General features: G+C 41.5%; 1 long non-coding RNA gene across 1 annotated transcript; it reads left to right on the top strand.

Annotated features, from left to right (window-relative positions):
• The first annotated feature begins 6,757 nt into the window (after positions 1-6,757).
• Positions 6,758-37,017, top strand: LOC120325171. The gene is made up of 2 exons (XR_005567059.1): positions 6,758-6,845; positions 36,592-37,017. It is a non-coding gene; the product is annotated as an uncharacterized LOC120325171 (long non-coding RNA).
• The last annotated feature ends 35,072 nt before the right edge of the window (positions 37,018-72,089 follow it).

Consider the following 72,089-nt stretch of genomic DNA (forward strand, 5'->3'; position numbering starts at 1 on the left):
CCCCACACAGCATTTTTCCTTTATGCAAGGGAGACAATGATTATGTCTTTGGAATTGTCCTGTGCAAGCATGTTCCAAGTGTTCGTGTGAACCAAACCAGACTGAGCAGTAGATGAGTTTTAAGATCAAGATGGGAACCATATGGTCTAGAAAACCTGTAAAGGTGTCTTCCAACCCAAACAATTCTATGCTTCTATGGTCTGTTCCAAACCTTTTGTTATCATTGATAAGATTCAATCAAGATTCTTTTTTGGAAAGGTACCAGCTTAAAGTAGGTTCTGATTTCGACTGTGGCCCAACTGTATGGAAATTTGAATCCTTAAGAATATGAGAATAGTAGGAGAAATGGAATTGTAGAATAGTTTAAGAAAACATGCTCAAGATTTTGATGTATTAGTAAAATTATTTCAACCAATTAAGACCATTTAAAGCAATATAAACAGTCCCTGTTAATCTATAGTAATTATTGCATGACATTATTAAACATAATCCAGCAAAATATACACCACCTGGGGGACCCTGCTCTGCACCTTGCCCGGGCTAAAGCTCCTGTGAGAGATTTTCGCAAGCTGTGCGATGCTAAATCTTTGAAAATTTCGCCAGTCTATAGTCTAACACGAATCGATATAACTAATAGTATTAGACTGATATTACAAACAAATAATTTGCTTCCAGAGCAGAAAAATCTTTCCATCAGATCATGAGAGGACACTGAAGTGAGAAATGATTTTATATGAAGTTCTTTCCAGTGGTTATCATTCTTATGTGTAGCCTATTTAGTGTTTTCTGAGAGTAGTTTGGAGTTCTTGTTATTGATTTGATGTGCTTCACTGTATTTTCATGACCTTTCAAAGCCATTGTTAAAAATTCTATATTTACTTAGTTTCTGTGTAAAGACATTGACATATGAATATTTAACCCTCATATCTCCTGTATGAATCCCTTCCTCCTCATGCACATCGTATTCTTATCAGTCAGAAGCACTGTACCCTCCCATTCCTACTGAATCGGAGAGAAACACCATGGTCTAAGAGTAGTGCAGTAAATAAACAAAGGAGTGACAGAGGTGGTAGATACCAGTCATGTTGGAGGAGACAATATTTTTCAAGTTCCAGAGGTAAGTTTCATGGCTGTTGATTTATCAGGAAACTTGGGTCTGGAGGATAATGAAAAGATGTGTGTATTTGTGTAGGATGGGGGAGAAGAAATTTTTGGGTGGCTGAGAAATGGAGTTTGTCAGGGTCTGTTTCAGTGGCACCAAGAAGGGACAAGGGGCAGCTTCAGGGAATTTCTACTAATGGGACCTGATGGGATATCGAGGTTTTCATGCCTCCTCTAGAACTTTCAGCTTTTAGTTCCCTACGAAAAGAAATGATGAAGTGGGCCAAAATGTTAACTGAAGAAAATAGAGGAATTTGGTGCATTTGTCAGGATAAAGCTATTAATGGGACTGTAACAGTGATGAAAACTCAAGCCTTTGACTTTAATAATGGTTGATGATAATATTATTAATATGGATGTTTCACGCTTCATTTTTATTTCAGATTATATTTTTAAATATTTAAAATGGGCTTTAAAATATGGTTATTATTAGGACTTACCTGATGTTATGCTAGATTTTCATGTCCTTTAGATATAGCACATACATACAGGAGCTGTGGCATACACTCCATCAAATATCCTCCCTGGAATTCAATATGCAAATTATGGGACACTAAGATTTGAAGTATTACGTTTTTAATGTAGAGTATGTAAAAATTATTGTTTGGGCTGCTATACAGCTTTAATGAAGGATGGACGATATTTAATTTTCCCGTGTTAAGATTTTGCTGTCTAGGTACTGGAAGGCTGAGGTGCCTCTTGTTTCTAGCAGGGCTTAGTCACCCTTGCATCCTGAGAGCTCCCCTACATGGTGTGCTCCCCAGCACAGTGCTGCAGCACAAGATGAGTCCCCATGGCCAAATGCACAGGGGCTTTGCTGAACTGAAGTTTTAACCTTGCCAGGCTGACATACAATATGAAGTGGATTGATTTGCTCCCTTGGACGTGGTTGCGTGAATATAAAGGAGCTATAGGCAAGGAGCAAGTGTGCAGTCCCAGCAGCTGCAGTGAGCCTGTGGGGCTGCAGCAGCTGAAGCTCGGGGGAAGAGGTGCAATGGGGCCCAGGGGATCCCAGCTTGCCCTTGCAGCAGTTGCACTATGGTTTTGCACTCCTTGTGCTCCTGGGCTTGGGAAGCTGTTAGGATCCTTACAGTCAGTTTGAATTTGTGGAATGAGAAGACCCAGCTACTCTGAGCTGGCTGAAATGGGCTTTAATGTCGCTTGTCGGTATCAGAGGGGTGACCAGCTGCTGTGGCTCTGACAAGATAAACTCAAACTCAGCATCTCTGCACTCGAGTCACTTCTGCTTGTCTTGCAGCCAGCCTGAGCTGGGCAGATGGAGGGCACATGTCTTGCTGGAGGTCAGACAGTAAGTCAATAGCTTTACCAAGCTGTGATATTGGGACCTTTCCTTTTCTCAAAACCATATGCTCCTCTCCTTTACATCTTCTGGGGGTGGCAGATGGGTAGAAGCTGTCTCCTTTCAGAGTAAAGGTGGCTGATGACAGGGGAAATGCCACTACACCCTCCCAGAGGCTGATGTGTTTTCTGTGCCACTTACACAATAGCAAGGGGTTTGGGGAAGAAGAGAGGAATCTGGAACATCCATTTAGCTTCTCTTCTAGCCTTGCTGGCACTGCTTAGTGTAGTGTCATGCCAACTCCTACTTTTTACACAGTGAGGTTTTCTGGGGGGTTGGTTTAAGTCCACAACTCAGTAAAACTAGTGGACACCAGCCATTCTTCTGGAAATCCTGAGGGCTATTCATGGAGTAACCAGAAGATTTTATACTGTCAGATCAAGAATATCTGGATGGACACATCTCTGCCCTTCTCTGGCTGACACTTACTCCTCATCCTGCAGCCATGGGAAGAGGCAGCACTGGCAGATGGTTGCCTGGAAGTTCTGCCTAACTGGGAAGAGGAGTTTTCCCTTTGAACCAAAACTTTGTGCCTTACTGCGCCAAGCTTTCCCACCCCTTCATCTCCTTTGGGATCCTCTGGGCTGCCCTGCTCCTGCTCCCTTCCCTAAACATTGGTTCTGTTGCTACCACCTCTCTACCCTCTGCAGTCTCTTCAGGGCTGCCACCACCCCCAGGCTTGCAAAGCCATCAGAGCCCTGTGGGCTGGCAGAGCTGGAGTAGTGACTGTCCCCAACACAGTGTTTAGAGACACCCAAGGTGGCTGAAGCAGGGCCTGGATAGTGCCCTGGGTCTGCTCAGGAATTCTCTGCTAACATACATCCCCCTGGTGTGCCCTCCCTCAGGCAGCCAGCATAAATCATTTGCAGAGGGACTAGCAAGGGGGGCTTTGTGTTGTGGCATAACAGGGTGTCACACCTTTGAAGAAGCAGGAACCCTCTTGCCTCCTGAAAACTAACAGCAGCTTTCCCTGAGAGGTTCATATTTTACAGGAGGCAGGCATAGTTGCTGTCCTGATTATACAGCTGCTAGCCTAGTTCTGGGAAACGAGTGTATGAAAATGAGTGCAGAAAATGAGCCTTCTAATAAGGCTCAAAGACTTTGAATTTCCCCTATTGTCACCGTAGGTCTTCCCCTACTTGCTTAGCAGAGGGAGAACTATTCAGTTACAATCAAATAATGCAAATGACCTGAAGGAAATTCATCCTAAAGACACTTGCTGGATACACTGCTAATATGGTTTCCTCTCTTTCACTATTCAACCAGAATCTAGGATGACCTTTCCAATGAAACATAAAACCTACAATGTGCACCCTTACTAATGTATTCTAATGCAATTAGTTCATACAAAAGGCTTGTTAAATTTGCAGTATCTGCTTTCACCTTTACAATAATTGCTAGTGATCCCAAACCATAAGTGTGTCATTCTGCAAGGCTCCTGAACTGTAAATAAAATGAAAGTTTATTTGATAACTCCTGCCTGTCTCCTAAATGATCCTTCTTTTTTTTGCAGAGGTGTCTGCAGGAAGCCTACCAGAGGCTTAAATCTGGTTCAAGAGAGAGGGTCGAAAGAAAAGGTATATACTGTAGTGAAGTATTAGGGCAGGAGAGATACTGCCAGTCTACATCATTGTGCTTTCTGGGGGGCAAGAAAGGAAATGCTACGGTTAACGAGAAATAAGGAGGCTACAATGGTGCTGGGTGGTGACTCTATTTATCTGGGGAAATAAAAGAAGGCACTCCTCCCTCAGTAGTGTTCATCACATTGCAATCCCTTCTAAATAGTTTTGTCACACAGAGAAATCCATGAATAATTACCTCCTTATAGCTCTTGAATCGTGCAGGAAAGCTGCCATCCTAAATGAATGTCCACTGTTCCATTAAGGTGCTGTGTGTCCAATTTCTAAGGGCTTCTGGAGGAATGTGACACTTTGGTGGGTGGGATGGTGCCATAAGCAAGTCTGGTCTGTTAACCAAAATCAACTCATCAAGCTCACCAGGATGAGGCCAGCATCAGTGACTGTGACAGGGCTGGCTGGCTTCTCCCTGGTGGTGGAAAATCCACCCAGATTGGGATGACAGTGCTTCAAAGTAACCTGAGCATCTATGTGTTCAAAAGGGTTTGAGACAATAATTTTGGCCCACAAAATGAGGGAAAGAAATGTTAGTTCTGTGGTTCTGTTCCATGATTTCTCTTGTCGATGAATGTTGCCCAAAGTGTCAGAGTCAGAAACAGGTATGATCTTGCACTTTTGCTCTGAATTGTTACTATTATATGAATTGCTGCAATTCTTTTGATAAAGCTTATTTACCCTGAAGTGTTTTTTCTCCTCAAAATAACTTTGCTACAAACAGAGAGTCACTGTGATGCACTGAATCAACGTTGCATTTCCATTACCCCATTCAGGCATGTAAAGACATAGGAAAGGAGCTTTGCTAGGGGATTGAGATGAGGTCAGGGAGAAATAGCCCTTTTTTCAATCTAGTAGCTCTATGTGCTCAAGTTCAGCGGAACCAGGGTCTCCCAGTGCCCTCCTCTGAGATTGAACTAGAGCATCCACTCACCTGGCTGAGGAATTCTTTGGTACTTATTGGAAGTAGGAAATATGAGAGGAGGTACCTAAATCCAGGAGAGGACTCCCACAAAGAACATAAGGGCAAATAAATATAGTTCTCCATGGTTGATTCTCTTGCCCTATCTAGAAAACTTAAGGAAAAATTTAAAGAATTTCTACATTTGCCTAGGATTTTCAGGTACCTGGCAACCCTACCCCTGCTGTGGCTGCAAGCAGGCTGTGAGCACATACATGTGTACATAAGAATCCTCTGTGGCACAGGCTCAGGGAGTCCAACTCCAGACTGAATGACGGCCCTACAGAGTCCAAGTCCCACCATGTGCGCTAGAGACAGGCTTAGATGCTTCTTGCTCAGTTGTTTTTTTTTTCCAGATACTGAAACTAGCTTGTGCATGCCATGTGCTCTGCAGCCAAAGATCAAAGATCATCCTCCCACACAGCAGGATGTCCAGAAATTTTGATGATGCGGGGCTTGATATTGCTGCTAGTGTAGCCATAAAATGATTCACCCATAGCAAGCCACAGTCTCAAGTGAAGGCTGGGAACGAGCAAGGAGCTGGGCTGATATACTGATATTCCTGGGCAAGTGGTTTTGTTAGTGCTAGATTTGTCCTACTACAGCTGTCGGAGCTGAGGAACAGTTTTGTTGAGACAAGGGCTGACTTGGTGTGCACCTTGTGTAAACCTTGCCCCTTTATTTTGTATTCCAGTAGGTTTGGCTGAAGAATTGGCAGATTACAGCTGATATCAAGGTGTATGTTGTTTTTTTATCCCATTTGTTTGTATAGGTTCTCAGTTACAGAGAAAGAAATGAATGCTGTAAGCACACAAAGAAGAGTTTATCATTCTTTGTTATGAGCTTTTTACTATTCACATTCTCATGTATCCTGTGTTTTTCGATGCAAAGCCGTCTTCTTACTGTCTAAACAGGGAAGTGCTGGGATTTATTTATTTTTTAACATCAATATTTAATTGTGGGCAGTTCCTAATTATCTACTGCTAATTTAAAATGGGAAGATGAAGTCCGTGATTTGACAAACTATCTTCTGAAGCTGAGGGAAAATGCTGTTGTGCAAGAACTGTGACCCACACATGCTAAGCAGTGGGTTTTATTTGCATTTTCCCTAAGTATCTATAGTGTCTACAATGGCTAACTTGAAAATCCTTCCTCAAATACATTGTCAAACAGCAGTAACACCAACGTATTCGACCTAGATTTCTTTGGTTGTTGTTGTAAGAAGAGAGGGAGGAGCAGGTTTTTGGCAGGTATAAATGTATGAGATCAATGTGACTATACAGATGTGGATCTGGTCCTTTGCTGTTTGATGAGGAAGAAACTAGCTCTTTACATTTTATCCCCGAGGCAGGTCAAGCGCTGCCTGTTGCTACAACCTACATTACTTTGACAGGTTGTGCTGCTAGTTCAGGCACTATGTTCCCAAAACTCTGTGTGCCCGTGCTGGTGGTGAAAACGGCAGGCATACTATGCCCAGCCCTGTGCCTGAGTTTCCCTGCTTGGCGCTTTGATCAGTTCATCCTAAACCAGAGCTGAGGCGTTAGCCAAAATGCAAGCAATCCGGGAATCTGAGCTTGAATACAAGTCAGAGCTTGCAGGATCACATTGGTTGTGAAAGCATCTTTATTCTTGATCTGCAGGAAAGATTTCCTCGTGCTGTTTTCTGTACAGAACTGATGGGATCGGGATTGCTGTCTGTCAGGCGACAAGGGAACCCGCCAGCTCACAGAAGGTATGTGATTAGAGAGGACCCCAGGGTAAGGCGATTCCCAGTGGGGCTTATAAGACAGAGAGTACTGCTGAAGCAGCCCACATTCCTGGCTTCCACTGCTGGGAAGTCAGGGCTGGCATCACTGCAGACACTCCCCACCAGTGGATGTTGCTGCAGGCACATCGGAATTTCTTAATGTAGTGGAGAAGAAAGGGGGAAGAGGACAGCAGGGAAGAGAAATCAGGGGAAAAATGTATAAAAAATTCACTACATAAATTAGCTGCGCTTCTTGCAGCAAAACTAACAGTTTCTTTTGAATGTGAATTCTGTTGCTTCTCTTAACTAAATGCCTAAAGGAATTGTATCACATAATATACAAGGGTAATTATTAAAAATGCATAAATAGTCTTGTAGGTACAAAAAGTTGCAACTTGTCTCCTGCAAAACATTAAAAGGTTTGCATATGTCAATGAATTACAGGCTGTTTGCTTTTAATCGCTGCTATTTTGGGAGTTCCTGTAAGGATGTTTTTAGAAGAAACACATTTGGTAATTGGAGGAGGCTGCCCCATTGTAATGGGCAGTTGAAACCCAAAGGAGGCCTAGTGAGGATTATTCAGGGTGTCTAACGGTTTTGGCTCTGGCTTTGGGTGTTAAGTATCGGCTAACATGTTTATGCCTGGCCTTCAGATGTCCAAACACAAAGGCTCTTTTCTTCTGCTCCTGGCAAGAATCCAGGCCAATCTTAGAATATTTGCCCATCCTCCTCTTCTGTATCCGACCCATCATTGAGGACAGTGTTTCTCTTGGAGTTTCATCTGAAAAACACTACAGCAAAGGAATGTTCACTGACCCAGAAGCCCAGTGACAAGAAGAGGGAATTATATGTGTATGAATGTCTGCCTTTGGGAAAAAAAGCACACAGAAAGAGAACTACAACAAATCCAAACTTTTTTTCCAAACTGAGCCACCTGGATTTTTTCTTTTTAGAAGTCAGACCTCGTGGGATATGCTTGGATTTTTATTTATTTTTTTAAGCAAAATATTATGTTAAGACAGCCTGCTTAGCATTGCAGCTCTGAGATTGAAGAAATAGAAAATGTACATTTGTGTTCAAGAGCACAGACATCAGTTCAGGTTGATACTTGGAGATTATCTTGAGCTAGAATAATGTATTTATGACTAGGGTCAAAGGGATTACCCACATGAATAAGACCTAGCAGGATCAGGCTCTGCTGCTTATAGCCAGTCAGGAATGGGTAACATAATATGAAAACAGACTTTTTTGGATTGTTTTCTCCAAGCCTATACATATAATTTCTTTCTCTGTGTTTGAAGCTATTAAAAGCACTTGATGCAGTCCTTAGTCTTGGTCAACATTTTCTTTTAATTCTATATTTTTACCACAGTCCTGTAGTTCCAGGTGATGGAAAAAGAGATGAGTGCTTCTTGCAAGTAGCCAGAAGCCAGTTTCTAAGGACTTGTGTTATTTGTAAGGAAAAGGATTGCCAACATGAACACTGTGGAATCAGTCCCAGGGTTTGTCATATGAGTGCTCCAATGTTTATATTAGAAAAGATCAGGCAGAGAAAACCTGCATTCAGCTAAGTCCTCATGTTTCCCAGTTTCCGCAGCTATGCACAGTATCTGTAACATATCTTCTTAGTTTAAAGTCTGATGTGCTACAACGAATGGTGATGATAGGATACAATAAAAGCATTTTACTGGCTAACAAGATGGGAAAGAAAATGAAAAGCATCCTTAAGTCTCAATCATCGGCTTCTGTATTCAAGTTTTGTTTCAATAAGTGCAATTTATCCTCTACTTACAAGTGTTTAGTATTGAGAGTATTTGCATGCTGTGATTATGTCCTTCTAGTGTAGTTAATGTGTTTGTTTTTATGACTCATAGAAGAACCCTGAATCTTTTGATGTTCATACATCTCGACCTCTGCTGAAAGAGCCTGTCCCTTTCTTAATCCAGATTTCCAGTCAATGCACCAAACTTCAGATTTTTAGCAAGGAAGACCAAAGGAAGAGAAGTTACCTGACAGAAAAAAAAGCAGGGAGGCAGGTAGCTCTAATTACACAGGTAGCATTTCTAGCATAGTTGTTTCTGCCTTCTCCCATTAAGGAGTTATTTAGATGGAAAGACTGAAGGACTAACCATCATTACTGCTGTTATAAAAGTTGCTCCCTCTCCCTCTGCTACTGAAGAAAAGGCAAAAACTCCAACTGATATAAAGAGGAGCAGGATTGGGCCCTTAGGCTGTACATAAGTTTCTGTGTTGGAAAAGAGAATGTACAATGTTGGATACTTCTTATAATATAAGATTAGATCAAATCCTTTCAGTACCCCGAAGCTTTATACCTTAATGCTGGGCTACCTGTGGCAGATAGCAAGTGAATTCCTGTCAGCATGGATCATCCTCTCAGCATTCACTAAAAAACTACAATTCTCATTTTGCAGCATTTGAGATCTTTTAAAAAATAAAATCTAGTGGGAATAGTAGCCAACATTAAGACAAGCAGCTTCAGTTTTTACATGATCATTGGCATAATCAACGTATATTATATAGAGAGATGCTTGACAACCAATCAATGGACAATCAGAAAACCAGTTAGTTGCTAGTCTTTGAGGTGCATGAAATTATACGCAACTAGTGTGAGGGAATGGTTCACTGAACAAATAAATGGGTGTTTTCAGCAAAAGCAAAAATTTGCTAATGCTTATCAGGTGAAAGAAATTTTCCCCATCCCACCTCTAATCTGCCTGTGAAGGAAACTTCTCTGGAGTATGACCTTGTTTCACTAATGCTCAGCGGCCACAGCTACGTGGAGCTACATAACATGTCCCCTTGACAGCAGTCTTCAGGCTGGGTGACAGACTCTAGTCGCCCCTGTACACGTGGGCTCCTGGGCAGTGTCCCAAATCTAGTGATGGCGCAGTCATAGTAGGGACCTGGGAAATGTGGCAATTTGACCTGACTAGAACAAAAGAGAGCACAGCAAAATAACTACACATAATTGTGTGTTGTAAGAGCCTTCCTGAAGTTTTTGGATGTCCAAACCTAATTGCCTTTGGACAGTTGACAGGAGATTCCCCAGGTGCACTTCTGTGTTTGAGGACAGCACTTTGCCTTTTGTTTCACATACCATCTTACCTGAATGGCCATGTTGTAGGGATCTGAGACTCCCTGGAAAGCAAGCATGTCGTCATACCAAACCCCAAGCCAAAGCCAGTACTGAGTGCAATGGGCAGGGACACATGGCACAGAGTGGCTCAGGGGAGCTGCACTTTATTCTCCCCAAAACCAGTGTGCCTTTAGCTCTCTTGCCTTCATCTCCCAGGCTGCGCTGAGGCACTGGGTGGAGAGTGTGCTGCTGCCCACAGAGCTGGACAATGACCTGGGGCATGACCATCCCAACACATCAGCACTCAGGCTTTGCCCCTGCCTAATTTGCAGGTATAGGCACTTCACTGAATGACGCTCGGATGCCCTCACCAACCCTTCACTTTGTGGCAGAGGAGAAATATGCACAAGGCTGATGGCTCCCAGGCTGAGGTTACAGAGGTGAACCCTGAAGACCTCTGGCTTCCTCCTTGCCTTGTATTTTACGTTGCAGTTGGACAGAGTTGAAATGAGACAGTGTTTTCACCCCACACTATCATGACTGGAATTTTGAGCCATTAATTTTTTTTTAATTAAAAGCTGCTTTTTACATAAGAAATATACAATGTCGGTGAATACCAATTAAAAGCATATTTCACAAAATCAGACTTTCGGTTGCCCGTTCTATTGAATATCAGTCAGTAATAAGCTTTCCTCATTTCCCTGAGCATGTAATTTTTCCCTTGAATTCTTGAGTCACTGCTTTGATCAGTTCTTGATTGCTTAAAGGCTGTGAGTCAGTAATATTTCCCAGTTTTGCTGTCACATCAAAGATCTTTGAGGGGCTTTCTCCAATAGAAGGCAGCTAAGGTTCCTGGTTGACATAGTTCATCACCATGCTGAAGCGATGTTGTACAAATGAAAATAGGGAATAACGCACCACTTTTAGCCATTCGTGTAATCACTTGAATAATATGTATTACCTCCTTAAATGGGCCAGCTGCTACACAGTATTTTTTTGCTAGAATTTTTACACTTGAAAACAGGACAAACAGTAAACAGGAAAGGAGATTTTTATACAGACATGCTGATGAGAGGAAGCAAAGGCAGTCACTTTCCTCTGTTTACAGACTTTTGCTGTTGCTTTATTCAAGCATTTATGACATGAACAATTCTGGCATTGAAAAGCCTCACATTTTTACAGAAACATCATTTAATGTGATAATATGCAATATAAACAATTTGTGCAGGATTCAGACTTTCAGTTTGGTACAGGAATTTGTATCCCACAATGGCAGTTTTGATCTGCTTAAATCATTGATGTGGCTTCCCACAGCATGCCAGATCCTGACATCCTTACTCTGCTTTTTCTTGGACTCCTCTTTAGCAAAACTCAGCAGGTTTCCAAAGAAGCTGGGTCTGAGCAAAATGATGGCCAAATCACTATCAAGACCTGTCAGTGTTTTCCTTCGCTTGTGGGAAGAGGAAAAGTCTATTTCCCCACCAAGTGCTGTAACCCAGGTGTTCTGTGGGAGCTGTGACACCAAAGCCTCTGGACTTCCATCTTTGGATGTGAAATCCTGACATGGTGAAAGAAGAGCATCCTGTCGAGCCCCACCTGAACTGCCTGAATCTTCATTTTCCTCTCTTGGTGGGAGAGTCATTGTGTTTGCAAGCATCCCTTTGGGAAGTGTTTGGGGTCCCATCTCTCACAGAGGGAGAAATGAGGAGGAAGAGACCTGCTTTGGTATGATCTGAAAGCAAAAGCTCTCTGTGAAGAAGGCTGTGAAGCTTGTGGCAAATTTAACTTCCTCAGGAGCTATGAGCATTTCCAGTGTGAACTTCATGCCATCATCCCCGGAGTAAATAAATTACAATGGGAAGGTATTTAAAGGGACACCATCACATTACCGCTCCTACCTTGCAAACAAACAAATGCCTTTACCTGTGTTACAAATCCCACCTTAACATTATTAAGAGTGAAAGAATTTTTAAAAATCCAATTTACTTGTCACTCTTTCCACTTTGTTTACTGGTTGTATTTTCTCACCGTGGACAATAGAAATCAATGAAGTCAGGTTTGCCTGTGTTTGAGTCACTTTCACTTTTGGGTTTTCAGGTTTAGGGCGGAAAGTTCAGGGGAATGGTTATTTCATCAAATACGACTGTTTTCACTTGCAATTAAAAAAATCAATGGCAATGTTCCATTTAGACATATGTTTGTAAAAGTCTGCTTTTGTGAGATTTAAACTTTGGACCAACCTTGGCAGTGTGCTCTTTGAAGATGGAGCTAAGTAAAACACAATGGCAATAAAAAGAATACTTTTCATTATCATGGCAGATTGGAGACCAGTTATGCAGCAGGACCCCATTTTTATAGGTATTGCATAAGTAAAGGATAAAATACGGTCACGGCCTCTGAAACAAGGGGTAGATACATCCCTATCAAGAAAAAAGATAACGAGATACTAATATTCAGCAATATGAAGCATGATTTCAGCAGCCCAAGAAACCACAGTTCTTGTAGATAACATGGCAAAGGCTACTCTGGAAAGGAATGTGAAAGCAGATAAAGGAGTAACTTTGCAGATATTTACATGAGATTCTCATAAGCACGACGGGCAGCTTTTGATCAAAGGATATAATCCGGGTGAATCTAAATGTGTTTTTTTTCCCTACACTGGAGTTCCCTGTTCTATGCTGCTGCAGGAGGGCTCAATTTCAGTCCTCATAATGGTATGCAAAACTTGCAAAATGTATCCCAGCTGAGGCATGCTCTCTAGCTAAGGCTTCCTTCTTGCTCCAGCAGGACTTCAAATTGGGGAGTTACTGGAAGAGTGAAACACAGAATAGCAAGTGCTGTTTGCATTTTGAAAAGTAGCCCTAGCCTTCTGCTGCCACCTGTGTCTCAGAAAGGATTTCAGGAGTGGGTCTAAAGCTTCTATTTTTTATTTATTTCAAGCTAGTGTTTTCCTACGCAATATTGTCAGAAAAATCTAAATTTTAGTAAGTGTACATAATTTGAATAATTAAGAATTGGTTTATTCATTAAAAAATGTAGAGTCAACTCTAATAATTTTCAACCTAAAGTATTTTTTCATTCGTAATATTTTAGTGGAAGTGATATTAAATACAAGGAGTAAGTTTTGTGGTTTCGTATTGACTGAGATGTACCTCAGGTGTGCCAGAGTGCCCCTGGAAGCCTAAAAGACTCCCTCCCTCTTCCTTACTGGAGTGTGAGAAGTGTTTGGACTCTACTCTGCATGACTAGGCACTGTCAGTAGGCTGGTCAATAATTCGTTTATGGTCTGCTCATTTATACTGTGTTTGGCATACACTGCATAATCCTGCAAAAGGCAAAATAGTAGAAGCAGTCGTTCAAGGATAGATTATTTTTCCACTCAGAGAAGTAATAAGGCTCCTGAATCTAGGCTCAAAATGATACAAAATGGTAGCTCTAGGTTTCAAATACAAAGCACTGGAAGATGCCTGTGTAAAGTCCTGCACAGTTCCCCTTTTGTACTGACGGCTAAAGGTTTCACCCAAAGGGAGCTGATTTTTGTTTAAAAATGCTGAGAGCACAGATTTCACCAAGTGAACATTGCTTCATCAAGTAGCTGTCTGCATGCCTTTCAGTCACTGCTCCTCCTGACAAGCTCATGTTCTTGCAGGCAGCATCTAATTGCTATAAATACCTGCAATGTATCATTCACTTCTCCTCCTTAACATAAAACTTTGGCTATAGAGGAAAATCGAATCTGTTATTCCTGATGTTTCTTAACCTCTCACTGTTGCTAGATGATACCAGGCAGGGTGGTAGGAGAAGGAGATCAGGTTGCTTCCAGGTAAGCCGGCAAATTGCTCTGCAGACCCGGCAGGGGCCACCAAGTCCCCTCTAAGGCTATAGGTATCGTGGGCAGGGAATTCCCAGACAGTAAACCTTCTTGTACTGGCGGACTGGGAGTTGTTTTTAAAGGGGGGGAAATGGGGGATAAGAAAAGAAGACCTTGTAGAAAATTCCAGTCTCTATTCATAAGGCTTGTGCTAAAAATGACCTCATGTGTTTCATAGTGCAGCAAACAGAGTTGAAGAATGCGGTCTTGTGGCCAAGAGGAGGGTGTTTCAGTGACCACTTAGGAATATTTGAATCACACAGTGGCTTATTTTGCTGTTCTTTCTTATTCCTGACAGCACAGGGTTTAGAGAGGCTCTTTGAGTGGGATGGAGACACTGAGGTTTTAGTATGGATAATTCAGCTGTACTCTTTCAGTTGTTCAAAGCTTTGCAGAAGGAGGGACCAGATTTTTGGCCTTCTGAAACATAATCTATCTGTGTCTGTCTGTCATAGATTCAATTCTTTGAGCTATGATGCTAAAAGCCCTCAGGGGCCAAACTTCTTGGTGAATGAAGCACTTAACAGAAAGTCTTCTGCAATCAGTACTAGAAAAGTTTTTAAAATACTTTTATTTCTTTAAAAGAAAGAAGAACCTGTAGAGATGAAACTTACTCATCCCCAACTTTATTGCTATTATAAGCAGTTGCTAAAAAGCTTAGAGGGACCAGTGACACTTCTCCTCTTTGGGTACAACTTTCTTTGTTCAGAAACGTCTTCCATTTTCACCACATGGCACCAGTTACTTTGTCTTTCCAACACATACTAAAAGCAAATGGGCATGTGAGTAGCACCTGGACTGCATGGTTTTTCAGCCCAGCTGCCATCCAAACCTCTCGAAGGAAAACAAGCCTCCCGGTTCTTACAGCCAGTTTTAGGCTCTGAGACATAAGACAACCATTTGCTTAGCTTGTGAATCTGGAGATCCCAAACCTGTATCAGCAGTGATACGCTTAGGACATAAAAAATGTAGCCTTTGATCATGACATGTCATCAGCTGCTCAGTCTTCAGGTATGTTTCCAACTGCAGTATTTTTGACTTTTTCCCCACTTGCATCTTTGCAGAGGTCTGCATTGGGATGGAAGCGAGTGGGAAATGCAAACTTCCTCTCTTGTAACGAATCCTCTCGCAACTGCCTGCTTCTGGCTCTTTGTCTGCTTTCAGGAGAGGCCCTACTCTCCTGTGTAGACACAAGAGATTTCAACTGAAACACAGGTCTCCCCTTTGCTGTCTCCCCCTTCTTTCCGAGACTTAAGAGGAAATCGAACGCTGCAATATAAGCACGCGGGTTACACTTGTATTTAGTTCAATGGCCTCTTCTTTCTAACAGTTTACTTTGTCTCTTCTAATTCAAGCATGTCAGTAGCAAGTATCATATCTGTGACATCGATAATAAAAATCCCATTGTAAATGCCGGGGTGTCATTTTCCATTCTGCCTAAACAATCCCGAGCTTTGTACTTTCTGGAGTGGCCTCTGTCTTTCACAGGTGACATTTGCAAATGGGGATCTGCATGTGTAAACCATGCAGCTAACCGTCTCATTTCCATATGGACAGGCTGGCATAAGCACACTTTGTGTCAATGAAGAGACTAGTCTGTGGCAGGTGGAAATTTGACTATATTGGATTTACCATGGGGGGACAGGTCCTTCTCCCTCCATACGGGTGTCAGCCCAGTGGAGGCAGTGGAAGACTGTTGCGTGGTACCCAGCAGTCTCACATGCAGCTCCACACTCTTTATTTACAGGGGAAAATCGAGAAAACCATCCAAAGGCTTGTGTGCTTAGACTCTGAAATGCTTTTATTGACATGCTTGGCCCAAGGGTGCCTAGGGAAGCTGACACCTGACTTGTGTGAAAAGCAGCCAGTCCAGAGCTTTGGAGTAGCTGGACCGCTCTGCAGGTTCTCAGAGATGGAAGTAGCTGCTCCCAGCTGGACAGGAATGGTTTGGAGACAACCAATACCTTTTCTGCATCACCACCATGGCTTCTTCTGTGGCCCTGCCAGTGTTGCAGTGGCAATGTGGAAGGGGTTGTGCTCCCATCTCAGGAGAAAAGTGAATAATTTTCAAAAAATGTGGCCCTTGGGAAGGCTTGGCTTACTGAGTAGGGGGTCAAAACTGTGGTTTTTTTTGTGGTCTTACCCTTCTTAGAATTACATCATTGTTTATATACTCTCGTAAATCACACCAATTACTCTAAATATGTACCGACATATACCAAAGTAGCTAAAAAGGAACAATTACGATACTATTTGGCATGGTTACAGCATCTGTGGAAAAGACATCTTTTATGTGTAACACAATTTGTCCAGAATTAATGAAAATATCCAGGGCTGTTTTTATGAAGTAATTTGTCACATTAAACTAAAAAAACCTAAGGTTATGTTGGACATGAAAAGAAACTCCCTGAAGGTCAAAGCAATTAAACATTGGAACAACCCATCAACCCAGAGGTCACCGAGGCCTCATCTAATGAGAACGTTCAAACGAGAGGAAATCCTGCAATCGTCTCTACTCATTTCTTTGCCAGGTTAAATACCCATTTGAAGTCCTGGCACAGCACAGCCAATAGGAAAATTCCCATGGGCTTGATAGGGACTGCTTTTTTTTCTCCTTGGATTTTAATGAAACCTTTGTATTTCAATCAGATCTGGAATAGTTTGCATCTTCTATGAATTCCTGTAAACCAAAAGACCTGCAAGGAACCTAGCAGTAGCATCTTCAATAGTTTTTTCTTTCTTCTTCTGTATTAACATTAACAGCTAACATTCAGCTGTTGTGAATAGATTCAGATTTAGTTGTTTCTGAGAGAATGCGTGTGTGTGCGTTCACAATCAAAAAAGAACTACTGCAGAAAGATTTTTTAGAAGAAAACAGTCCAACAGGAGAAGAGTGTTTATACAGATCTGGCAAGATTATAGTGTGATTTTAGCATTCAGTCAAATCTTTTCGTAGTTTGAAATCTTGATAATAAAAAGGACTTGTCACTAAGAAACTGAGAATTTGTGTGCTGCCCTAACCTTCTGAGAGTAGATATAAGAAAACTTATAAATATCTCTCCTTTAAAAATGGTTTTGAAAAATGCCAGGTAAGCTCATACAGATTTGTGGAAAGAACTATGTGGGCCAAGTGCTAGAAATTTTTTTGTGAGCCTCAGATTGGCAAACTGTTTTAGAGCTGGTAATGATGGCATAGCACAGAGCAGTTTCTTGGTGCTTCTTCCCTCCTGTGCTTTACTGCCTTGGTGTTGTCATTAACACTGCTCCCTCTTGTTTTCCACTCCTCCTTTCAATTTTTCTTGGATGCATGATTATCTGAGAAGTTTACAATACTCAGTTAACAGTATTATGTTCTATAGGTTATAATTTCCATAGGCAATTCCCTGATTTAGAGCAGATTCTTTTACTATAAACCAAGCAAAAAGGAACCAATGTCTTTGTGAAAGATTGGTGTCTTCAATATATTTTTATCTTAGACAGAAGGATAAAAGACAAAATAAATGCTTGGGACTATGTACTGTCATCTGTCCATGTATAGAGGTCCATGTGATTCTGTGCAGGGACTGGAAGCAAAACCAATGCAACAGTTTGGAGTTCATTAAGTAGTGATGAAATGTGATAGTTTTTCATTTGTAGCAGCTTAAGTCTTGATCCAGTTAGACTAGGAACATGCATAAGACAAAATTTGGTATTTTGTGCTTTTTGGCTAAGTGGGATATAATGCATTCCTGTTTTCTACACTTGACTGCTCATCAACTTTTAATTCAGATGAAACTATAATGGTATTCTGTAGTGTGGGGATGGCTTTGCAAGTAAAGATTGCAGCAAGTAAAGATTTCTGATATTTTATAAGCAATCACCATATATAAATGGAAAATGGTTCAAAACATACTTCATAATGATTTATCCATAACTTCACTAATTCTCCACTGTTAAATAATGACATCAGTGCTCTAACCATGTCAGACATCATTCATGTCTTGCTTTCCTTCCACAGTTGTTAAATTTGAGGGTTCGTTTTAATGTGCTTTGTCCCAGCAGAACGGCAGGCACATGGAGCTGGCAGTGATGAAATGTAGTGGTATAAGGACAGGGAAGAACATTTAGGAGAAAGAAAATTCAAAATCTACTCCACCACTATCAGAAGCTCCACAGAAAATCAGTTTGAGACACTGATTTTCTTAAAGGAATTAGGATTTAGACATAATACAGTCATTAATATTGTCAATGCATAAAACTGCTTAAGGGTGTTTTATGTCTGAGATGTTTTGGTGTGGTTTTTTTTTTTTTTTGGTTGCTTGTGATTTTTATTTTTTTTTCTAATTGTCCTGTCACAGCTTTTACATGATGCAGGTACATGGCTCAGCCAGGTTTTGGGCATCATCTGCAGGGGAAGGAAGAAACTGTGGTGTTTCTGAAAAATTGTTCAGCTTTAAAAAGAGTGTATTTAGGGCTGAATGAATGTGCTTCAAAAAAGAGTAAGTCAGAAGTTTCCACCAGATTAAAACCCAGCATTTTGAATATTACTTTAAAAATTATTATAAAAGATGTTAATCAGCAGTTTACAGAAAATAGGCAAAGGCTGAACTTGTGTTCACTCTGCCAGGCAAGCTCAGAGCCCTGTGGAGCAGGGCAGCGCAGAGCAGGGATACCCAATGCACGGCACTACCCACACTGTACTGGGGGAATGCAAGTATTTCAGTGGCCAAAGGGGTCCTGCCCAAGAACAAGAAAAGGCAATCAGGGAATGTTTGTTTCCCCCAAGAGCTGTTCTCTGCCCCAGACATTGCTTCTTCAAAGCCTGAATCAAGAGCTGACAATGGCACCTTCCTGTCATCTCTCCCTTTGGTGTCTGCAAAGGAACCCATTTTCCTCTGAGATGGTACTTATTGCCTGCTTCTCCTGGCAGAAAATATATGCACTTTTAGGATGTGATTCCACTTATCTACTACTACTTGAGCAGCAGCGTTGCTTTTTGGTAAGTCCTACCCCAAAGGCTTTGTAGAGATGTGTGTTTTCTCGGGCTTCTTGTATTGATCCATAAGGTTTTCCCGCTCTTCCTCTTTCAAATATTTTCCTTCTTTTATTAGATTGTAAAGCCATGCAATCTGAAAGGACAAGTTTTATATTTAATTTTTGGTCTTTGGTCTTTTCCAGCCTAAATGGTTCTATGATTATAAACGAACACATAGCAAATGCTAACTGAAACTTGGTCCAGGTTTTATGACCAGATGCTAGTCCTGTGTGAACCAGAGAGGAGGAGATGCCTCATGAACTCAGACTCACCCACACAGTCCCAGAGGGAAGCATCATGTTCTAGGTTTCATTTTCAGTGTTTAGCTATGGAAACAGGAGTGATTTTTAACAGCTTGTTCGACCTCACCAGCACTCTACCTCACTGGTTAATAGCCCATTTTTTTCCAGCTCTTGTCTTTTTTACACTTGGTTGATAAGGTCCTGTGTAAAGTGTATTGAGTTTTACAGGTATCTGTAGGAGGGGCTAATATAAATCTTTGAACCAGGCACAACAGGAGCGCAACCTTGTCTGCAGATAACGACAGACAACAGGGAGTAAGTGGGCACTGATCTCTTGGGGGTTTCCAGGAGTAACAGGGGAACCTGACTTCTTTTGAAAGTCTCCCCCTCCAGTCAGTAAATGGAAGAAAGATAATTAGCTTTTGTAATAGGCACAGGACTGCTAATAAAAGCTTGTCTTGCTGACATGCCTTTATTGAAATTGTTATGTGTTCCTTTTCATGTTAAACCAAGATTAAAACAACCCTAGGATATTACTGTTTTATTGGAGCCAGAAGTCTACACACTGCCAGAAGAGACAAAAATCTAACCCAAATTCATACCTACAAGCTGGAGGTGAGGACTTAATCATCTTTTCTAACAGACACTATCAGACAAAGTGATCTTTTAAGAAGAGGCTGACTTTCTGTTGACAGAGATGGACAGAGACGTTGAATGATTGCAGAGCCAAAACTAAAAGATGAATGTAGCTGGATCAGCAAAATGTCATGATTAATAGTATCAAAAGCAACCAAAATAATTAAAAAGCAATAGGTCAGTCACATTGCCACACTCTGAAGACTAATAAATTATAAAAAATTCAAACCGATGCAACCTCAGTATTATGGAAATCAAAGTGGACTTTAGGGAAATTTTTTGGGACTAGATGGTCAGACATATGATCATCTTTCCCTTCAACCCACCTCTCAGTTCTTTTCCAAGGTCTTAGGGATGCGAGGTAAAAGAGAGAAGGTTATAATTCAAGATGATTAGGAGACAATGGTAACTTACTTCGATAACTGAATAATAGTGGCACAATTCAAAACAGATAAAACATAATCACAAACAAGCTGTGGGCTTACCCCTGTTGAAATAAAGGGATCAAACACTCAAAGAGGCATTGATTGCACTTAGGGGGGGGGTATTTTGGATCTGGATCATGTAAAGCTTTTGCATGAACTTAATTTATTCTCATTAGCTCTGAGAGTGACTCCAGTATAGCAAATTACATGTCTGCTTAGATTGTTGCAGCGTCAGACTATAGGGTGAATCCGACCAAAGGAAGTTGAAATAATCAGCTAAGGGACAGCCAGAGAAGAGAGATGGGATATGCAAATAGCTAAAAGGTGACAAAAAAGGCAGCAAAAACTTCTGCAGAAGTTTTAAAAATGAGTTTTGCTACATAATAAAAAGAGCTCTTCATCAACGTGAAACAACTGAATAGGATTTGAAGGCTAGCTAGACTTTTGCTTTCTAAAAGTGACACTGTCAAAGAGTTTGAGTGCACTGACATCTAACTATATTTTATGTAACAAAATTGAAATTTGGTTTTGATTTATTTTCCCTTATTTAGTTCTGGAAACATAGAAATACAAGTATAACATGAAGATGAAATGAGCCACCAACATCATTGACTTGACCTCCCAGCTCCTTGGCCCTGCTGGCAGCAGGAGGAACCACATTCATCCTACGAGTTGAGCCACTGTTGGGATGATGCATGCTGCTTCACCAGCATGCCCTGCCTCCTGTGGCCCCCTAAGTCAGGCAGGCCTCCCTGACCATTTGGATATCCATGGTTAATTTTATGTGATTAGATGAAACAGCAAATCAAAATATAGAAAGAAAAATATACTGTAAATCCTTACTCCAGTAAGGAGATTATACCTTACAGACAGTCTTATAAATAAAGCAGAAAGAAAGCAAAAGATGCATTTTGACATGTACCTGAGCGTCTCCCTCTAAGATTATCAAAGAAAAATATATAAAAATCCTTTCTGATCCAGTTGGCACATTAATCAGTTATTTTCTTGACAAATCCACCACTAACCAAATGATCCATTTCAAGATCAGTGCATAAATCCAATTTAACAATTTGTCAGTAGAATGGAGGAGTTCAAACATTTCTTAACCAAAATCATGACTTGTACAACTATTAGTTTTGAATTAAAGTTTAAACAGGGTAGAATACAGAAAGTCATAGGACCAGATTTCATGTTTGTTGCAATGGCATCCATTCCAGTTATTCCACTGAATTCAGTTGAGTTCCTGACCATTCTGGCTTCCTGCTGAAGCTGAATTTGGTTAATAATCTGCTTGCTGGTAGACAGCACAGCATACTATTCTTACTGACATCTTGCAAATTTCTTTCAACTGTAGATCCCAAAATGCATACTGGATGCTGAAGATCCTAGTTGTGACCTTGATGTCAGCAAACTCATAAAATATCAAGACTCATACAGAGGTCTTTGTGATGTTAGTAGGAATATGTATGTCTCAAAGCCATAATGGAGAGGTGAAACAATAAACACAGTGGGCCAAGTTCACTGCTGCTGCTGACGGTATAAATGGCAGTGCAGATCAGATTTCAGACTAAGTGGTTCAAAAGGCAACACACTGATTCTGAGTTAAAGGATCCTGTGAACCCTAAACTAACAACTACTAGTGTAAGAGGATAATGCACAGATATTGACTAATCAAAACATTCCCTTCACCAACATCTTTTTGTGCTACAACCTTTAAATGCCACCTCTTGTGCATGGAGACAGCATCTATCAACACCAAACACAAAAAGTTGTTACTGGATTTTCTGCTGCAAAACATAAAAAGCCCAACAGAGTAGCAGGATGTTGCTGACATGAAAATATCTGGAGAGGTCATGATTCTGCTCTTCTGCATGCATCCCTCAGTTCTACAGGCTACTGTAAGTTACTGACTTCAATAACTTACTTTGGCGGCTATATAATGACTTATCACTTGTGTCTATCCATTCAGTTTACAGCTGCTATAGAACTTTCCCTGGACCTCAGATTTTGTTCAGCTGCTCACTTTTTTAATTTTTTTTCCAAGAAATTGATTCATAGGAAAATATCTCCACACCTTTTCCCCAAGTCAAGCAATCTTATCCACAAATCAATTCTACTAACCTGTGATTGCATTTTATTTAAAGCAAAATCATTGGTTGGAATTTTGATTCAGAGAAAAGTAGCAAGATAGGGAGAAATCTGATGTCTTGCCAATAAACATCAATTAATGTTGCAACTATATAAATAGAATCAGAAAAGGGTGGTACCCCTGCTCCAGTTTGTCCCAAAACAGATGTAGCAAGACAGAGTCGCTCTCAAAAAATGTGTGGTTTTTTTTTTTTTTCCAGAAAAGGTTTTTAGAAGAGGTGTTTGCTGCAAGCAAAGCTAATAAGTTACTCTGTTAGCACTGAGATTTACAAAAATTGATTTTCTTTTGCACTGTGTTTTCTGGCTGGATCCTCTGGTGTCTAGTAGGGCTCAAAGAATGAGCAGACTGTATGTGGGGGTTGGGGTACCTTCTCTGGCATCTCTTGGCAGGTATGAGCAGCCTGTAGCTGTCTTCTCAGATAGGGCACTGGAAAGATATGCCTCTTCTACCATTTGCTTCTCTGCATGAAACATTTAGGAAGAAAGATGGCTTTTGAACACTGTGGGCTTCTGTTGGGTTAAGCTAAAAGTGCTAATGAGTTTAGGGGGAAGGTGATGTAGAGGAGCAATAGTATCTCTGTCTTTCACACCCACATGCCCACAGTATGTGCAACACCAGCATGACCATGCAAGCCTTTTTTTCTTAAGAAAATGAGATTCAGAAATTCACATTGACTTTGCAGAGCTCTAATCCAGGATTGTTGATAGATATCTCTGACGGGTCAGCTGGATTGATACTAGAATTACATTGAGAGTTATGTTAAATGTGTTGAGCATCACGCGAAGGGCATCTTACTCATGGATATTACCTATTCATGTGAAATATAATGAATATTTCCAGGCTACGCAGAACAAACCTGCAGGGTACTGCAGGGACAGAAGGGATAGTGGGGCTGAGGAGTGGGATGCATAAGCCTGATGCAGCGGAGATCATTCCAGTTGTAGTTTTCAATATCACATTACTTCCAGTTGACACCAGGACCGAGGAGAAAAGAATCCGTCTGGGTCAGCAGACAGAAGAAACGCACGTGGCTCAATGGGTTAAGGAATAGGCGAGTGCTAACCCTGCCTAGAGAGTGGTGAATGAATGATCATCCTCCCCCTCTCCGTTCCAGCAGTGATCAGGATTCCTTTCCCAGCCCGCCCCCGGGATTCCTCCCTCTGGAGGAAAAGGGAGAAAAGCAAACCCTTTCTCTTCATGGGGCTCAGTAGGGGCATGGAGCAGCGCTCCCCGCCCGCGCTTCCCCTCTGCACCCCCGTGCTGGCATCTGGATGCTGCAGAAGTTGCAAGCTGCTCTTACAAAATTCAAATGTATTCGCAGGACTTTTCCTTCCATTGAGAGCAAAGACAGAATTCAAGTGAGGAAAGGCATACAATTGAGATTTGCTGTTTAACTGTGTCTGTCCAAACAGAAAGATGAATTGAGATCCCTTGGAAAATGTGGTCCTTATCATTCTTTGAGCAGAACAAATAAGGTGACCGCAGCTAATATTACTTTTCTAACCCTGCCACCTGTGGATTTCAGCACATTTTGTGAACTTTCCTCTTACTTCTCTTAAAACCCAACTCTGCAGATGGCAAGTACTACTTTCTTCATTTTGGAGGGGAGAACTCCAAGAGTTGGTGAAGAGTTTTGCCCAATCCTTCAGAAAACCTGTAGCAGAGAAAGGAAGAAGAATAATTTGACCAATTATTCTTCCCTTTCACATTTGTGTCATTGTTTCCTTTTAATCCAAATAACTTCAGGGATTTACATTGCAAAAGACGGTTTCTAGGGCACTTTCTAACATCCTGAGCCCACTGAAGTGTACCAAACCCACTGGCGTCAAAGGACCATCCTTAGACTAAGGTGCTGTGTGAACCTGTCCTCATTTGGCTTATGATAATAATCCATAATAACATTGGGGCCAAGAGATTATAGACATTAATCTTGCCTCAGAACTATTTAGGATCATTAACCAACCCAACAGAAAATCACTGTATGTCTCCATAAATTTAATTCACCCTAAAAACATTATTTTCTTCTTCACTTCTTTTAAAATATCCTTTAATCTTTATTGGGGAAGAAGAGGGCTTAGCCTGGTGGACACAGTTGGAAATGTATTTCTCTCTGGTGTATTCTGTCTTCATTGTCAGCAAATCCTACCACAGCACACAATTCCTGCAAAAACAGAGCTCGGTTTGCTTTTTTTTTTTTTTGCATTCAAAGGACCTTAGTAGAATCATGATTAGTAGATTCATGATTGACAGAGTGGCATTCTGGCCAACAGCCAGCCATACCAATCATACTTTATTGGTTGCGTACTTTATATGGTTCTTCCCTCCCCTTCCTCTCCTCTCGTCCCTTTCCTTCAGCATATTCTGGATAAAATTGGTGCTGAGGCTTAGTGGGTGGGAAAAGAAAGAAAAAGGGTAAAAATAGTCTAAGTAATAGCTGGGTAGTAGCTTCTCCTGCTGCAGGCATCCCACTGTATTGGCTGGGCCTGATATCATGTTCTCTTCAGCTGGTTCTGCTGAAGAAACAGGTATTACCAGACTTTCAGAAAGCTTATTTGGGACCTTTGAGATGCATTTTTCCCCCCACATGGGACACCATCATGTCAGGCACATGACAGTACCAGTCAACATGGAACCACGTGGGAGGTGAGCAACCCAAGCGCTGAGGCAAGGTGTCACAGCTCACTTTCTGTTCTGCTCCTTGCTCCAGCAAAGAGGATCACTGTGGGGAGCAGAGAAGAAGAGAACCTGGCACTGAGCTGCAGGAATAGAAGAAAGGATGTAATTGCAGGGGATGCACTCCCAAAATGTCTGGTTTGGGTGTCTGGCTGCAATGAGAGTTGCACCTGTTTACCCCAGAGATGGTCTTGGACTAAAAGACACACAGAAGCAAATATCAGAGATTTAGAAATCTATAGGCAGACTTATAGATATTATTGAACCCCCAATGTATTTTTAAGCTTCATTTTAAAGGGAAAACAATGGGAAAAAAGCCTCAAAGGCACATATTTAAGTGTTAGCTTCAAAGTAATACCTCCTCAGAGATCTGACTTTATCACTACTGAAAGGAGAAAGCAGAAAATGGAATTGTTTTTGTTGTTCTATCATGTTTATGACATGACAAAAAATGTGGAGTTCTTCTGCCTTTTGCTTTTCACCTTGTTGAACTGCTGTCAGACTTCTGTAAATCGTTTGCACCATAAACAAGCTTTGTGAGTGAAAGGGCAAGTGCTGAGAAAAGCCAAAGGCAGAGATTTTACATTGAATCTTTTCTTACAGAGATAACTGACTTCAGTGTGGACCAGTTTCACCTAGATCTGTGAAGAAAAGCCAAGCATCTTGAAGGCAACAGCATAATGAAGCTCAAACAAATGGGCTCAGCACATGGGCTAAGACTCTGAAAAAGTAGGCAAAGTAAGATAATGAAGGTGAGGGAATTTGGTTTTGAACAAGAGCTACTGCCTTGTTTCTCCATATCATTTCAGCCACAAATGTGGAAAGACTGACGTCACTTACACTGGAGTACTACCTGGGAACTGCCTGCTGTTGTGAAGCTACAACTGTTACTAATTGCAATGGAAAGTTTGGAAGACTATCTGTCCCCAAGCACTGGTGATGGGATATGGAGACAGGAAGAGAAGATTATGCTTTTGACTTGCATATTCCAGTACCCAGCACAGCAGGCATCTTCAGCTCACCAAAGATTGCAGAAGTTCACTTTGTTCCCATAGTGTCCTCTTTCCCAACATGGTATCCCAGATAGATGAAGAATAGTATTTAAGGAGCTTAAGAGCCATTACTGATCTTACATTACATGGATAACCCCAAATCTATCTGTGCTGGAGCCCACTAAGTCCAAGCATATCTTATGCAAATACCTGCAGACTAGGTTCAACTTGTGACTCCAAGGGAGAAATTTGTATGATTGGTCTCTTTAGTAGTTCAAGGTGCACCAAACTTTCTGTTTTACATGCTTAGCTTTGCTTTGGTTGTTACATCTAGGACCTTTTAGAAAGTCATGTTACACAGTCCAGTAGTAATTATTTTTCTTTAAACATCTTTTTTTCTTCTTTTCTTCCAAATTTACTATTACCCTTACACCACTGCTTCTATGTGACTTATGCAACTGGGGTTTCAAGCAACAATAACCTCTTAAAAATATTACAATCTCAATAACTGACAATAAAAAGCAAAATACAAATCTTAGAAAATAATAAAAAAGACACAGAGCCTGACTTTAACCAATACTCTGCCTATAGAGGGCTTAACATTTTTGACACTGGGGATTCTCCATATAGATCTACTTTGAATATGGAACTCAGATGAATTATCTGGTGCTTTTTACTTCCTTGTTTGGGAAGAAACTGAGGAAGGTCTGGGAAAGGCTCTTCTGCCTGAGACAGGCTAATGATAAGAACTTGTCGTCTTCTGCTGATGAGACATTTAAATAAGGATCACTTATTAAATAAGGGGCAAAAAGTTGGATCTGGCCTAGAGCAAACCCATTTTTTCTATATAGTCCAGAAGAGCAGAAAAATAAATAATAGAGGTACGTCTGATGAAGATTATGGGAAGGTCACATAATTAAAGGATATATAGGGTATAGAAGAAAGGGTTTCTCAGGAGATGATGTGGAAATAGAGGTGAAAGACTGATCAAACATGTGCCATCTGCCCACTGGCAAAGAAAGTCTAAAAGATGTCGTGAGCAGGAGCAGAGAGAAAGACCAAAACGATCTGGTTTGTAGCCCACCAGAAGAAGAAGATCTCTCAAAACAATGGACAAGTTGAGGAGAAAAGAAACTAGAAGAGGATAGAGAGATCATAAGGATTTATTTTCTTTAGATATGTACATTTCTGTGTCACTAAATCCAAGACAGTGTGATTCTAAAACTCCTGACTATTTCATCTTAGGTGGCTATCTAAGATAAGTGGCACAAATTCCTTTCCAGAGGTGTTTGCTTCTCACTGTGGACTGTATATGGATTCTAGGTATACTTAGACAATTAAAGCTTGACAGAAGGAACATCTCCTTCAATACCGTTAATTTTTCCCTCTGACTAACAAGCCTGTGGCTTTCCTGACTGGCAGTCTGAATCTTGTCAGCAGCATGTTTCTTAATTACGCCATAGCTGTTAAGTTCTAGAGATGCTTCTTGAAGAATGGTCTGAAAATAAAATGAAAAATAAACTCAGATACCTTGCTGAAGCAGAGCCCATGTACTACTTTTTAAAGGAAAAACCCCAAACACCTTTATGTGAGCTTCTAGCTGGTTATGAATTGTGTGATGAGGATGAAAAAGAAATAGTACGTATTTATAGAGTAAGAAGTTAAATTATCATTGGCACCAGCAATCATTGGATCCCATGTGGCTTGAAGATGCTCTGATGCAGTGCACTGGTGTCCACTTCATTCAAACAGGCATCAGAAAAGCTGTTACATCTTGTTTCCAGGAGTTGTGATGCACCCCAAAGGGAGAGCTCAGCTTAAGCCTGGGGTCAATTCTGCAGCCACTGGTAATGCTAGGAGAGGCTGGCAGGAGATTAGACAGAAATGTACATTCAATAAAATCAAAAGGATTTTGTCTCCCTAAAGGTTTGGAAGAAATGAGTTTATAGATAACTATTTGCCCTATGGACATCATTCTTTAACTTTCACTGAGGCAGCACATGCTGTTATCCTATAGATGTCCAATGAAGCAAATGATAAGGAATAGATGATTTTTCTGGCCAGCTCTGTAGCACATTTAATATATTTTTCAGGATAGAAATTCCATGAAAATTGTATCAACTTCAAGGTTATTTTTAATGGTGGCTTTATGGTTTGCCATCAACTAATGGCATTTCATTGGGAGCCTCCAAAACCATTCCAAACCACCACTTTCAGACATTCATTTAATTGTCTGTCTAAGAGACTGTAACTTTGAAGGCAAACTGCCACAGCTTTGAATCTTCTTCATCCTTCTTCGACTTAGCTTGGCATTTGGATTTTTCAGTTGCACCCTTATGCAACTGAATTACAAGTATTTTCTTTTAGAGTCAATATCTTTGATAATTTTCTACATGGCTTAAAACTCAGAAATAAATTGATTGCATAGTCTTTTTAAAGCCTAGTTATAGTTAAAGATTAAAAGTTACAAAGATTCTTAGCGAGCAATAGAGTAATTCCTAAAACATTTTTCCTTGCCTTGCCTATTCTTGCCTTGCCTTGCCTTCTTCCCGTACCTCTCTCTCGCCTAGACGAGGTGTACTGAACCAGTTTCCTTAACAGAAAGATGCTACAATAGTGACTAGGTGTTTTCAATTAATTTTTTTTCTCAGAGATTTTTTGGGATTTCCATTTGAAAGTTATCTGCAAAATTTTGGGTTAGAAATGCTGAACAGACTTTCTGAAAATCCCCCTTTATCATTGCTAAGACATTATTAGTTAACCGTCTTTTGAAAAGACATTTCTTGCCCCAAAACTCTGAAACTCTGCATTAGTTTGAGGAATAGATTTCGTGTTCCCTTGACTGTCTGAATATCATCTTCCTTTGCAGGAAGGACAGAATAAAAGACCTGCAATAAACAGTGTATGTGGTGTTTTTTTTTCTTTTGGGACTCCCTGTGAACAAAGCTATCAGAAATGAAAAGATAAATAGATTATTACTGGTCACCAGGGTATGTGGTACCACATCTTATGGGGCCACCAGCACAAACCAGATGCTGCTTTACAGCATGCTTTTAACTGGAACATGGGGTGGTTCCCCCAGATGGATCTACTTTTCAAGCTGCTGAGCAGCTGCTGAGAGCGTTCGGTGTGGACAGACCAGGCAAGGCTGCTCCAAATGTCCCTGTCACAAGTCCGTGCATAAGCTGAGCTTCATGAACTTCTCTTCTTAGTGCTGCCCATGGTCATGATAGAATTGACCATAGAAATCTTGTGTGAGCTGTTTCTTAAGGGTGAGATGTCGACACAGCAAAGCAGCATTTATACAGTGGAGCATCCAGTGGTAATCACTTGGGAAGCATTTCCTGACATATAGACAGGAGCTGGACATAGGCAATTGTTTTATGGCAGACTTAAACTGACATGATGAAATACTGTGCCTGCTGCTCCTTGGTGGAGGCAGAGGAAATAATGGCGTTATATTCATTCATAGCCTCATACAGAACTGGAAAAGGAGCTCCAGAATTTGCAAACGAAGAAAGGGGCCTTTGTGGCACTTCCTGGTGTGCAGAGGTTACCCTGAATCTGTCCCCACAAAAGCTGGCTGAAGAAATGGATGCAGCAAGGTATCGGCACTTGCTTTCATATTTGAGATCCTTAAATTGCTGATTAGCTGTATTTCGGGTGACTCTCTTCTGTCAGGAGGAATGTTGGGCTACATGCACTAGCACTGTTTGAGGAGGAGAAGGCACTGAAAGCAAGATAGTGCTGTTGGCAGCCATCTAACATATTGCCAGTGACATATCTGTTCTTTGCATGATGTGCCCTGCAACCACCCATTTGCTAGGTTCAAGCAGAGTATTTTTATTTGGCATTGTCTCTGCGCTCTGTAAGTTGTTGATTTGCAGGTCTGGTACAGGTAAACAGGATTTGTCTGCCCTCATCACTGTGGGTGTGTATAGAGAGGCAAGGAAACGAAGGGCTCCTTGCAAGTCCAGGCAAACACCATGTGATGTATTAAGGTGAGACCTACATAATTTGAACTGTTTTAATCAATTTTTAATTGGCTTTTACTACACAACTGCAATTTATTATAGGTTTTATGTGATTATAGGCTTACTGAGATTTTACTTGTTCATTTACCATAGTTTTTATGGGCTCATGATGATTTTAGGTTTTATATGTTAAAGACATTTTCCAACTTTGCTAAATGTTTTTCTTTACAACTTCCCTGTTCCCTTTGTCTTGGTAGAAGACAACATTGCTACAGGCTGCCCCATTTATTAACCAAATATCCAAATCAGAGAAAAAAAACATGTAACTTGCATTACAGACTTTTTATAAATGCAGAAAAAGTGATGTTTTATAAACACTGTGCAAATGCATGCACTTGTAGCCACATGTGCTTGCATAACCTATTCAATACTGTGAAAAGACAGGGCACAGATGGAAGCTCTAAGCCCTGAGCAACAAAGTGCTCCATCTCCAAAGCACATTTTTTCCTGGCAAAGTTGCCAGGCTGGGGAGGCTTCTACACTGGTGGAGTGATCCCTAGATGCCACATTTGTCTCCAGCTGTTCCTGTTTTTTCCACCTCTTCCACTGAACAGAAGGAGCTTCTCCAGCCAAAAGGAGGGGGAGAAGAGGATTACACTTGCTCAGGGATAATTTCTGAGGTTTTGTCAACTGGACAGACTTTCTGGGACTTGACAACTCCTTGGGGTGCCACCAATGTGGTCTTGACATGAGGGAACTGCCCAGAAGCTTCATGAACTGATACCATATCATACTGCTGATACCATTGGGCACTGAGATCTGCAAGCAGAGCAGTAAAACTGAAGGAAAAGTGGAGCAGTCTCAAAGATGTGGACATTTCTGGAGATCATGTAATTTCGGGACCAGTAGTATTCACATCACAGTACCTCAAATCTGACTGGAGCTGATCAGGGACTGGCACAGACAGGGGCAGCGTGAAGAGGATACAAGGCAGCAAGTAGCATGGGGGACATAATATGGCACAGAGAACTGCAGGTATGATTGTTAAGGACTTTATAGACTGGACTCTAATCACCCCTAATGACAGTCTCTGTGATTTGCCCACAGTTTAGCGTGTGGACTCTTCCTCACACACAAAGCAAATCCTCTGGTTTGGGTACAACTGTCTCTTCCCTGCACCATCCAGAGCATGTTTAAAAGTTTTGAAGGGAGATTGAGGGCCACAACATGCCACCACATTGGAGAACTGACACTTCCATTTCAAAATGAACTTTATAAAGGGACCAGTCTAATCTACCTAAGCCATAAAGCTCTCCACTGCCTAAGGAGAGTGTCAGTAGGAGGATGGTACAGTATGTCTGAGGACAGTTTGGAGCGATCTTGCAATTCAGGACCTTATCTATTCCAGGCTTCCCTTGTGCTAGTCTAGATGCGGCCAAAGATGCCGTAGGCTGTTGTGAGCAGCAAGGTTATCCTGGCTTTGCTGCTTGCTTTGCCTGTGTTGCAGCCTGAGAGAAGCCAGCAGGCTGCCGCTGAGCCTGAGATCAAATAGCGATGGCAACAGTGGGGAACAGCAGCAGCCAGCCCAGCTCTGCAGATCTTCCCCCAGGCTCCTTGTCCCAGCTCCATTCCTTCTTCCTTCCCTCCTTGTCCTGGGGTAAGAACCGCCCCAGATGTTGTCTCCCTGGTAGGGAAACCCCACTGTGTCAGTGGCACTGTGACCTGTGGGGCTGGCTTTGGCTCCGGGTTTCTCTATGCTTCGCTGGGTGGAAGGCTCCCAAAAAGCAGTTCAAACATCCTGTAAATAACCATCAAACAAATAAATCTGCCTTACTGGCTAGCACTGTATTTTTTCTTCTCTTTCTCTTTTCAGTGTTATTAGGAAGTAAAATGTGAATTAGTCTTGTAAGCCAGCATTAATGTGACCTCCATCATCAGTTTCAGTCACTCAGACTACTAAGGTTGTCTTTTAGGCTGATTCTTGTGCTAGAGATGAGAAAGTTACACAATGGACATTAGAGAATCACTTTAAAAACCCTCCACAATCCTGCATTGAAATCCCATCCAGTAAGGGAGAGAACCAGCCCTCGCCTGGCTGAGATGCAGTCACATGAGTGTCCAAAACAATGAACACACAGTGTCGACAGCTGAGGCCATTGAACTTTATGTCACTTCCCAACTGCAGCATTACTCATAATTTATGGCTATACTCGCCTTTCAACCTTTTAAACCTTTTCCCAAGTATTTGCAGCATTCTCACATAAATATTGCTACAATAAGTAACATCAACATTTAGTAGCTGTTTTTCAAGAATAACCGTGTGACACGATTACGGCATTCCATTAAACCAGCTGCAATGTGGGGAAGGTCTAAATCAAATCCTGTCCACTAAAGATAATGTTTACACTTATGCAAGGAACAATGGGTGGGAAAAGTTTATTTTGTGTTTCAAGACTTAAATGTCAGTTTTGTCTCCTTTCCTGGTTATGCAAGGTGTCTCTCTCTGGTGAAATGACTCGGAGTGGACACAGACAGCAGCTTACATTCCAGTGCTATTTATTACTTTCTCAAGAAAAGTTACAATTATGAAATCTATGGTTTGGTTTATTTATTTTTTTTAGGGAGAAAACCTTATTTCAAAGGAACAGTGAATGTTGTCTTTTCGTTAAAGCTATCAAATGTTGTGAAATGATTAGTTAGAAATTCCTTGCCAGAGTTGTTCACTGTCCAAAATGCATTGCAATGTCTAAATGTAAATGACAGATAGTTAGCTCGCATATAGATACGTGCTTAATTGCCTTCATCCCTCCTGTCTGAGGAATGCACTTAAGCATATGCTCATTAAAACACATATGCTTAATTTCTGTTTAGGTCAACAGGATTTGAGCACGTGCTTAAACATAAGCAAATGCTTAAGTGCTTCTCTTGAATAGGGATGCTTTTCTGGGGCAAAGCCAAAGAAATACTCTTTCGTAGTATTTCTTCTTCTAGCCTGCCTCTTGCTCCAGCTGCACTGTGGGAGCACTCCTTCTTCATAAAAACCAGCTTACCCTCTCTCCTCATCTCCCCCAGGGCTGGTGTCAGACACACACAGACCCCATCATTCTGCCAGCTAACCTGGTACATTGACACCGGCAGAACTGCCCGTGGTGGAGAGAGAGGAAGGGGAGAGGGGCAGAGATCTGTGGAGGAGGAGGAGAAGGGCAGCTACACTGAGGAATACGCAGCCTTCCCCGAGTAGGGCAAACGTTGCATATGCATGAGCCTGCTGAGAGGGCGAGAGAAGTCAGCAGCACCTCACTTGCACCCAGCCTGCCACCCTGCAGGTGCAGGGAACGGGTGCAGTGTCTGTGTGACACTGTTCCCACGTGGCCCCGGGGGAGCATCACGCTGCAGCTTGTCCCTCTGCATCCAGCAGAGCTGAATGGTTTTACACATCTTTGCTATAAGTTTTGCCTTCATCCTGCACCGTCCCCGTGCCAGCCTTCTTGTCTTACCTTGGGCTGTGGCAGTGGCTGGTTTAGATAGAGCGCCTCTGCTTGGAGGTGTATGTGGGTGCTTCGTTGCCGACACCCGAGGCTTAGCTGTGTAGCTGTGTGGGTTCCCTGTGGGAGAAACATCAAGCTCATGGCAGTGTCAAAACCTTCGCAGCAGAGTGATGCAGGGCTTGATTTCTGCTCTCTGTTGGGCTGCAGAGCCTGCCCAGCTGCTGCAGCAGGTGACCTCTGGCTGGGCGGTGTAACCCCTGCACAAACATGTGCTTGCGAGAGAGCCAGCAGTGTTCAGGGTTGTTTTCAGATGCACTTTGGAGCTGTATCTGTTGTGCATTATCAGTTTAATTAAGATAAAGGTGTGGAGTTTATGCCATATTCCCATAAATGACAGGGTAGGGATATAAATGATTTATATGGCATTAATTGTACTTGCAAAGCTTAGGTCTGTCGATACACATTAATAAAACCATCATTTGAATCCAAGTTAGGGAACAAAAGCACAAAATTTACTTTTTTTTTCTTTAACAACTTTCCAAAATTCCACTGTTTGCAAAAAACCAACATGCAATGGGCAAAATGTTGTAAGGGGCAGAAGCTGGATCACCTGGGCAATAATTAATAAAAAAAATCCAAAGGCAACTTTGGGGAGTGAATTTGATTCAGTGAAAGAAGACTGGCTCCTCTCCCTGCCCTGCAGGTAATGTGTTAGCCTGTGACGGCAGCAGATTATTTGTTCTTTTTTTTTTTCCCCTGCCACTGAACTAAAGAATGCATTGTGGGAAAACCGTCCTGACACATGACACTGTGCAAAGGAGGATCACAGCGTGAGGCAGCATCAAGGGGCTTACTTGGTCTTGATGCACTCTTGCACAGCATGGGGCTCCAGAGATGAGTGTCTCTTCCAACGAAAGCACTGGTGCAATTTGCACAACTCTCATGAGAGCGCACAGTGAAGCTGCTCTCAAAGCCCTCATGTAAACAGGGCTAGAGAAAGAAAAGGGAGAGTAAAAGAGCCTGCACCATCCACGGGAAAACACAAAAGGAGATGGTTCAAAAGAGGCTGAGCTAAGGAGGAGGGGAGTTGTGAGGGAAGTGGGGATGGGGGGGGGGAAGGGGCAGAAAATTAAATCCAAATATTAGAGCAGAAGGGAAAGTCTTAGCAATGTAATGAAACAGTTAGCACTACTGTGATGGAAGTGGTCAGGAGAAGTGAAGTATGGGAAGACACTGGATGGCAATGCGCAACTAGAGATTCAGCTTTCAAGGCAAAACCATAGCTGAGATGTGCTCTGAAGACTGTTCCTCAGATATGCAGCCCTTAACTTTTTCAAAACCTCCTAAGTTCAGATAATAAGTTTGCATAAAGAGAGAGATGGAGGGGAAGAAAAAAAATAAAGGCGGCTGTAAGTGCTCCTCGCTAGCCTGTCTCTGAGCAACAGGCCCTCCTGTACTCACTCTCCCTTGTTGCTCCTGCTTATCATAATATGCCACTTTTGTGCATCAAATTTACATTTCAAAAAATGCTGTATCGCTGCTCTAAAATTAATTATTAATCTTTCATCAGTCCCTTCCATAGATACATTTTTAACTTTGATTTTGCTACCCGTTAGGGGGAGGGATGGGAGAAGGGGGCGGGGGAGAGAAAATCCTTTAATCTTGTCACTTTTCTGTGGGATTCTCCTCTCGTGTGCTGCTACTTCCAGCCCTGCATGTCCCCTAAGCGCTCTGGAGGTACAACTTTAGTTTTTATGCTTGTTCAGAAAAGAATCTTCCCACACTTTTGAGAGCATGAAAATTTTCACCCTGCAGGATGTAAAACAGAGAAGCGCCTGCTCCTCTTGTTTGACCTGGCATTTCAGCCTCGGTAAGATGAACTTGTACTGATAAATTGAGCCCCAGGCTAAATAGCTGTGTGGATTATATGCCAATGCAAGGGAAAAAGATCTGTGTGGGATTTATAGGGCCTGTCTAGAGTGCAATATGCTTTTATTCATCAATCAGTTCATCACAATGACTTATAGGCAACGGTCTGAATATTGGCTATTTACAGTTAAAGGTAAGCAAGTACTGGAATTGCAGCCATTGCTATTCATCTATCGAAGACTTCTCTTGCCTGAAGTGTAAAAGAAAGAGGAGCAAGGAGAAAACCATGTGTGTCAGATGGACACTGGAGAAATATGAGCTGCTGGCAAACTTCATACTTGTCCTACCCCTGGTCTGGCATTGTGTCAAATGCTATAATTTGCTTGATGGAGTGGGAAAGGGCTCATACGAGATGTAGTTATGATGAGATGCTGTTATGGATTACGGAACAAACATTTTGCTTTTTACTTCTCTGCTGCAAACTTATTGATCAGTGGCTTCATAGACAGATGCACATGTGTGTAAATGTCCACACGCACGCGCACACACACACACACACACGTGTGTGTGCGTGTGTAGTCAGCCCCCTCCACCAGAAACCTGCCCTCTGGACATTCATGAAACTGAAGTGCTGCGTGTAGGCTGCTTCCTTGAATTAAGGTGGAAAGGCTTGCTGTACCCCATCACATTCAGTGCATTTTGCTCAAAAGCGACAAAAAAAATCACATTGGAAGACAGATGTCAACTCAACATGGTGTCTAGTTAAAGGCCAAGTTCTCCCAGTTATAAACAATACTTTACATTGCACTTTTTATCTTTCTATTCACATGTACAGTATAAGGAATGAGTACTCTTCTCAGAAGCTCTCTTGCTGTTAGTTGCTGAGTATATGTGTGGATGAATGTCTCTCAGGATTTTGGACATAATCAGAGGTGAATTTGGACCAATAGACTATCACTTACTAGAAAATCAGATAAAGTACAGGGGAATCAGAAAGCTGAAAACACAGAGCAAAACATACCAGGCTTGTTTTCCAGACCCACATCTCCTTTATGTTTCTTCCCCAAATTGTACTTGCCCAGGTTATAAGTGGTCATTCCCTCCACGCTGTGCCTCAGTTATGCAGACCTCTCAGATAAAAACCTGCAGTGCCAACCAGCAGATCCACTTTGAAGGCTGCATGCTGTAGCACTCTCACCTGGGCTATACTTCACCAGTAATAAATTAGCATTCACACAGATGCAGCCAATAGCTCTCACAGCACACCTCTACATAAACATTATCCTCTCTGTCTTTTGCAGGTAGGGAAACCCAGCCAACAAAGTTGCTGGAGGTGAAGAGGGAGTTAGCAGCAGTTCTGGATCAAATCTGAAGCCTTGCTCAATCACATCTTTCTTCTCCATCTTCCAGACAGCAATCTGAATACAGCCGTTTGTCTCCTCTCTGTGATTTATTCTATGTAACAACACTGATTCTTTTTCAAAGCAGACTCTGACTTCAGTTTGTTGACACTAGTTGCGCATATATGTGTAATGATGTAGGATTATCAGTGTGCTACAGAAGGCCCACTTTTTATATCATACTTCTACAAACCACTGGCAATGAAGTGCCATGATTCTCCTTGCACATTCTCGTTTCGGGGATGCAAAGAGAAAACAAGTAACTGTAAGCATAACTCTTGTTTCATACAAATAAACAGTGCTTATGTGGATGTGTGACAGATGTTACACCTTGTTGAGTGCCTTGAATTCCTTATAACCAAAAAAAAGTGAGATCACGTCAGCTTCAGAGTAAGTGAGGTTTCAGCAGGAATGGAGCTCGTCCAAAAATCCAATATTGGCCTTGGGAAATGTCCCTTTTCGTCCACAAAAGAGCTGAATAATGTTCACAGCTGAAAATCCTAAGGGTTCTTAATCATGCACAGTCTCTCCTCAATCAAAATACATGCTCCGCTTTTTAGTGAGTTACCTTCTCCCCTGCCAAGCCTGCCAGCCTAGCAAAGTGAAGTCATCACAAAACCCCTGGACCAAAATAGAGGTGTGGAAGTCATGGCAGCAGGATGTTTGGGTGCAATCAACTTAGGAAAGTCAGAGGCATAGGGGCAAGCTCTTGGAAGTTGGGATGCAAAGTTGCAGCATGCCTCTCTTCTCAGTGACTACAAAGGTGCACTCCCAGCCAAGTGTTTCCTCCCCAATGGACATTGGATATCTTACATGAAAGTCCAGCATATTATTTAGGAGATTTCTGTGTGGAAGTAATTTCAATATAGCTGACAGATTGCAAGCTTGCATCCGAGCTGATAAGGTCAGCATCTTCTTTGGCTCACACACTTGCCAAGCTATTTGTAAAGGTGGGCCCATACACTGAGGTTAAAAGAATGTATTAATTAGAGGGCCAAATCTTAACGCCTGGGGATGAAAGAGCCCTTATGTGTCAAACTCACATGCCCCCTTTGGTGCAATCAGCCTTGGCAAATGACATCCTGTTGGATTTAAAGGGATCCAAAAGTGTATACAAATTCCTTGCATCTAACTCTCCTTCCAAGCTTGGGACTAAGGTCATTATTGCAGGGCAGCAGCACTGGAAAAGGCCTATGGTCTTTGCCCTCTTCCTATAAGCATTTTTTGGATCAAGTTTTTTTTTTTTTTTTGCGTGTTTTGTTTGTTTGTTTCTTGGTTTTGTGGTGTGGGTTTTTTTTGTTTTGTTTTGTTTGGTTGGTTGGTTGGGTTTTTTGGGTTTGTTTTTTAATTCCCCCATGGAGAAGCAGGAAGAGGAAATGGTCCTTAATTTTGAAATTTCTTCCTGTAGGAGAGTTACTGGATGGTTGGAGAAAAGCAGGAAAGGTATCAAAGATATTTCACATCTATACAGCCCAAACAAGCTAAAGTTCAGCTCTCTGCATCCCATTCCTCTCTCAATTTGGACCCCGTTTGCTACATGCTGCAGAAAAAACTGCAGTGAGTCCAACAGGTGGAACACTTTCCTGACCATTGTGGAGCTGCTACGGGCTCCCTCCCCTGTGTAAGGGACTGTCTGCCAATGCTGGTGGACTTGGTCCTGTGAGTGCCCTGTGGGGCTGTACTACAGGGCTGCAGCCTGCAGAGAACCTTGGGGGTTCATGGACTGCCTCTGTCTCTGAGTGGAGTGGAGATAAGGAGTGGTTACAGGAGTAGTCTTTCCTCTGGTTCATCTCCTGGCAGGAGACAGGATGGGGTCATGAAGGACTTGTAAGACTGCAGATCTGCTCCAACACCTCTGGCATTAGAGTTTTCTAATTTAGACAAGATGAATATTTTGTTGTGACTGACAATTTGTTTGTTGACAACTCCCTCTTTTTAAAAAATACACTTTATAATAAATTAAAATGTTCTGCAACGAAGAAAAGAATGTGAGAGTTGAAGAAAACTATCAGAGCATCAAAAGAAAAAAAAATAATATTAATTTGGTGAAATGAACCAAAATGAGGAAGGGGGCAGGACAGAACAAGAAGGAGAGATCAAAAATAGATTGATTCCAAAGTGTTTCTAAACATTTTGTTTGATGATGCATATACCTCTTGCCCACACAGGCTTGAAGAAGACTATTTTGTAATTCAGGCACAGACGTACCCTGTGGGTTGGGAAGCAATGTGCTTTGGTGAATGGGAAGTAGGTGGAAAGGTGGGCACTCCTCCATGCTGAGTGCTTCTGTGCTTAGACTCTGATGATTGAGCCTAAGACCTGGAGCAGCTTCCTTCCACCAGTCACCCATTCTGAACGCGAAAGAAGGGCGGTAGCAAGCTGCTTGACTTTGAAACCCTCTGCTTCCACCAGGAATGAATCAGGTCCAGTGGGATTCATCTCTGAGGATGGGCTAAACCTCCATCCGGAGATACCTGTCTGCCTCCACTCTTTGTAAAAAGAAGTCAGAAAATAAATCTTGAGAAAGCTAAAAGAAGGTGAGATAAAGACTCTTCCCCATAGTCTGAGGAAGACTTAACACCTGGAGCACAGTAAATGAGTATAAACCTGCTGTAGTCAGATTAAGTCCCTTTGTTCTGGCAGCCACGTGTGGAGGCAGAAGGAGGAGCAGACAGGTAGGCTTGCAGGGGCTCCGCAGAACCCCCTGGACAGAGGTGACTGTGTACAGGCCTCCAGAGTGCATTAAAAACACAAGGGTGGTAAGAAACACATTCTCAACAGGGTAGCAGTTCCATTGCTACTCTAGGAGTAGTCTGGATGTCTTTGCTGGAGGGTCTAAAAGAGGAACTTGAAGTCCTCAGGGAAAATGTGGACAGTATCCACCACCGGAGTCAGACCTACATGCTGGTAACTGTGGAAAGCCCTTTGTGTGTTGGTATCTTCATGTTAACAGTTATCTATGAGAGATCTAAGTAGGTACCATCAAGCATGGCTGTGCTAGATATATATTCCACCATTAGGGAGTAGAGAAACAGCAAAGGCAGAGCAGTTAGTCTTAGCACTGTATTGCACCATTAGCACTGTTAGCTGGGAACATCAACAAGGAATAAAAAGAGAGGTGCCTGCTCCATGTGCCAGCACTGGCAAGGGAAGAGTAAAATGTCATCTAATAAGGACATCTCATTTCTACTGAACAGCCCAGCAGGAGTATGCTGACAATTAGGAAAGAAAATATAATTTAAATTGCCCAAAATCATACGAAATAAAGCCTGAGACCAAGTGGAACTTGCTGAGACACAGGACAACATTTCTCTATGTAGGCCACTGCCACCTCCAGACTGTTTTGCTTTCTCCTGATACATGAGGCCAATCTGTCTGTTTGCTTTTCAAAAAAAAAAAAAAGTGTGTGGAATGACTTGGCCAATAGCTGTGAAACAATATTTAACTGTTGGCAAAAGCAGCTTCTATTTACTCTGGTAACTGTATTTTCATACACTGTATTTTTCTGCTTTTGTATTTTGAGCAAGTAATCTCCCTGAGGGGTCACAATTCTCACCTGCTTGAGCTCTCAAGTCCACTGCACCGGCACACGGTGTGGAGACAGTTGCCCTTGTGAACTGTTGGATTAAACTACACTACCACTTTTTTTCCTGCAGAATAAACCTGTCTTGTTCTCTTTTGTCCCTGCTCTACCATGACACATTTGTGCTAACTGTATTATTTCAGTGGTCTCAGGAGTCCTTTGGAAAACAAGAAGCGCCAATGTTAGTGGGACAAAGGCACTTACTCTTTATTGGCCAGTATTTTCCATGGCCATGATACTAAAGCTGAACAAATAGGCTAGCCCTAAATGAACACAAATGCACAATTGGCACCTTAGAGCTGCTAGCCTTGGTTCTGCCTTGAGCAGGAGGCAAGGGGAGGCTTGCAGGGTCTCCCCACATGCAACGAGCAGCCAGTTCCTCTGCATCCCAGGGAAAGCCCATAGGTTTCAGAAGGGCCCTCATTGGTGAACAAGCACAGCCTCTGCATACCACATGGATCAAGGCCTTTACACTGGAAATGGGTGATCCCACGTGGACTATTCCTCTCCCTGTACCTCACAAACACTTCCTGTGAGATGGACCCTCCTGCGGCCTTTGAAACCAGCAGATGAACAGTATGGTGTAGGTGTTCACATACAAAAGATTATGTGAGGAACACAGCTCCCTGGCACAAGGCTTCCTTTCAGCTATGTCAGGAAAGGAATATGAAGAATCCCCATTTTCCTTCAGTACTACACTTAACGAGAACTAATACTTAATTCCTATATAACACTTCTCAGACACCAAAATGTTTTGCAAAGGAGATCAGTGTCAGATGAGAGAGAGGAAGCAAAACCAATGCCATCACCAGGGTCACTGAAGTCTCCTGTTTCAGCTCTAACTATTAGATCCTGGTGCTTAAACAGGCAGGAGGACTACTCCAAGACCATAGGGGACCTGGTGCTCTTTTAGGCCTTCTTTCAGCTGCTCCAAATAGCCCTAGACTGTGCCAAGTACATGGAACTGGGAAATGATGGGAACACTGCCACTACTAAGTGTAAGGGCATAGAAGCTTTACAGGAACACACAAATACTTAATTCTCTTTAGCATCATATAATCATCTATATATTTATTCCCTAACCACTCTTATCCAGAGAACATCATTCTTACCCTTCTATGCATGAGAAATGTCAGCTTTCTCACCTCCAGAAAGGCTAGTGATGTAGGCACAGTCTGGAAAGAGGCTTGTACTCGCTCCCCCATAGCCCAGGCAAGCAGCTGTCCTCTCTCCAGCCCTTCCTGCCTAACAGTGTAAGCAAACCCATGCACAGCTGCCTGCACAGAAGCTCTCAGCATCTATAGAGCAGGCATCACTATTTGCTCCTTAAAGTAGTCATAGAAAGCTAATTAGAATGGCAAGTAAAGTGTACTAAAGGGAAGAAAAAAGAAGATAAAGGACTGAAAATAGGGTTTCATTTGGCCATACAAATAGACAAAGAGGTAAAACTTGGATAGCAGCAGAGGAGTTTGAAACAGCTTTTGGTGCATTCGATCTATTACCTCTTCATTCCTGGTGGAAAAGATCACACATATCATCTTACAGTGTTTATTGTTCTCAGTAAAGATCTGCACCAATGGACCTCTCACACTGGCTTCATACTCCATTGTATTGTCTTCCTGTTAACACTTATCAGCTGAAACAACATCATAGCAACACAGAGTCCAGAAGAGTGTATTTTACAATGCCACTAGAAGATTTACAGAAGGGAAGGGATCTACAGAATAAGGTGAATTTCCCCAAAGGGTGCCCTAAAAATCAGGATGACTATAAGATAGCATTCCCTGTCATCATCCCTCTTTTCAGACTTGCAAACACTCAGAATCTTAGAATAAACAGTGTGGCCAGCTGAGAAAAGCAGCTATATGACAGCCTCTGTATACATCCCACATTACCAGTGGCAGGCAGAACAAAGGGTGAATTTAGAACACTGCAAGTTTGGTTCAGTTCAGAGGAAAAAGAGATGTGCTAATGATCCTTTCTAGATTTCTTTCTCTTCCAAATGTTTCCCAATTACACATAATATTTCCCAATTATATATAATTTTCTCTGAAAGTACCAGAAGTGTTTTATTATGGACTCTGGAAACTGACCCTAAAGGAATTACTTGACATTTTTTCCTTAAATGAAATGAAACAAATTTTCTTTCCTGAAATGAAAATAGATCTGTCATGGATTCTACTCTTCAATAAACAAATCTAAGCTGATTTAATTGCTCTTGAATTAGATAACACAAACTCAGTTTCTGCTTTAACTGTAATCAAAGTTAATAAAGAAAATAAAAGACAGAACTGTAATGGGTCTCTGGGTCACTGAACTGAAATTATGATGAAATTCACTTCCTCAAGGCAGTTCCAAGACAAGGACAGGATAAAATCTGAGTATCCTCAGCCTCAGCCACTCGATTTGTTATAATACCAAAAACCAAACATGTCCCAAATAATATTGAAGGTGTATCATACTCATAGGATATATAGGGAAAAAAAATTTGTATTTTCTTTCTCCAATTCAATGGAATTCTCATGAGAGAACAATGACCAAGATAAAAGCTCAGCAAGGGCAAATAAAGAAACAACTCCACCTGTTCCTGAAAAGATGTGAAAGTAATGTTAACTGGAAAGAGCTTTGTTTTGCTTTTGCTTTCTCTACAACACAGAGAATGATAATGAATTACACTGTTAACTGGAACATAATCTTGTCTGTAAGAATCAGGGGAAATTTAGATGTAGGACTATCTCAGATAATGAGAGACAACAGGGAGTTTTTGGAAGAGCTGAGAAATTGACATGTGAAAATAATAATTATATATTTTACAGTATTTACTGACAAATACTATAGGAAAAACCTCTTTGTTTTTAACTATGAACCTTGATAGAAAGGGAATTAGGATACCTGACGTTAAAATCTCCTCAAATCCTTCAAAGCTTTAACTGAAGATCTAATGCTTTGGCTGTAGCACTGGAGTTTGCTTAGCTGGTACAAATCACATTTCCAGGAAAATTTGTACATCACACTCCCAGATGTCAGCCAGATGATACAAGGATATTTTGGCTTGGAAGCTTCTTTTCTCCTTTTCTGTTTTGCTCAAGAAGAAAAGAATTGCTTGTATGTTGCTTACAAAGATTTCAGCATGATATCTCCTATTTTAGCCACTAACACAAACAACCTTGACAATCAGAATGCATTTTTTTCATCCTTCTTCATCCAGACAAGTAAGCAGTCATCAATTACAATCCCACACATGAAATACAAATTTAGCAGTATAGAAATGAAAACTAAAGCAATTTTTACCTTTAGTCCTCCAAGGGGATTCATTCTTGCTCTGTTTACTATGAAATATTTCCTCTCTTGAAGTCAAAGTTACATCAATGTCACTGACCTTAAGTTGAATCATAGTAAGAAGATGATATCCTGGTATTCCTGGCATGATCTCTTCGTTACTCAACTTTCTGGTTAGTATGTGTTTTAAAACAACAATCAAGCATTTTTTTTTCTTAGATTGCAGTCAAGCTTGATTTATTTGAGTTGTTATCATCAAATTCAACACTAAAAAATGCATTTTAGAAAACCTGATTTTTAACTGATATCCAGTAAACAAATCAACTTTATCAACGAAGTATGTAAAATGTTTCTCTACCCACTACATAATATTTCTTAATAATAGCTGAGTCATGACACTAACAAGCTAACATGTAAAAGCATATTAATGTCTATGGAAACATAGGTTTCTGTGCACCTTTTCCTGAACAACTTGGAAAACAGAAAGACAGTTCTGACCGAACAATCCTGTTTCACTTTCAGCTCTTACCCTTCTTTTGTCTTAGAAACAACTGCAATGTTAATATGGGTGTTCATTCTTCTCGTACATTCTAGAAGTGCATTCTTCTGTCATTTTACCTGTTTTTAAAGTTATTGGTCCCAGTAACATAGCATTTCACACACAGGTCAGTACATATACACACATATATACACAGATGCATACTTATCACAGTATATTATAAATTAGCAGGGTACGTAAAGGAAGGGAGCTCTGTGTCATGCTCGCTCTTGCTGAAAACCATGGCACAGAAAATGTATAAATGATGCATCTCAATCCCCAACACAGAAGGTACTCTAAGTCTTCACTGCTGGAGTGCACATTTGAGTGCATGGGCACATTTATACTGAGCCTCTCAACACTCCAAGAACAAAAACATTATTACTCTGCTGCCCAACCCACGTTTTAATACACTTCTGCAACTCCAAACTGACTCCAGCATGGTGAATGAAGCCACTCAGGATTTAGGCTTATTTAAATGAAGGTAGAAGAGGTTGAAGAGGTGCCTGTGCCACTTGGGACTCTTGCACCCTCTCTCCCACAAATCTCTGCAAGGCTATTCCACTGCTCCCTTTCTCTTTTAAAATTCTCCTAGTGATTGAAAATGTAGGTGGCTAGCACCAATTCTATTGATCAATATTGCCCCTCATTTCCCTTCGTATCTCTGGTCTGATCCATCAAGTGCCCCTTCTCTTCCACTCAAACTACTTTTCACAGGGATCACCTTTGGGCTGGTCTGATACAGGCCAAATGCAATGGGGCTCTACAACTCCACTAGGTTCCCTGGGCACTAAGGGACATGCTCATCCTTATTTCAGGGAGCAATGTAAATGCCTAATCTGGGAATGCATCCGCCTCCATTGAGGTAAAAACAGCATTTTGTCAAGACAATTAAGCCTCACTGAGATCTGGAGAGGTTTTAAAGTTCCTCTCTCACTCCATGGTCTAGAGAAGAAACGTGGAGCAGATATGCCTCACAGAGTATCATAAACTAGGTGGAATTCTCTGGGGCTTACATAACAAATACAAAAACCTCCATGTACAAATATACAATAACCACCCGCCCTGTGCTGGGCTCTGTTACAGTAGCACAGTAACACTAATTCTGTGTGATGGCTTGTGTGATTTTGTGGGCTGGCATGGAATTATCATCCTCATTTTCCTTGCACATGAGACCAGAATTTAAATCAAAAGCCTGATGGGCTTTTTCATACAGTATTTCAAATTGGTGTGTTTAAGTGGGAAAATCAGAACAACTGCATCAGTTGGATATTTGGCTGAACCTGATGCCTCTACTTTTGAGCATATGGTTTATTGAATTGTAATACTTTTCAAGATAATTCCGCCTGCCTTATTCTGAAGGATTTGTATTCTCAAGTAGAACATGCACAAGAATAAAGATTTTGATTGCAGCTTTAATATCAAAGTAATATGTTTCAATTGACTAAGCAGACCACTAACAATTTAGATAAAGGGATGCAATATAACAATTAATGAGCTATACACAAATTCCTCATTGTTCATTAACCCTTAGGAAGCTGCATATTTGCATACAGGCCATATCTTCCCTTCATTTTGTCCACACACTAAAAGATGTTAGAGTTCTCAAAATATGCTATTCAGATGTTGTTTTTATGTATGGTAAGTGAAATGTGTACACGTTACGAAATAATACGTACAAAGCCCTAAAAATGGTCCTAACAGAGGTAATGGAATTTACTGTAATTTCTACAGGGTAAAATTTTAGTTAATATCCATTACAAAATCAGAGTTAGGTTTGCAAGATCAGTCAGCCTGGGGCAAAACTCTACTTGAAAGAGCAGTAGCATAGGAAAGCTTTCAGGGAATGGGTTACCCACTGCCTTATTCTCAAATTCGGCCCAAGCAAAAATGAAAACAACCCAAGGGCTACTTTGTTTGTGCATGCAGTATTTTAATTTAGCAGCATGGTAAACACCTCATGCTGTTGTAGTACATATTACAGCACCTGGCATGCTCTGGAGAAGTCCAGATCCAGCATTCACATGGCTTCATGAAAACCATCCCTTTTTGCATGTAGTTCTTTGACCTTGTTGGTTGTGGTAAAAAGGCTGGAATTATGAATCCTGAAAAAATGCCATAAAAATCCAAAATCCTTCCCTTTTATTTTCTTGACTCTGTCATGACTCTTCATGAGGTCCTTGGGATGGGAGCATTAGAGTCAGTTACCATAGCTGCTTCTCGCTTTGGATGTTCTTATTCCTCCCTATTCTTTTGCCTCTATTTGCATATTTACTTGATTATTTGACAGAGTAGTTTAGGTTGGAAATGGTAGATATACATAGATGTATATTAGCAAGATCAAATAAAAGTATTTCTACTGATGACAGGGGGAATACAGCACAGTACGCTACAACTCAGGACTTTTCATCACTGAATTTGGCATTCAGGTGACCTACACACAAATGACACGAAATTATCATCCCTGTTTTAGAAATGGAGAGCAGAGATCTGAGGTATATTAAAGCAGTTTTCCCAAGGACACACTACAAGTCTCTAACTGAGCCAGAGCTCAAGCAAAGGGCTCCTGGAGGCCATCCCAGCATCCCATCCTCCTGGCAACTGAAAACACTAAAAGGTCATAAAAGTGTATGAGACAACTGAGTGAATCATGTCTGTAATTCGTTCGCTTGAGCTTTGTTTTCATTCATAAACTCACCAAAGATCAGAGTCCCTGAAGTGAGTTATAGTCCCATCTTCAGTGAAAAGCTGTTTGTTAATCTCAAATGGACCTTTGCCTTTATGGCTACGCAGTGGGAGCAGTTAATATACTTTCATTTACTTTTTTATTGTTAGCTCAAATATTAATGATGTCAGCTGTCTTCCCAGCTCTACCAATAGGGAACACCTGTACAGACCAGTATCCCCACCTGCATGGTAAATGGGTTACCTTTTCCATGGTGCTTGTGTAAGTGTAACTCAAACCCATGGCAATCAGTAGTTAGAGGTCCATCAAATTAAATGGATTTTGGATCAACTCCACTTTTTCTAGTCCTAAATCATCCACGTGTGTATTGAATAGACCAGTATTACTTGATATTCACATACAGATATGAAATTTCCACTTTTAGCTCTTCATCTGAACCTAAGTAAGTTGGGAGTGGAGGAGTCTGCAGGGCAAAAGCTGGTTTTCTCTTTCCCATGGAGCAGAGCAGTCCTAGAAGAGATGCTTTGTGGCTGTGGCTTCCTCACAGCTCATGGACAGGGTAGCAATCCTTTTGCAAACTAAATATTCATCTCAGGCAAGTTTTTTTTAATTTTTCCTTAGACAAAGAAGGAAAGTTCTGTGTTCACAGAGAAACAGACTCCCTTTCTCTGAGTAGCACTTAGTGATCATTCTCTGTTATAGTAAAGGTACAAAATATATCCTTAAAAATAAGTACTTTCTCATAAAATATAAAATCTTTGCCATCCTGGTTTGAAAGCATTTCTAGTTGCTATTTAAGGAAAGTAATACACTAGGATTGCATTATCACAGGAGATTGTGGCTATGAAGATTCCTGTGTGCATATCAAGATTTCTGATATGTGTGCTTGGTAGCTATTTCATATAGTATTTACATGTATGGCACATATTTAATTATTCACAAGGCTCACTAGTACCACGAAATTATAAATTTTAATTTTGAAATGTTTGTACACAACTAAACAAATTCAAGGTGGACAGTAACAATATTCAAGGTACAAGCAAATCCAAAAGGAGACAGACAAAAAATAACCCATCATTTTAGAGCTGGGATTCTTTACTTTGGAAAAAGGATTTCAGTAAAAATCTTACTCTGCATTTTCTCCCCTGGTACATCAAAGTTAAAAATCAAATCAATACCATCTTAATATTAGATGGTGGTGACAGCATGCGGACATCAGTGTTGTAATTAAAAAGCCATTCAGCTCAGTTGGTAAAATGTAATTTTAGCTGTAGTCACAGGCTGTTTCTAAGCAATCTATTTACCCCAAAACGTCCTCAGGCATGGACTGAAGAGTGTGAAATGATCGAGTTTTAGTTATCCTCATACATAACAAATTTCAATTATAATTCCTACTGTAAAAAATGTTATAATAATATTACACCGAAGTCCCTGTGCTAACTGACATCAGGGATAGAAGAGGAGGAAGAAACTTTCTTCGCTTTACTGCTCCTATTAGTCTTATTTTACATGGGACTTTTTCCCTGAGCCTGCAGAGGGGCTGACTCCAGCTGTTTACTGAGGCAACACCCTGTGCTGCTCCAGCCCATGGCCCACATCAAGAGACCATTCTGGATAATGTTGCTGTGAGATTTCCCCTTGCTCCAACAAGGACTGTCAGAGGAATGCCCCTCATTGCTTAAAGACTGGTACAGCTTTGGCTTTAGATACTGCTCACAGGAAAAGCTTAGGGCCACTCATTAAAGTAGCATCTAAATTAATGGTAAGCAAAATTAAATAAAATACACATAGCATTTAACTTTCTAAGCTAAAACTATCAACCAATTAAACCAAGTAGCATGCCTGAATTAAATATTAAACTTATTTATAGATAAAATAAAAGAGGGAGAAAATCAAAAGGCCAGTTTTGAGGATAGTACTTCAAGACTGCTCTACCATAAGCATTTCTTCTAGGTTAACTTATTTCTTTTTAAAATACTGTTTTCCCTTTAACCAACTTTGTCCCAGCTGTAAATCATTTGGTATACTACTGCACATTATGAAGTCCACAGAGATGGACCAGCTCTCAAAGCCACAGGTGTGCCTGTATCTCCAACCCCATCCATTTCCATGTTCCCATCTGCATCCACATCTCCTGCACTGTCTGCACATCTACTTGCTCCTCTGTCTCCTTGGCAGCTCCCAAGGTCATTCCCTTCCACCATATCACTCTGCCATGGACTTATGCTGGAGGGAGCCACCTTGCTGGTTAAAAGCGAATGCTGCTTCAGGACCTGTGGACTGTCCTGTTCTCTGCAGGCCAGGAGCAATAGGATACTCTTCCTCCTCAATCACAGCAAAAACTGTTACCTCAACATGTAAAAGTGAGGGTGTACAGGCTTTTGGATTGTTTTATAAACATCTTCCAGAGGCTGACAAGATTTCTGCTAGTCTTCAGGAGGTCTGTGGCTGTATTAGGTAGGTAGCTCCTGTAGCTGCCAAACATTTCACCCCCACCTCCATGTATTCCCATGGGGCTGAACACGATGCAGGCCAGGAAAATGGTTTTGAAAGCCAGAGCTTGATGTCTGAAGAATTCAGAAGCTGTCAGAGGCTTGGAGATCCAGCAGGTCCCCAAACCACAGCTTGGACTGGTTGGCATAGGGAATGTAAATGCAGTAGTAAAAGCAATAATTTCTGGTAAATATTGAATAAAAGTTTCTTTTCTTTTTTTTTTTCTTTTTTTTTTTTTTTCAGGAAGGGCAGAAATAAAAGTAGAAGCAGTGAGATAATATATTTGCTTAATTCTGTGCTAGACCTTACAGGAAAATTAGATGTTCAAATAAAAAGACAAATCACACTGCAATATGCAGTGCAAATGCATATGCAACTTGTCATTTCCTAGTCTCTACTCTTGTCAAGCAGCTATTATTCTCTCACCTTTGCTCAGTGAGTGTGGCACTACCAAAAGTAGTTGTGGGCAGCTAGGAATACCATACATGTTACAAGGCAGATGGTTTGAAGTACAGCTGTTTCAACTGCAGTGTCAGATAAAAAGTTTAGAACCATTTTCTTAACTCTCAGTTTCATCATTGCCCTCAGACTCAAGCTGATACGTGGTACAATGAGCCAAATCTTACAGAACAGGGGTTTCCAACCCTTAGGGCTGCTGTGGGATGCAGGTTATTGTATGTTGCATCTTATGCTGACCTGTGCATGTTAAAAAGTGAAAACATAAATTAGAGAGTGTGCCCTAATCTGGCATACAGATGACTCCCGTTTCTGTAACACCCAACAAGAAGCAGCAAGAAAGCCAATTTTCCGAGTTTCTCAGAGCCTCTCTCTGCAGAACTCTTTCCTTCTTTGTGGGAGATGCTGCACTGTAGCATCTATCAAAGGAAGGTCAGCTTGCAGAAACACACGTACAATTACTGGCCCATCTCTGGTGCTTCTCTTTAGCTAGTCAAGGCAAACTCCTAACAACTCAATTATACCTGGCATTTTTTTCCCATCCTCAAAAATTACCACAGCTGCTCTGGTTTTTTTCATGTACGTTTCTTTCCTATGACAGCTCAGAAGGTCTACCAAAATGGGGTGTCTTTTGCCATGTCTGTCTCAGTTTACCTTGGCCAAGCTCACTGAAACCTGAGGGGAACAAGCATTCCCACACATATTTTAAAAAAATCACAATTTTGTCATTGTTTCCAGGGTCAGGTTAAAATTTAGGGGCAAAGCCGCTTGGATTTTAGTGCAGCTGCTGACACAGAGCAGTGACCAGGGACTGGGGCTCTCACTGCCTCTGATTTGCATCAGAGGGAAAATGAAACCAGAGAGGAGAGGATGTGTTCAGATAACTCTCATACACATCCCAAGGGAAGGGCGAAACGATGGAGGAATACAGTGATGTTTTCTGAAGCATGGTAAATGGGAGAGAAAAGGACAGAGAAGGGTTAGAGGGAGCTCATAAGGATGACTGACACGCAAACAGACCACCCTGGTGGCTTCTGGGGAGGAAAAACTTCCCTCAGCCTTTGGGTGTAGTGTAGTGTCCAGCCTGTCAAACTGTCTTATTTTGGCATATGCATCTCAGTCTACTCCTGCAACCAGGCAGCAAGGACAAGGGGAGTTCTGGAATGCTCCAAATGGAAACAAGCCCTTTTGCTGTCCTCTGAGCAGAGAATATCCATGAGCTTCCTAACCTGCATTCCTTCATGTGGTCTTGAAGGCACAAGCTAATCTGTGCAACATTTATTTTTAGGTTTTTAAAAGATTCTAGCTTAGTATATTGACATACAGTGACACTATTTCTCCCTGCGGTCCATAGTTAAAACTACATTAATTGACATTGGATTTATATTCCTGCTATGTTTCTGGAGCATTTAATTAAATTGTTCAGGCTTATTGCCATAAAAAACACATATGGACTAAAGTAGATCTCATATACAGTCTTGTAGGAGCCCTGTGTGATGCACAGAAAGGGCTCCTCACCACAAAACAACCAGTACCTTACTCATTAACCACATGTGCCTATTTATTCAAAATTAAGAGCAAAATGTGTTCCTCACTCTTTCCTAGACACCTTCTTCATTGCTGTGTGCAACATTCAGCTGAACAAGCTGTTAAGTGGGAAGAGGAGTAGGAGGTGACCAGCTTTCCCTTCATCCTTTCAACTAGTGAGCAAAACAGCAAATAGTAACTATCAGGGGGAGCACATATTTTTTAGTAGCCTGCAGGCTAAACATCCCTCCTCCATCTACCTGTCTATCTTCCCAGTGCACTGTCGCTCTGAAAGTGCTCAGAATATGCAGAAAGAGCTCCCAGGAAGCCCAAGGAGCAGAACTCAACCTGACTCTTCCAGGATAGTTACATGAATACCAGTACTTCCCTTGCCCATAACGACATGCAAAAAGGTAATTTTATCTCTGCAGTATACAATGCAAAATTTTGCAAGACTGAAGGATCCCGAAACATCAAATACCTAAACTACAGATTGCTGATATTCAGGAGAGTATAACAGGGCTTTTGTACTGGTTTTATACAGCTCCCTAGGTATCCCCTTCTGGCCGCTGTTGGGCACAGGCTGCTCAATCAGGTGGCTCTTTGGTCTAACTTGATGCTAGGTATTTCCCTAAGATCTTAAATGATTTCTAGACTACTGAAACAGTATTGGTGAATCTTCTGTGAAAAACCCTCCAGCGTGATGAGGATATGGTCTAACGTGCTCACAGAATTCAAAGTCTAGTGCCTAGGACAGAAATATCTGTATTAATAACCTCAGTACACTTTGAATATGTCTATATGGGTGAATTAAACATGTCCAGAACTCTTTTCCTGCCAACTGTTTTCTGGCCTAGAACAGCTTGAATCCAGATATACACAGATTTCCTAATGGGAATGATCTGTGGACTGACCTAACTTCTGTAGCATGTCCAGGAATTGTGAGAGCGCTGGTAGAACTGGTCAAAACTGTGCCAAGGACCCTCCTAGCAATTTAATGGTTCAGACAATCAAGTTTCAGTGCCAGGGGATTTTCATCTGAGTTGTTTAATTTGCTTAGGCAGCGTTAGCTTTAGGGAATCCAAAAGTCTAAGCTCATTGATAGCCTTCTATATATCATCTACTGCTATTAGCAGGAGTAATAGCACTTTCTTGATAGAAGTACATGCCTCTATTACAACAGCTTTGAAATGGTCTGATCTGAAGCGGCAATCAAGAGAGGCAAGCTTCCAGGTAGTCCTAAGTCAACTGCCAGTCACCCTAGGTCTGAAGCTCTATTGTCCCACAGTCACTGTCAGCTGGATAGGCCTAAAAGCACCATATGAAATTGTTCATAGAAAGGAATAGGTCAGCAGCCTTCAAAGCTCTAGCCTCTTCCTCCTTAATGCTTTGGTTCAAAGCATGGGCATCCATATGTTCACAGCGGCTTGTGACTGGTACCCCAGTGATCTTTCTTCCAGGGTGTCTGATCCTGCCCTGGAAGTGGAGCTGGCTGCAGAGAGCAGAGGGATGCTGGGATGAACCAGAAAACTTATGGAAGCTGTATTTTTTGACACTATAATTCTTTTGACTTTTAGAGAGATGAAAATCTCACAAAAGTTTTATCATGAAGCACCCTATGAAATGGACACTTCTACTGTGGAGCCAGCAAGAAAATGGTTCTGCGCTGAGTTTCTCTCTCTGTTCTTTAACAGCTGACCGTGTGCTGTTTTACCATTCTTTTAGCAGATGGCAAAGGCACTTAATCTGAAACAGAAGGACTTCTCTCTGAAAGCACGAATACAAATATTTCCTGCAGAACACAACGTGATGTAAAACTGGTGGCCAGGGTGGTTTTCTGGTGATATGTTCCCAGGCCCTCTAAGAATTTGCAGCCTCTGGGTCCAGACCATGGCGAGTAGTGGGAAGGCCCCATGACAGGGTCACTGTGCTGGGAGCACACTGCTCCAGGAGCCCCAACTGCAGGTCCCATCTGAAGCGTATAATCAGGAGTAGCACCGTTTCAGTTCTGCATTTCAAGCTGGTACAGGTCTCAGAGAAGTAAGGTGGGAACCTTTTCCTTTGGCTTTCAGGCAGTAGGGTCAGGCTCTCATGCCAAGGAATGCATAAACAGAAGGTCTCCAAATCATGGTGAGAGCTCAGGAAATCGGTAGATCCCCATCTTTTTACTTAATAATTAACACAGATTAGAGACAGTGTGCCCTGTTCTTGGCAAGCACATATTTCCCTCTCTTTCCCAGCTTTGGCTGAGCAGAGATGACATCCAGAGCATCATCACCAGCAGCTGGACTCACACTGATGTAGGGTAGTTGCATAATGTCATGTGTTCTCTTCTGTTCTCCTCCCTCACCTCACTGGGGATCTTTCGTGATAAAAACAGTAAAAAGGTCTTGATTTATTTTGCTGACTAGAACATTTCGTTATATTGATTCAGCTCATGAAAGCCCCACAAGGAAATGGAAAATAGCCCATTATTTTTAATTTCCAATTGGAAAAGTTACAACACATTTCTGTTTATGATGTGCATGGTTTTTTTAAAATCTAAATCATCAAATTCAGCACTTATTTTTAGAACAGTCTATTTCTATAGTTAAGGAAAGACTAAGGCTTGAACTTGTGTTTCTCTATATCACAAGCTGCTGAGGTTCAAAGAGATTATTCATATATATTTTGCACAGAGTTGGTGAGGAGGTGAAACTGCCAAGTATCCTGAACTTCTCTATTTTGGGAGAAATGGTGGGCTAGGATGATCTTATAAAATATATTCACGGCTTAAATTGAACAATTTAACACTCTGAAGCTTAAGTAAAAAATTAATAGAAGGCAAATCTTTGAAGTGGTGGCATGTGTGTAAGCCTCTTGTCCCCTGCAGCCAAAAAAAAAGTCATCAAGGCTTCAGACAAGCAGCATTAAGCATTTGAATTCTCCATAAAAATATTCATGATGTAGAGCAATTACTTGTTTCTGATATTAGAGAAAAGTTGCTAAAATGTGTTTATTTTGCCTCTCTCTGTGTAATATCCTTTGGAATATTTGCTTTACATGACTTATGCCTCATCTTTTGTGGTGCAATCATGTACCCCCATGCACATACACATGTGTACATATATATTTACACACACACACACACACACATACGGAACAGACAAACTAAATGGCCAGAAATTCTCGGCATGCACTCCGTTATTTCTGTGTTGCTCTTGCTTGAAGCACTTTAAACATTTTACTTGACTTGAAAACTTAGTAAGGTAGATGGATTAAGGAAAAAAAGCCAAAGGTTGAAAGGATGAATAGTTTAGAGAATAAAGCATTGGGAACTTACAGTACTGCTGGCATTGAATGCAAGGAATCAGTCCTACAGACCTCAAAAGGGTGAGGAATGAAACTCAAACACACCCGGTTTGGTCAGCCCCAAAAACCTGACCGAACAAAGACATCCCAAACCTGCAGCTTGGGTTAAAGAGCTAAGACACTAATCCAGTACAAAGGGCTTTATTCAGACTGTTTACCCTTTTGTATGTATGTATATACAATCAAAACTAATTTTTTTTCAGACTCTGATGTGAACCAGTGCTCTATACAAATCTGTGGGGAAAAAGTCCAGCAAGTTATTTCACTGACAAAAGTGGTCTTTATGTTGCTTCAAAAGTGGCCTTTACTCTTTGCAAAGTTCCTTTAGAATAAGGTCTGCAAGGAATTTTGTGGAAAACAGAGCTACTTTACAGTATTTTCTTCGCATTGACTCTTTAAACATACTAAATCTGTGCTTTGTTAACTCAGCATTCAAATGTAGAGAAATCCAAAGAGCAGGTCAACTTTCTGTCCCTAATGACAGCTTTCCCTCTCAACCGGCCAACGGCCTGGTCACACAACCTAACCTTCTGCCCTGGAAGATTTATCATCAGCTTTGCATGCGTTCTTGTTGCTTTGAACTAAATGGGGCTACTCAACGTGCCTTAAAATTTAGTGCCTGCATATGCCTTTGCTTGACTGAACCCCCAAGAATTATTAGTGTCGAAAGCTTATTGTAGATGTTGAGCTCCTGATAGTGTATCCGAAATTTAGTGTAGCATGTGTCTTGCTGTCTTGATTAAACTGCAGGCTCTTCAGGGAATGGGCGACCTTTCATTTTGTATAGTTTCCAGTGTACCAAGACTCCAACTTCAGATGGGATCTTTAGGTGCTACCGTGATAGAGACAAATAGAAGACAATAGAAAAAGGTGCCACCAAACAAAATGAAAAATGTGAAAGGTAATACATAAAACTAATTTAACCCATCTGAAACCAATTGATTAAACCAGCAATCAGTTCAGCAATAAGGTAAAAGATGGAAATATTTCCATAAACATTTCCTACCCTTCTCAGAGGAGCAGTGCAAAGACAATGTATCATTTATCCCTACCCAAACCTTGCTTTGATTTATTACTTCTTAAATAAAAGAAAAGACATCCTCTGTGATTTTTGTTACAAAGTGTTTTTGCAATGCTTCTCGAGAGAAATCCATGCCTACACTAACAAACCTTACAATATCTCCTTAACCAGTAAAAATACAAGCTTCCGAGAGTTTCTAGGAGCTAGAAATGGATCAAATAACACGAGTCCAAACCTTCTGCTTCCTGTCTGTGGATATTAAGTATATTGCTGTGAATATAGAGCTGAAGGACTATTCAGATGCAAGAAGGCAATACTCAATTTCTCCTCCCAAAGACAGTTTCTTTGTCAGAATTAGAGGAATTCTAAAGGGCTTTTCACTTGCACAAAAAGCTGCCTGCCACGAATGATCATGGTTAAACAAAAAGCATGTCCAATAGAGCAGGCCATTCATGTGACTATTATTTGCAACCCAGGTACTGGGAGCAAATGCTGGCTGCATACTTTGATCTAAATATACCCCAATTAAGGTTTGACTGATTATCTGTGCTCACAGAGTGGAGGTAGGCAAATTTAACAAATGGGAATGAGGAAACTTGGGTTCATGGAGTAATTTAACAAAGGCAACACAATGGCAATAACATAGGAGCAGCAGACCACCTGGTCCTTGACTGGGTTCGCTTTCACCTGGACATGTCACACTGTAGAGCTCCTCACACAAACAAACCAAGAAATAAGCAATTGTTTAAAGGACCAGTCCTGAAATACACCCTGATGGAAACTGATATTAAGTGACACTTTTTAAACCTGTTTGAGGAAATCAAAGGTCTCGTTGATTACAGCAGAGGTTTTAACCAAAGGATGCCTGAAAAGAACTAACATTTCTCACTTTGCAAATTATATGTGCATTTTGCCAAAATGTTGTAGGGTGCAGGAGAAAAATCTTCATGAAAACAGCCTACAGTAAGTAATGAAAAACATTAGCCTTTCTTTAAGCTCTTTTATATCACCCTTCGACATATTTGTCAGAGATTCAGACCTTTGTTATTTGGGTAAGTTATAATTTTATTTTATTTTTTTTAACCTTGTGTTGGTTGTTTTGGCTTTATTAACATATTTGCTTCATTTCTACTAAGCAACACAGAGTGAAATTTTGAAGTAATAAGTACAATAATACGAAATCAGTTTGTGCCATGAGATTGACACCAATGGATCTAGAAGATAAAACTGCAATATAAAGTACCTTTCCTGTATTGGTGGATGAGAGGACAGAGGCTAAAACAAAATGGAATAATGGCATAACTGGACAGAAGGCTCTGAAAACAGTATTAGTAGGGGGTTATTTCACAGTTGTGAATAAAAAAAGGGGGGGGGAAAATCACGGTCGCTAAGAGTTGCTCCAAAGACTCAAAGATTCAGATGGGATATTTTTCCAGAATATCTGGTCTGGATCCTAAGGGACTAATTTTGCTTTCAGGTGACCTATGGACATGAGTCAGCACCTTGGGTAAGCATTTAAAAACAGATGCCCATGCACCATTTGTTCCTTTCCTCTTGTCACTGATATAAATGACAATTAATATGCACATCTGAACATGCATATTCACTGTGGGACTGCAGACACTAGAGACCTTTGCTTCATTGTCATAATGTGTTTTTTCCCATGAGTAAATTTACTGCTAATTCTTTCAGCTCTCACAACAGCATTGTTGAAAATACAAAAGAAAAAAAATATTATTCAGACACGGTAAGAAATCTTAAAGTTTTGGTTAAAAGTATGTTGACACAGATATTGTATGAGTTCGTGTCTGACAGCCTACTCTGCAGACTGGGTTTCCTGAACAGAGTAAGCATGGGATTTAATTCATCTCACTTCAGAAGTCTTAAACATTCATGTTCTAACCACTCTGTTCTTTCTTTACTGTTGGTAGAGAAAAAAAAATCTTTTCAGAGAAACATTCATCTTAAGTTTTTTCGACAGCTACACTGCTTGAATTGCCTCTAGAGGGGCCTATTTTCCTCCATTATGTTGAAAGTCTAAATTGAGGAGCTTCAGCTGAGATGACTAACTCCTAGTTATCTGCTTTAGGGTAGATCTTCTCTTCCAAATATCCATGTCTTCCAAATATCCATGTATTCCAAATATCCATGCCTTTCTTGCATGTCAGGCAGGCTCTAGTCTGTGCATGCTGGAGTACTGAATGCATCAGAGAACCCTGGACCATGAAAGTAAATGAAATAGCTCTTAAACTCATCAACAAATGATGAGGAAAAAAAAGAGAGATCTGTTTGGAATGGACCTGGCTGTGAGAGACTCAGATCTGGATCTAACCTGGACTTTGGGGCACAGTAGCCACTGGAAAAGAGCGGGGGCCAAAATTTGGATGAGGGTTGGCACTGTTCTGCTTGTGTTCATAAAACGTCTCAGGTCAGTGCTTGGCACTGAGTGCCACATGCAACAAAAAACCTACATATCCCGGAATCAGTTCAGGGTCGTGTGTCAGCATAAACTCACAATTTCTTCTATTTATCAGTTCCTGTCACAACTGGAATATTAAGGCAGCAGAGATTTGGGGTGTGTTAATCTTACTTTACTGTGAAAATGTTCATGATAGTCCTTTTACTATCAAGATGTAATGCTGCTGATTAAATTACAAATGACACACTACATCAATTCTTATTAGAGATGCTCAGGTCTCTGAGTATGTACACTCATGGCTGATACGTCTCTTGCCCATTTCTCATAACATTCAACCCAGTAATTATCAGCAAAGGTTTCAGACCAGACTTGAGGTAGTCACGCATTTCACTGTCAATCAAGGATTTTATTTTTTTTGGCAATGTTTATCTGATATCAGGGGTCAGAGGTTTTTAACCCTACTTCCCCTGGTGAACTATTACAATCCTCTGTTGGATTCTGCTGGCAAAGGAACATATCCTATTATGCTGCTGTCAATTCTTCATCTTGTAGCATCACTTCACAATTCACAGATATGATATCATTAAGGTTGAAATTCTACTAATAGGACCTAAAAGATCTTGGGACTAGTCTTCAGATATGATGAGACCTGTCAAGAACAACTTCACCAATTTTGGTATACTAACAATTTTTTATTATTTAATGACACTTTAAGGCTGTATCAGATGCAACTTGTTCATAAGTAGTCTTAAAAAGGTGATTATCTTTTGCAAACAGTTTTCTTTCATTCTTTTCATCCAAAACACAAATACATTTGGCTGAAAACTGAAAATGTTTCATTTTTAATGCAATAGTTCAATTTTCTATTATGACAGAGGAGAACTTTCTGTGGGAAAAAAAAAAAAAAGAAGTAATCAGTTTGTTTGCTGAAAAAAATCCACTTTGGTGGAAAATGCTTGGCCAGGCAATTTCTTTGCAACCATCTGAGCCCTACACATATACTCTATGAAAACTTTATAAGTCCTAGATAACCTCTATAAGTGGATAAACTGAGAAATGTGACATAATAGTTACCGAGAGTGGCACCTCAGCTAGTTTGGTTTTATAGTGACACTTAAGACATTTTAATAATAATAATAATAATGATAATAAATCCTTTTCTTTTTTTTCTACAAAGTAACAATATGATGAGAACACAACGTTCCGTTTAGTATAATTCTGCAACACAAACTTGGCAAAAATTTGCAAGCAATGCTGTGACAGCAGAGCTGAGAAAATGAAACAGATAAAATTGTTGACAAAAGTAATATGACTCCTAATGGAACAATAAATAGAAGCCACCAAAGCATTTCAGCTAATAAAAAGGTGGCCCCTTTGGATAAAATTCAGTTACACACATATAAGGCAGACTGGATTTTTAGTATGACACTGCAGAGACACAAGGGCATTGACATAGTCCTAGAGTCACCTTTTAATAAGTGAAGTGTTAGGGGGCTGGGCAACCCATGGGGGTGATACAGAGCCACTTGCTTCCAGGTCACTGCTTTGAATCTGGCCCCGGCTGATGCCAGCTGAGAGCTGGAACTCTTTGATAACTGCCTGGTGGCCTTAAAAATTTCCCCTTTTTTTGGGTTCAGTATGAGTGGGTGCTTACTGCACTGGTGAACGCTGCCATGGTGGCAGGTTTAGCGTGGGGACTATGAGGCTGGGTCTGGAGATCTGTGCAGAATGGGACAGCTTGAGTAGGGCGTGTTGCTCCTGTGCCCATAACCCTGTGTATTGACCGCGTGCTGGTACAGGTGCATTGGCAAAGAAGCTCCCTGCAGTACACCAGTCTTGAGGACAGAGTGCTTTATTCTGCATGGCTCTTCCTCAATATCATTCCTGAAAAATTTTTAGTAAATATGCTAATCCTAAAAAATTTTTGTTTTATGAGTAGGTCATTCTTATGCCATTTTATGTCTATTCCCCCACCTCCCATACCACCACCTGGGAGCCCAAAAGCAAACTCATAAAACAGCATAACATTTTCTAGCTATTTATTTATTTGCTACACTTACTTTCTAATGGAGTGTATGCAACATCATATTTAAAACATGACCTTAGAAACTTAAAAACACATCCATTTCTCCCAAAGAATATACAGCTGCCAGAGAAAAGGGGACATTCAGTAAACTGCATGTCACTATCAGCTATTGATAGCCAGTGATTTGTTCTGAATCCAAAGGCTAAACCAACCCTCATGCTGCTGTATGTCAGATGCAATTGGTCCAAAGTCAAAGTTTTACAGCTCAGACAGGGCGCACTTTATCCTTCAGGCTGCTACTTAAGATAGCCATGACCCTGAGGAGAACCAGTCAACAAAACAGACAGACAAGAGGATGTGATTTGTATGCATCCCTGAGCCTGCTCAAATCACCTCTGACCTGCAGGTCAGGCTGCAAATGACAGCAGAGTGCATGCACCTGATCAGACAGCACATTCTCATTAGAAAGCCTGGGAAAAGGGGGCAGCTACACTGTGTTTACTCATAGACCAAATGCAATCTAGCCAGGAAATGAGAAGAAAAAAGATCAATTTAGCTCAACAGAAGGATGTGAGCAACATGTAAGTATGTTATGAAATTCCATATCAAACTGCTTATTCTTATAAATCCAGACAGGAGCTCTCCCGCTGGGTGAGGCACCAAGAAGACAGGTTAGCAACAAAAAAACGGGTATTTATTTGCTGCAGAATGCCATGCCAGGAGTCTTTGCTGGGGTGCATAACCTCTATTCTAATAGACTGAGATCTACAATCAAAAGCATTTTTAGACTTGATTTGCTGCTGGTACTAGCTGAGCATCAGTGCAGTTTGCTGACATGATAGTTGTATAGTCATTGCTGCTAATTTACATCTGCAGTATGTAAATTTATCCAGTAGAGAGGATAAGATTTATCCAGCAGAAAGGCATGGAATCCAGGACATGGAAATCCAGGCTTTCCTAACTTTTGTTGTTTGGGTATGGAAGCTCGTCAAGTTATCAGAGACATCAAACCCATGGTTTTTCTGCTAGGTTTCTGCAAATTTTGGAGATATTCCATGCTGGTTTTTTAGTTTAGGATAATTTCCAGCACATTTGGAGCAAGTTTGGGTTTTGAAGGGTGAGTGTGTTTGTTGATTGTATTACTTTGTGCAGAGACTAAGGACCACTCTGCATTGGTTCTCAAAGTTGGTATTACATTTCTTATAAATTTCATCTGGCATTAGACTGAAGGCTGCAGTGCTGCCATGGTCCATCTATGCTAAACAGGCCTGCCAATGGCAGTGAGGGACCTGTGGCATGGGTACATGGCATCACTTGTGCAGACGCTAAGGAAATGCGATTTGTGCCTCCACTTGTCAGGAGCTGCAAGGACTGCTCTGGCTTCGGCATCAGGTCAGACCTGGGGCTACATGGGAATCGTGCTGCCCATCTATTGCCTTAGTCTGAATGGAGATCAACTTAGCATGCAATTCATCTGCCTCAGCCATTTCCGATTCCAGCTCTTGCTGTGACACCTCCCTGCTTAGTCCCACTTCTCTGCCCAGGCACGAGATGTGGCACTGGTTGCACCAGGCAAGAATTCCTGCACAGTCTGATCACAAACTGACCAGAGCATGGAGGTTAAATTTCCCCCATGCAATCCTGGAAAACAGCAAAGTCCTTTGGCAGAGTCCTTTGGGGTAATCTATCTCTAGGATACACTAGAAGCGTACTACTAATATGCTTCTTGAGTGTTCTGAGAAGCTGCTAGTGAGGATGTCAGCACCATGACCTATAACTACTATCTTCTGAGAACAAAACTGCATGGTTTTATCCAGTAATAAATGATGCTCCTTGCTCGGCATGAGCTTTTGCCATAAACGTGAGATGGGAAACAAGGTTGAAACAGACTTTAAGGCTGGTCCCTTGCTTGGGTTGAGTGTGGACTCAGTGTGTGAAGGCTAGTATTTTGAATTTTCCACAACAGATTTTAACCATGTCATTCAGATTTATGTTTCCCAGGGATATCCTTGTCATCAGAAAGCAAAGGAATCCTACACACTGGGGTTATTTTAAGAGGTATCATTCCTATGAATTAAATAATTGCATTTTTTAAAGCTCTCAGTACAAGATATTTGGTGACAGACATTCTGGACAGGAGTCATCCTTAATTTTACACAGGTGTCCAACTACCACATTATGACATTAATGTTGTTTTCAGGCCTACTAGGCAATCTCTGAGGCCTGTGAGTATGTTGCCTCTTGGTTGTAAGGCGTTTCAGTATCCTGAGCTGAAGAAGACAGTGTGCTTCTGACACAGCTTCCCTGTGCAGAAGGAGAAAGAAAAGAAGTGTCCCTGTGAGTACTGCGAACAGGGTCACAGCAGTCTGGATTCCCAGTAAAATCCTTTCCAGTATGCTGGCCACAGTTCTAGGGAGAATAAAAATAGACTTCGTTGCTGGAACAAAATAAGAACAGAGGAACAAGAGAACAGCTGTAGTGAGTGAGACCAAAGGTCCTTCTGCTCCTGTCCCTGACAATGTCTAGTAATAACTGCTTAGGGAAAGATTATGAGGAGAACAGTAAAGAGTGACCCTTCCCATGGAAGAGTCTCTCTGCATTCTGCTATCTATGATTTAGGAATTTCCTGATACAGACATGGTATCCACTGAACTTTTATTTTCTGGCTTTGTGTAGGTTCTTTTTGAGCCCATTTGGCTTCCACATCCTTTTCTAGGGAGGAGTTACATGGTACAAGGAGCCTGAGTATGCCATATATGAAGGGGTACTTTTGTTTGTCTTAAAATTACACCTAGTAATTTCATTTGGTGCTTCTCAATTACCAGACAAGGAGAAATTTTGAGATTCTGATTGGACTAGAAAGAAAACTCATGAAGTCAGAAAATCTCCCTGTTGTTTATCTTTGTTGTGGTTTCCATTGCTTTACAAGCCACGCAATTGTTGGTAGGCTGCATTGTGCTAATAGGAGCATATGAAAGTATAAGAAATGACAGCAGAGTCTGGACAGAAATGCATTTTGGTATTGTACGTGCATCTGTAGGTGTGTGTACAAGACACAAGACAACAGATTTTGAAAGCTGTGTGTCTCTCACAAACTGCACAAAGGCAATGAAAAACCAGGCATTTTGCAGGGATCTTTTTTCCCAAAAGACAAAGAATGTGGCCAAATACTTTTGTTTCACCTGTGGTTATATTTTCATTGTAGTTTGTTTCTCTGCTTTGTCACCCATAAAATTTAACTAATTGCATCCCAACTATGAGCCCTGCATAATACTAACACGTATAATGGATAGGACATAGATTATGAAGAGTTAGGCAAAGCAGAGTGATAGCTGTTTTCCTCAAGTTTCAGCAATGACTACAAGTAGAGTGGTTTATATTTTTATGAACCACTGAGCTTTCCAAGTTTTCCAGACAAACTGATCAATTCATATGTAAATAAAATATATAATATACTATAAGAAAAGAGCAATTGATAAAGAGGATCTAGTGCTGTGGGTCTTTATGACCAAGTGAGGGAAGAATTTCTTTGTGTCACTACAAAATGTTACTCTGCCCCTGAAAGGAAGGAGACAGAAGGCTAGCTCTATGCAAAAGCCTGACTGCATGTGACTGCCCCAGCAGGAGAAGGGCTGGCTCTCTTTCTTGGGCTCCTTCTGTTGCATGACACAGATCCTAAGTACGTGCCGGATGCCTCCGCCTAATTTCTTGGGGTTATTCAGACCCAGTGATACATTTTAGAACAAGAAGGGGAATGAGCAGATCAAAAATGTAAAGCACAAGCTGTTTCCCTTGAACTTTGTTTCTCTGCTGAAAACAAAGCATAGCAAATACATGTACATTTCACTTTTATGGTACACACCAATAGTGACTCTTGTTCTTGTTACAAGAAAAGTTTTCATGATTTTCCTTTTTCCTTTTGAACAGCAGTTTTTATTTAAAATTATCTTGTCCCTTCTGAAATGTGCTTTTTCAGGGTGAGTGAGCCTAGAACAGCTTGAGAAAAAATAAAGTCCTTCCAAGTTGGACTGCATCTCATCAAAGTGTTTTTCCCCTTAGGATTTTATGGAATGTTACCTCACTTTATGACAGTTCACATCACAGTGTAAATGCTGAACATTTCTGTAAGTGAGGCAATGCACTGTGAAATGTCAGGCAAATGATAAAATCAATAATCCGCAAGTTACCAAAGAGAAACAAAATTCATGGATGTCACTAGTTTTTGGGTCAAAGGCAAAATGGAGCAGCTTGGAATGGCCAAACACTTTTGGGCTGTTTTTGTTTAAGTTTCATACGCAGACAGAACTCAAATATGACTCTTATCTGAGCAACCAGGAGCATCTTTATATACACTTCTTCCATCTTTTATTCTTTTAGCTGAGACAGTAAGATTGAAAAATTACTTGTTTTCTTTTGTATCATGCCCTGGATGTATGTTCTGTAACAAAGTTAACTTCTATTCTTAACAAACACAGAAAGAAACCTTTGACAATACCTACCTGAGATCAATGGTTATTTCTTTTCCATTCAAGTCTGACTGCAAAATCAAAAAATGAGGATTGGGATTCTGCTGGAACTAAAAACATATAAAAAATATTTTAGCCAAAAAAAGAAAAACATTCATAGAAGTGTTCTGTGCAAGTCTGAAAATGGAAAATGCTGGGGTAAGCATTTTTTGCATTTTTTTTTAATAAATTAAATATTTGAAACCAAAATTGATTTTTAATGTATCAGCACTGAAATACTTTAAGCATAGTTGTTCAGTTTTGACTTTCAGTTTTTAATTGAAAAAAAAAAACATTTTAATGAGAATCTCCTCCCCTCACAATTTCCCATGAACAATTATAGCTACTTTTCAGACAGCTCTATTTATTTCCTCAGATGGCCATGCCCAGGAAAGAAATGCTATTGGAACTTCCCATATTCACTTTAAACTTTAAAATATATGAGGGGAAATGTACTTAACACTGCAATTAAAATAGTGTTCTGGGTCACAGAAAAAGTAAATTAAAATTGAGTGTTAATACATTTACTGAGTTGTGCTTATTTATATGAAGGCTTTTGAAAAAAAGAATACCGTTGGAAAACTTGAAGGATAGGTGTAGTAGCAGTTGTTGAAATATCTGCAGATGCACTGACAGATGTACAGCTGGAAACACAGTGCTTTCAAAAAGATGTGCAAAGGATGGATAAGGATCCTTTCACCAACTCCCCCCCCCAAAAAAATTCCCTGGCGAAGCCAGGCAAGTGAAAGCATCCTGATACAGTGATGTACAGTCAAGGCTAATAGGTCAATGACTGCAACTAAAAGTTACCAAGATAATTATTGCTAACGCCTTGATTGGGAAAAATAAGCACCACCACGGAAGCTTTTCAGCTTTGCATCCCTCGCAGCCCTGGGAGAGCTCCTCCGGCCAGGCATTATTTTATTGATATAAAAGGCTTTGGGCTTTATAAGCGCCGCACCTGCGGTACTGCGGTTCCTCGGGGAGTCATTCAGCAAGCTGGCAAATACTGCCCTCCCGACATCAAAAGTTCCCACTCTCCTTCACCCCTTTCAGCAGCGGGTCCCTCCCTCCCCTCTCCCCGGGCGGCTGCCCGCGGCCTGGGGAACCTCTCACTTTTTGTCCTCCCCCGACCCTTTTGGACCACATTCTACGTTTTTATTCAGGCCATCTGCTCGCCGAGGAAGGGAGAGCGGCTGCTGCCCTGCCGGCCCCACGGCAGCTCCTGGCAGTTCCCTGTCCATCCACGCTATCATTCCATCCGGCCGGGGCCGCAGACCGCGCAGCCTGGCTCTGGACAGCCGAGATTTTATTTCCTCTTAAATATAGATGGCGAGGGGTAGGTTTGTGCTGGCGGCCTCCCCCTGCTCCCCCGGAGTGGTACGGCCGCCTTGTTCCTGACAGAAGTCTTTCTAAAGACCTGCTCAAGCCTCACTAAGCAGCTGTGAGTTAGGTCATTTTCCCAGGAGTTTTACATGTGGAAAACCGGGCATTAGGAAGGCCTCAGAAAAGGACACCATCTGGCCCCAGTGAAAAAAAGGATCATGACACTTTCTGTGGTACCAACAGGCCCTGATGAACCATAAAGGAATTCAGGCCTCGACTGTGATCCGATGGTGACTGGCCCAACAATCCCCCCCGTGACAGCCTCCCCCATTCAGCACTGCAGTTATCTCATAGCACAATGGACTTTTGTGCCACGCTGTTTACCGGGGGCGTCGTCAAATCCAGTCGGATTTCTGGGCTCGGCTTCAGCGCCCCTGCTCTTTGCTGCGACATGTAACACACATCGGGAAAGATAAGGACACAAAGAAGGCGGCTTTTTTTTTTTTTTTCCCCTTGGCTTTATTTTTTTTCAGCATTGAAACCCCCTCGCATTTCTTTCACTGTATGATGGAATAAAGACTAAAGCTCTGTAGTGGATGCAAGAAAGATCTTTGCTGGGAATCAAGGAATTTCTCCCCCATCACCCCCCAAGTTAAGTCAGATATTGTGGATTATGCGGAATTTGCGCTACTGTTTCCTAAAAGTGAAATTTAATTAATGTGGCTCAGGATTTACAGCTTACATGGAATTTTTGTGAGAAAATAAAATAAATGGATTTGTTTATATTTTTTTTTAGCCAACACATCACTATTGCCCCATTTTGATTTTGAAATAATTTCTGTCTAGGCAAAAAAAATTACAATTAGCAATATTGGGTTTATTCCACTTTCAGTTTTGTGGCCTGATTTCAATGTATGAGTGTTTATTTTTGTATACAGGAAATGCCTTAATTAGTTTCTACAGTGGGGTGCAAGATCTGCAAGGTCACAAGCAGAAGTAGTCCCCCCTTGCCTCCCCCCACAAAGGATGCTACCTTCTCCCTGCCATTCTCACCCCTCTGCCCCACTCCCACTGCAAGAGAGAGCCTGGGAAAATAAACAGACGTTGTAGCCTGCCCTCAAGGTCACTGCATTGACCTTGAAAGGGTAGGGGGTACCACAATCCAGACTCAAGGAGCCTGCAGAGAAAGAGACCTGCTGCCTCCTGCATGACTCCCCAGTTTAACCCAGTCATGGTGGTGCTTCCACTCTCCAGACTCCTGTGGCACCATTGGTACTGAGTCCATCTATGCTGCTGGTACCCCAAACTAGGCATGCTCCTGAGGTCAAGCCCAGCAACTTTGACATCCAAAAACTATCTGGGGGCTGACACAACTCGGGCAGCAAGCACTTAAGGACAGATGTGACACATGGCTCCCCATTAGGGTTGAAATGGGCTAAATTTGGCTGGAGGTCTTGGGCCCGCTGCAACTCCACAAGAAAGATCTAGTACTGATTTCACAGGGATTTGATTGAGTTATGACTGACTTTGATTTGAAATGATGACAGACAGATACCAGATGTGAATCTGGCTGTTTGTCCTTCCAGTTTTGTGTTTGTGTACCCACCGAGAGGGCATATCTTGTGCCCAGCTTGCTTCCCCCACCCTTCTGTGCTGCAGCCCCCGCAGGGCCCAGATCCCCTAGGTGTGAAGGTGAGCAGGCATACACAGCCAGAGCATGCCTGCCTCACATGCACTGTATGTGACAAGTAACAGAGGTGTCCCCAGGGACTGAAATGCCATTTATTCTTCTTTTGGGAAGGAGAGCGGAGGAACTGATATATCCAGGTTAGTACCAAGTTAGTACCAGAGATGGATAATAAACCACATCTCCTGGAGTATCGGCCCAATGCTTCAAAGTATTTATGCAAGTTTTTGTTAAAACAAATGTCCAAACTCTTACCAGCTCATTTGAGCGCCTAATTGAGCTTTGCAAACCCAAACAGAGGTACGGAGAGTTAGGGAAACATTTCATTGCAAGGTTTCATTCATTGCCTTAATTGGTGACCTCAGACAGCAGTGTATTATTTGTGGCTTTGCTACACTCTGCTTATTACATGGGCCTTCCCAGCACAAAAAGTGGACCTCTTCAAATGGCTCTGTATTATCCAACAGGTACCCAGTAGCACATGTGATGGCAATCAACAGTTTTTAACAAGATCACTCATTTTCTTATTTCACCATTCTTTTACTACCACAGGTAGCGTTCTGCTTTCCATTTCAAGAAGAAGAAAACCAGTGGAGTAACCACATCCAAGCAAAACACTGTAAAGCTTCCACAGAGAGAAGACTACTTACTGCTTAACCAGCACATTGTTTGACAAGATGATGTATTAAAGACCAAATACCAAGGTGGTTTTAGGAAAAGGCTAGTCTTTAGAGGAATTTCTTTATCATTTGGTTTTTTGAGACAATGATCACATTTCCTATGGGCCACAATCTCTACTTATAGCTATTTATGGCTCCCAGTAAGTAGGGGCTTTACAGTTATAGAATCATAGAATCATAGAATGAAGTGGTTGGAAAAGACTCTCGAGATCATCAAGTCCAACCCTTGATCCAACACCCCTGTGGTTACAAGACCATGGCACTAAGTGCCACATGCAGTCTCATCTTAAAAACCTCCAGGGACGGTGAATCCACCACGTCTCTGGTGGCCAGGGAGCCCATTGGCAGCCCATTCCAATGTCTGATTACTCTCTCTGCAAAAAATTTCTTCCTAATATCCAACCTAAACCTTCCCTGGCAGAGCTTAAGACCGTACCCTCCTGTCCTACTGCTGGTTGCCTGGTAGAAGAGACCGATGCCCACCTGGCTACAACCTCCTTTCAGGGAGTTGTAGAGAGCGATGAGGTCTCCCCTGAGCCTTCTCTTCCCCAGGCTAAACAATCCCAGCTCCCTCAGCCTCTCCTCATAGGACTTGTGCTCGAGTCCCTTCGCCAGCCTTGCTGCTCTTCTCTGGACCTGCTCCAGCACCTGAACTGAGGGGCTGACAGCTGGACACAGTACTCCAGGTGTGGCCTCACCAGCGCTGAGTACAGGGGAAGAATCACTTCCCTGGTCCTGCTGGCCACACTGTTCCTGATCCAGGCCAGGATGCCATTGGCCTTCTTGGCCACCTGGGCACACTGCTGGCTCATGTTCAGCTTCCTGTCAGTCCAGACTCCCAGGTCTCTTTCTGCCTGGCTGCTCTCCAGCCACTCTGTGCCCAGCCTGTGGCACTGCATGGGATTGTTGTGACCAAAGTGCAGGACCCGGCACTTGGCCTTGTTGAACCTCATCCTGTTGGAATCAGCCCAACTCTCCAGCTTGTCCAGGTCCCTCTGCAGAACCCTCCTGCCTTCCAGCTGTCGACACTCCCCCCCAGCTTGGTGTCATCTGCAAATTTCCTAATGATACACTCAATCCCCTCATCCAGATCATCAGTAAAGATATTAAACAGAACTGGGCCCAACACTGATCCCTGGGGGACACCACTAGTGACCGGCCACCAACTGGATGCAGCCCCGTTCACCACCACTCTCCAGGCCCGGCCCTCCAGCCAGTTCCTAACCCAGCACAGGGTGCCCCTGTCCAAACTGTGGGCTGCCAGCTTTTTCAGGAGAATGCTATGGGAGATGGTGTCAAAGGCTTTGCTGAAGTCCAGGTAGACACATCCACAGTCTTCCCCTCCTCCACCAAGTGGATCACCTGATCATAAAAGGAGATCAGGTTGGTCAGACAGGACCTGCCCTTCCTAAAACCATGCTGGCTGGGTTTATGCATGCTGGTTTCTGTGTGCGCTACACTGAGAGATGTCAGAAAGGAAGAGCTTGACTGTGAAAGAAGGAACTGTGTGTGTTTGGAAAGGTCTAAAGATGAGATCTGCAGCAGCTTGTATCCACTTACTGAAGTGTTTTTGCAATTATGCACACAGTTATTTATCCTATTATGAGCCTTTCAGAGGTTACCTCAAATCGCTTAAATGAGAAAACCACCAATGACATTCTGAGCCTAGCAGGAGGGAGGCCAGCCCCTGGTGTGCAATGACTATCAGCTGAGTGGGAGCGCATGGTGAACCCCCAGTGAGCCCTGGTCTCGCAAAGGGCTTTAGGGGCTACAAAGAGCCCTGGCTAAAACTGGTACCACAGACCCCTCCTCCTGCTGAGCAGGAAGAGGAGTCTGGAATACCTTGGTTTGTGCTTCCCTCTGCCACCACAAAAGATACTTATCTAGTCTATTGGCAACTGTTTCAAACAGAAGGAAGACTAGGACGAGGACTTTATCATGCAAATAGTTAAATGTTCCATAATCTGGGGTACACGTTTACTTTTTATTCAGAAAGCCCTGCTCGCTGTAATGAAAAATGTCAGGCTCTTTTAATAAAAGAACAATTTGAAAACTTGATATATCACAAAACCATTAATTTTAGCTATTATCTGTTTGACACTTTTCATAGCAACGATTTCGCTCTGTAACATGCTTCCCGAGGATTAAAATGATTTTAAAGGATTAAAATGTTAATTAAAAATATAATAGAAATATCAATCGCTGAGAAGACCAACATAAGTATTTGTCTCTTTAACTGTATAATCATGCTGCTGCCGTTTCCTCCTGACTCTTTACAGTTTAGAGATCCAGTTCGTGAGGAGGTAAATGACAGATCCAGGAGCAATTCTGTTCTTTAACTATTTGACAATGCATCTGTTTACACTTCACAAAGGCAGCGTTATGTCCTTGAAATTTCTAAAGGTCATTGTTAATGGGATTTTTTTTTTTTTTTTTTTTTTTTTTTTTTTTTTTTTGGTGCCAACTGTGTCTTTCTTAGCTTGTAAGAGTACTATTCCCGGAGAGAGGCTGGAGGGGGTGGGAGCAGGCAGGTCCAGCAAATTCCATGTGACCAGTTCAGCTGCAATAATCTCTTTTCTCCTTCTGGTCCAAGCTACACATGAGAGCACTCTAGTGTCTTTCATCATTATTTGTCACCCTTTTGTGCTGAGCAACTTATATCCACAGCCATTCCAGCAATTAAAATAAAAAAGGACCAAACATTATTCACAGTGAATAGCTCTGAGACCAGTGACATCAAGTACCAACCAACCCATTGAAGACTGGGTACCTGATATCCCTGGAGTATTTTATGGAGGGAAAAGAAAATGCAGACCAAACTCAAATCCAGCAAACACATGGTTATATGGAGAGTTCAGAGCCTGATTAAAAGATAGGCTCTCTGCAGTGATTTGTCTTACACATTCTTAGTAATGAGAGGAGAAGGGAGTGGGGTAGAGGGGTGAGAAGACAAGCTCTCAGCTACTGTACAGCTAGCTTTAAAAGACTGACACCTTCAAAGTTCATTTATATGTTCATGCACCTAAACGGACCACAGGGCTGCATTATCCGCACCTGCCTTCTCAAACACTGTAATGTAGGAAACCTGTGTCATCAGTGCTCTGACAAAAGTTAAGCTTGTCTGAGGCACTTTTCAAGTGAATGAGTGGGACAGAGATCGCTTCACTTTTTCCTCTCTGTGCAATTGCCTTCCCTGTGCACCTATTGTAAGAAGGAGCAGGGGGATTTGTATGCCTAGGGTGATACAGCGCCTTTCCCACCTGACCAGGTAAACAACTATTCATCTTCTAGAAGCTGATTGTTCTCTATCCAGCATATTCATTTTCCTTTCAGAATGGCACAACCCTGAACAAATAATTAGCTTCAATTTCTCCTCAAATATTAAGAAAAAGCATATTCTTATATTTTCAAAGGGTCTTCAGTGTGAAATGACTTTGAAATAAAACCCCCCACACCAACAGCAATACATTTATGTTGTATTTCTCAGAGCCTGGATTAATACTCTAAGTATTAATTAAGTATGCATAATGGCACAAAGACAAATGATTCTTTTGGCAACAAGAGGAGGCAAGACATTCATCTATTTATGGAAGTGGACTGATTGTCTAACCTCAGAGTTGTGTGGGGCTATCTGGAGATATTCATTAGCAATTTCTTCAGTGAACACATAAATACTCCATGGTGTTCAAAAGGCTACCACATCCTTTTATAATTGCTCAATTAGTTAATTAATGGCACCGTTAAAGAAATGTCCTTTATTTCTAATCATCATTTGTGAAGATTGAGTTTTCAGGTTCTGATTGTCAGGCCTCTTCTGCACTA

This window comes from Pipra filicauda, unplaced genomic scaffold (genome assembly GCF_003945595.2).
Source record: "Pipra filicauda isolate LSUMZ 115617 unplaced genomic scaffold, ASM394559v2 scaffold128_size5466820_pilon, whole genome shotgun sequence".
NCBI lineage: Eukaryota > Metazoa > Chordata > Aves > Passeriformes > Pipridae > Pipra > Pipra filicauda.